This window comes from Zingiber officinale, chromosome 5A (genome assembly GCF_018446385.1).
Source record: "Zingiber officinale cultivar Zhangliang chromosome 5A, Zo_v1.1, whole genome shotgun sequence".
Taxonomy (NCBI): Eukaryota; Viridiplantae; Streptophyta; class Magnoliopsida; order Zingiberales; family Zingiberaceae; genus Zingiber; species Zingiber officinale.
In genome coordinates this window covers 135,452,068-135,524,156 of record NC_055994.1, presented here as the reverse complement: position 1 = coordinate 135,524,156, position 72,089 = coordinate 135,452,068, and the positions used below count along the sequence as shown (strand labels likewise).

The 72,089-nt window shown below is 37.5% G+C and overlaps 4 protein-coding genes and 1 long non-coding RNA gene across 10 annotated transcripts; 3 read left to right on the top strand and 2 right to left on the bottom strand.

Moving 5' to 3' along the window:
- Positions 1-27,200: 27,200 nt before the first annotated feature.
- Positions 27,201-29,488, top strand: LOC121981971 (zinc finger protein GAI-ASSOCIATED FACTOR 1-like). The gene is made up of 3 exons (XM_042534791.1): positions 27,201-27,699; positions 27,791-28,190; positions 28,537-29,488. The coding sequence occupies exons 1-3, from the start codon at positions 27,510-27,512 to the stop codon at positions 29,318-29,320; spliced, it is 1,374 nt and encodes a 457-aa protein (XP_042390725.1). The 5' UTR covers positions 27,201-27,509; the 3' UTR covers positions 29,321-29,488.
- A 359-nt stretch (positions 29,489-29,847) lies between these two features.
- Positions 29,848-54,641, top strand: LOC121981968 (sucrose nonfermenting 4-like protein). The gene is made up of 14 exons (XM_042534789.1): positions 29,848-30,036; positions 30,112-30,631; positions 31,140-31,227; positions 31,537-31,722; positions 35,095-35,202; positions 35,288-35,347; positions 35,980-36,069; positions 38,958-39,089; positions 42,517-42,661; positions 42,753-42,926; positions 49,636-49,699; positions 49,841-49,910; positions 54,013-54,130; positions 54,208-54,641. Exons 2-14 carry the CDS (start codon positions 30,507-30,509, stop codon positions 54,333-54,335), a joined length of 1,488 nt encoding a protein of 495 aa, XP_042390723.1. The 5' UTR covers positions 29,848-30,036; positions 30,112-30,506; the 3' UTR covers positions 54,336-54,641.
- Positions 54,642-55,429: 788 nt separating this feature from the next.
- LOC121981969 lies at positions 55,430-58,933 on the bottom strand. The gene is made up of 3 exons (XR_006111960.1): positions 58,705-58,933; positions 56,492-56,584; positions 55,430-56,109 (listed from the first exon to the last, which is right to left on the bottom strand). It is a non-coding gene; the product is annotated as an uncharacterized LOC121981969 (long non-coding RNA).
- Positions 58,934-60,157: 1,224 nt separating this feature from the next.
- Positions 60,158-66,002, bottom strand: LOC121981967 (putative serine/threonine-protein kinase). Of its 6 annotated transcripts, XM_042534784.1 has the most exons (9): positions 65,234-66,002; positions 64,527-64,676; positions 64,183-64,415; positions 61,501-61,627; positions 61,340-61,411; positions 61,034-61,211; positions 60,800-60,932; positions 60,655-60,721; positions 60,158-60,560 (listed from the first exon to the last, which is right to left on the bottom strand). In XM_042534784.1, exons 1-9 carry the CDS (start codon positions 65,985-65,987, stop codon positions 60,541-60,543), a joined length of 1,734 nt encoding a protein of 577 aa, XP_042390718.1. In that variant the 5' UTR covers positions 65,988-66,002; the 3' UTR covers positions 60,158-60,540. The 6 variants fall into 6 exon arrangements, with proteins under 6 accessions (XP_042390718.1, XP_042390717.1, XP_042390720.1 ...); XM_042534783.1 differs by having other exon boundaries at positions 60,158-60,721; XM_042534786.1 differs by having other exon boundaries at positions 60,158-60,721; positions 65,587-65,808.
- A 4,936-nt stretch (positions 66,003-70,938) lies between these two features.
- LOC121983282 (putative glutaredoxin-C14) lies at positions 70,939-71,551 on the top strand. Its single transcript, XM_042536224.1, has one exon. It carries the CDS (start codon positions 71,013-71,015, stop codon positions 71,322-71,324), a length of 312 nt encoding a protein of 103 aa, XP_042392158.1. The 5' UTR covers positions 70,939-71,012; the 3' UTR covers positions 71,325-71,551.
- The last annotated feature ends 538 nt before the right edge of the window (positions 71,552-72,089 follow it).

Genomic DNA, 72,089 nt, shown 5'->3' with positions numbered 1-72,089 from the left:
GGAGGATCATATCGATCCGGGTTTCCATCAATTTCTCCTCCAAGGATCTCTATCTCGTTCGGATAAGCCATCATCTTTAGGATATGATCCTTACAGGAGTACCCTCTTGCATGGTGGTGTCATTATCTTTCTCATGGCTTCTTGCCTAGAAGCCCTATCCCGATGACCAAAGAGTTCCTTGAGATTGTTCATAACATCATTGGTCGTTGGTAAATCTTGATGCGATGTTGCAATACATTTGACATTGAAGCCAAAATGTAACACCGCGCCATCTCATCCGCTTACCCATTTCCTATGATATTCAATCTCCTCTTGGTAGATTCACCAAGAGGGCATCAGCACTACTCAACAAGACAAATTTATAGCTTTCAGAAGAAGAACAATGTCCGTGTTTCTTTTCCAATCTATGTAGTTTGGTCCAAGAAGTCTATTCTGTTGAAGTATGATGGACGATGAAAGACATCCTAAGAATCACAAATAACTTTTGGTCAGAACTCTAAATTTAGAATAATATTGATTCCTTAAACAATACTATTTTAAATTAACCAACACCTCAAAACACCGTGAATTTTGTATGCCACGTTAGTGTGGACGTATACAAATTCAACATTTGTAAAAGGAGGGTTTTATCCCATTAATTTTATTATCTTGTCAACCTAACTTTTTGACAAATAAAATTAATAGTTGGTGTCTTTTGGTCACACAAATAATAGCAGTGATTCCGATGGGGAGGATACTATTAGATGTGTCTAAGTGTATACCATTACTTGACACTAAGTCCATTAATAAGATTATGCCCCTTCCGTTGGGGAAGATCACACGCTCTTAATTAACTTCCTATAGTCATCCAAAAATGGAAGTCTGTTCTAGTGATCCACAAACAAGCTTATGGAGGAAGGCACTCAGAGCCAACGCGTAAGCTTGTTTGCATCACTTACAAACCAGTAATGGAGACCATGGGATTTATTTAAAAATCCCTCTCCCACTTAGTTATTTATAAATGAGGAATTTTAACTATGCTAGCCTACTAAGCATGTAAACTAACACATACACACAGCACAATATAAAAGCAATAAATAGAAAATCTAATTTTCAACTATTATGGCTTTTATTACTAATTGTCCTCCGTGTGTTGTCATCCCAAGCTGCTGCCATATTTGGCCACCGCCACCGGATCTAGCTGTCGCATCCATCTTGCTCCTAGTTCCGCTGCGCCTCTGGTCCTTAGAAGGTTCCACGCTTTGCAAGATTCGATCCGCGACATAAATAGAATTTTACATTTTGATCCTATATTCCATAAAAGGAATGTACATGTATCTAGATCAAAAAATAAAATCCTAATAAAACTAAATACAGCTCCTGCTGTATTTTAATACAATCATGCACACACAGATAAATGCCCTTGACATGTCCAAGGGTCCAATCACACATAATAACTAAAAGTCATAATAGTTGGATCTTGATCCACAAAGTTAGCACATCCTACTATTAACCGCCTAAATTATGTATGACATGCATAATTAAACTAAATACCAAATACACAGAGGCAAAACCCTAGCTCGATACCAATTGTTGGTTGCTACTCTGAAAACCTATAGGTTCCACTGCATAAAAATTTTGTACAAAGGTCTGAACCTTTTTCTAACTACCATGTGTTCTTTTAAATTAAATTTTGGATCGCTCTTGGAACTTAACACGTTTGATCCAAAACTTAATCTATTTGTTCTTTTAGGTTTTGACTTGGATCTCCTGCGGAACTTTACACGTTCGACCCAAGTCTCCTTAAGTTATTAATTCCATTAAATATTAGTTTCCATAATTGGTTCCCAGTACTGACGTGGCGAGGCACATGGCCTTCTTGGATATGGGAGCAACCACCACCGACTAGACAAAACCTTTTATAGAAAGCTAATATTTAATTTCCTAAAATAACTTTAGGTTAACCAAAGAGAACAATCAAATCACAAGGAAAAAACAAAAAAAGAACACAACATCGAAAAATATATTCGAAATTCTAGAACGTAAGCCTCTTGTATTTGGTATTATTTCCATAAATAACTAGCATGATGCGGAAATAAAAATTACTAGTTATACCTTGTAGAAAATCTCTTGATCTTCTACCGTATTCCTCTTCTAACCTCGGACGTTGTGTGGGCAACGATCTACCGAGATGAGAAACCACCAACCACCTTCTTCTCCTCCAAGCAAGGTTCGGCCACAAAGGAAAACTTCACCAAGGAGAAAACCAAAATACTAACCAAGCTCCAAGAGATGCTAGCTTTCTCTCCTTCTTCTTCTTCTTCTCCAAGTAGTATCCGGCCACCACAATAGCTCCAAGGAAAGAGAGGGGTTCGGCTACCACAAGAGGAAGAGAGGGAAAGGATGGACGGCCACACCAAGGAACAAAAGAGGGAGAGAAATAATAGAGGTTGTGTCTCTTGAAGGCACCCTCACCCCTTCTTTTATATTCCTTGGCCTAGGCAAATTAGGAAATTTAATTACAATAAAATTTTCTCAATTTCCTTGACATGATTTAATTGAGAAAAATAAAATAAAATTTCCCCAATTGAAATCTTATGGCCGGCCACATCAATGAAAACAAATTGGACAAGTTTCAATCAACAATTAAAACTTCCTAATTTGTTTCCGGAAATTTTAAAAAATAAAATTTCTCTTCAAAATCTCTTCATGGTTGATAAAAGGAAATTTCTATAATTTTAATTTTACAACATGTGAATAATTTTTTTAAAAGAGAAAATAAAATACCTCACCAATCTACAAATAAGGAAAGAGATCTAATCTCTTTCTTTAATCTTTTGTAGATCTTTTACAAGAGAGATATTTTAATTTTAATTCTCTTTAATAAATTATATCTTCCACATAATAAAAATTAAAATTAAATTTCTTTTTTAATTTAATTTGGCCGGCCCTACTAGCTTGGGTTCAAGCTAGGGCCGGCCCCCTATTGGTGGGTATAGAAGGTGGGTATAGGTGGGTATAGAACTCTATAAATAAGAGGCTACGATAGGGACCGAGAGGAGGAATTGGTTTTGGTCTCCCGATAAAATTAAGCATCCCGTGTTCGCCCCGAACACACAACTTAATTTTATCAATAATAATTCATTCCACTAGAGAACTATTATTGAACTACCGCACCAATCCCAAATTACATTTTTGGGCTCCTTCTTATTATGAGTGTGTTAGTCTCCCTGTGTTTAAGATATCGAATGTCCACTAATTAAGTGAGTTACTGACAACTCATTTAATTAATATCTTAGTCCAAGAGTAGTACCACTCAACCTTATCGTCATGTCGGACTAAGTCCACCTGCAGGGTTTAACATGACAATCCTTATGAGCTCCTCTTGGAGACATTCTCAACCTAGTATCTTTAGAACACAGTTTCCTTCTATAATCAACAACACACACTATAAGTGATATCATTTCCCAACTTATCGGGCTTATTGATTCATCGAACTAAATCTCACCCATTGATAAACTAAAGAAATAAATATCAAATATATGTGCTTGTTATTATATTAGGATTAAGAGCACACACTTCCATAATAACCGAGGTCTTTGTTTCTTTATAAAATCAGTATAAAAGAAACGACCTCATATGGTCCTACTCAATACACTCTAAGTGTACTAGTGTAATTATACAGTCAAGATAAACTGATACCTAATTACACTACGACCTTCTAATGGTTTGTTCCTTTCCATTTTGGTCGTGAGCTACTGTTTATAATTTATAAGGTACTGATAACATTATCTTCTGCATATGACACCACATGCTATGTTATCTACAATATAAATTAATTGAACAACTACAAACAAATGTAGATAATTTGACCAAATGTGATTCTTTATTCAAGACAAATGTTTACAAAAGCTTAGGCTTTCAAGATACACTCCAACAATCTCCCACTTATACTAATGACTAATTGCCATATCTTCTACCATACATCCGATTCACATTCCTCCACATGCCGATCAAAAGCTTTTGGAAGGGCCTTAGTGAAAGGATCCGCCAGGTTATCCGATGCAATCTTGGCGATGACAACTTCTCCTCGCTTCACGATATCTCGTATCGGTGGCTTAGCCTATATGTTTACTTGCCTTATGAGCTCGTGGTTCCTTCGAGTTTGCAATTCGCATCGCTATTATCACAATAAATTGTGATAATTTTGGGCAAACCAGAATCACATCTAAGTCCATTAGAAAGTTCTCGAGCCATACTGCTTCTTCAGAGGCTGCTACATACTGAGCTTCCATGGTTGAGTCCGATACGCATTTCCGCTTAACACTCCTCCATGAAATGGCTCCACCTCCTAAAGTAAACACATAGCCTGATGTAGACTTACTATTGTCCCTATCTGATTGGAAATCTGAATCCGTGTAACCCACAGGGAGCAAATCGTCCTTGGTAAATTAGCATATAATCTCTAGTCCTTCTCGGTACTTTAATATATGCTTTACCGCAGTCCAATGTCCTTGTCCAGGTTACTCGATATCTTGACCATGCCCACCGCAAAACAAATATCGGTCTCGTACATAGCATTGCATACATAAGGCTTCCTCCAGCATAAGGAACTGCTTTCATGTCTTCTATCTCCTTTGATGTCTTCGGAGACATCTCTTTAGATAGAGCTATTCCATGCCTAAAAGGTAAGAAACCTTTCTTGGAATCCTGCATACTAAAACGAGCAAGGATTGTATCTATATATGAAGCTTGGGACTGACACAACATTCTTTTCTTGCGATCCCTTACCACTTTGATCCCAAGAATGTGTGCACACTCTCCTAAGTCCTTCATATCAAATTGTTTGGACAACCATACCCTTACGTATGATAATACCTTGACATTGTTGCCAATTAACAAAATATCATCTACGTATAGTACAAGAAATACCACCACGTTTCCGTTACACTTCTTGTATACACAAGACTCATCCGGACACTGAATAAATCCATACGACTGGATTACTTCATTAAACCGGATGTTCCAAGATCTTGAAGCTTGCTTCAGTCCATAAATGGACCGATTGAGCTTACACACTAGATGCTCTTTGCCCTTTTTAATGAACCCTTCTGGTTGCTTCATATGGATGTTCTCTTCAAGACTTCCATTAAGGAAAGCTGTCTTGACATCCATTTGCCAAATCTCATAATCCATATGAGCAGCAATGGATAAGAGTATCCGGATAGACTTAAGCATGGCTACCGGTGAAAAGGTTTCCTCATAATCGATTCCCTTTTTCAACAAGCCTAGCTTTGAAGGTCTCTACCTTCCCGTCTGTCCCTCTTTTCCTTTTGTAGATCCACCCAACGGCTTTTACACCATCAGGTGGTTCTACAAGTTCCCAGACCTTATTAGAGTACATAGACTCTATTTCAGAATTCATTGCCTTTTGCCAAGATGCTGCATCTATATCTTGGAGTTCTTCGTCGTATGTTCGTGGATCAGGTTCATGTTTACCCGGGATCAAGTCTGAAGACTCTCTCAAAAACATGAATCTTTCAGGATGCCTTACAACCCTCCCACTACGACGAGGCACTGTCTGTAGTTGTGTATCATGTGTGACACGTGTTGCAGTCTCTTGTGGTACTTCATCTTGTACTGTTGGTACTGAAGTAGACATGTCCTCTCTAAGTTTTTCTAAAACAACTTTGCTACTGGGCTTGTGATCCATTATATAGTCTTCTTCTAAAAACTGGGCATTGGTGCTAACAATGACCTTCTGGTCTTTAGGACTATAAAATAAACCACCTTTCGTTCCTTTGGGATATCCTACAAACACGCGAACTTCTGTACGGGATTCTAACTTATCAGCACATATGTTGGACTACCCCAAATCCAAATATGTCTTAGACTGGGCTTTCGCCCATTCCACAATTCTATGGGAGTAGAAGAAACTGATTTAGAAGGTACTAAGTTCAGAACGTATACTGCTGTTTCCAGAGCATATCCCCAAAATGAATTTGGTAATTCTGAATAACTCATCATTGATCTAACCATCTCCATAAGAGTCCTATTCCTTCGCTCTACCACACCATTCTGTTGGGGTGTTCCAGGTGCAGACAATTGGGATTGAATCCCGGCCTCTGATAAGTAATTCCTAAACTCTCCTAAGAGGTATTCGCCACCACGATCTGACCGTAGTGTCTTGATACTTTTACCTAGTCGTTTCTCCACATCAGCCTTGTATTCTTTGAACTTATCAAAACACTCGGACTTGCGGCGCATTAGGTAAATGTATCCATATCTTGAATAATCGTCTATGAAAGAGACAAAATATTCAAAACCTCCTCTTGCCTGGACAGACATAGGACCACACAAATCAGAGTGAACCAACTCTAACACTTCTTTGGCTCTATACCCCTTGGCCTTGAACGGCCTCTTGGTCATTTTACCTTCCAAGCAAGATTCAGAAGTTGGAAAATTTTCCAACTCAAATGAACTTAAAAGTCCATCGGCTATAAGCCTCTGAATCCTACTTAAGTTAATATGACCAAGCCTTAGATGCCAGAGATATGCTTGGTTCATTTCCAAAGGTTCTTTTCTCTTATTAGAGTTAGAAGATGAGTTATAAATTTCCATGTTTTGCTTTGTGGAAGAAATTGGATTTAAAGTATACAAATTGCCAACTAATGCACCAGATAATCACTTTATTTCTTTTAATAACTACATCGTTACTGAAAGAAACTGAATATCCATCTAAAAACAGTTTAGAAACTGAAATTAAATTCTTTCTAAAACTGGGTACATAAAGACAATTTCTTAAAATCAAATTTCTATTTCTACTAAAAGATAAGTAGACGTCTCCCACTGCAACAGCTGCCACCTTAGTAGCATTGCCCATGTAGACGGTAATTTCTCCTTCAGATAGTCGTCGGGTTTCCTGGAACCCCTGCAAGGAATTGCAGACGTGACCACGGCCACCCGGATCTACACACCAGGTGCTGGTAGATAACACCGCTAAACATGTTTCAACAACTAGAGTATGAGATATACCTTTGTTTTGGTTCCTACGAGGACAGTCCGCCTTCCAATGTCCTGCCTGCTTGCAGATGAAGCACTTGCCCTTCGACTTCTTCATTCCAGCTTTAAATCCGTACTCTGAGATTTATTCACTTTCTTTGCTGAACCGACTTGTTTCTTCTTCTTCTTTCCTTTCGGTTTAGAAGTAGAACCATTTTCAACATAGTGAATTTGAGCATTGTGACGAAATAATCCTTCTGCTGCTTGAAGTTCTGTCAGCAATGAATAAACCCTCTTATTCATATTATAGTTCAGGCGAAACTGCTCAAAACTTCTAGGTAGCGTTTGGAGGATCATATCGATCCGGGTTTCCCCATCAATTTCTCCTCCAAGGATCTGTATCTCGTTCGGATAAGCCATCATCTTTAGGATATGATCCCTTACGGGAGTACCCTCTTGCATGGTGGTGTCATTATCTTTCTCATGGCTTCTTGCCTAGAAGTCCTATCTGATGACCAAAGAGTTCCTTGAGATTGTTCATAACATCGTTGGTAAATCTTGATGCTGATGTTGCAATACATTTGACATTGAAGCCAAAATGTAACACCGCGCCATCTCATCTGCTTTTACCCATTTCCTATGATATTCAATCTCCTCTTGGGTAGATTCACCAGTAGGTGCATCAGGGCACTACTCAGTCAGTACAAATTTATAGCTTTCAGCAGTAAGAACAATGTCCAGGTTTCTTTTCCAATCTATGTAGTTTGGTCCAGTAAGTCTATTCTGTTGAAGTATGATGGACAGTGGGTTGAAAGACATCCTAAGAATCACAAATAACTTTTGGTCAGAACTCTAAATTTAGAATAATATTGATTCCTTAAACAATACTATTTTAAATTAACCAACACCTCAAAACACCGTGAATTTTGTATGCCACGTTAGTGTGGACGTATACAAATTCAACATTTGTAAAAGGAGGGTTTTATCCCATTAATTTTATTATCTTGTCAACCTAACTTTTTGACAAATAAAATTAATAGTTGGTGTCTTTTGGTCACACAAATAATAGCAGTGACTCCGATGGGGAGGATACTATTAGATGTGTCTAAGTGTATACCATTACTTGACACTAAGTTCATTAATAAGATTATGCCCCTTCCGTTGGGGAAGATCACACGCTCTTAATTAACTTCCTATAGTCATCCAAAAATGGAAGTCTGTTCTAGTGATCCACAAACAAGCTTATGGAGGAAGGCACTCAGAGCCAACGCGTAAGCTTGTTTGCATCACTTACAAACCAGTAATGGAGACCATGGGATTTATTTAAAAATCCCTCTCCCACTTAGTTATTTATAAATGAGGAATTTTAACTATGCTAGCCTACTAAGCATGTAAACTAACACATACACACAGCACAATATAAAAGCAATAAATAGAAAATCTAATTTTCAACTATTATGGCTTTTATTACTAATTGTCCTCCGTGTGTTGTCATCCCAAGCTGCTGCCATATTTGGCCACCGCCACCGGATCTAGCTGTCGCATCCATCTTGCTCCTAGTTCCGCTGCGCCTCTGGTCCTTAGAAGGTTCCACGCTTTGCAAGATTCGATCCGCGACATAAATAGAATTTTACATTTTGATCCTATATTCCATAAAAGGAATGTACATGTATCTAGATCAAAAAATAAAATCCTAATAAAACTAAATACAGCTCCTGCTGTATTTTAATACAATCATGCACACACAGATAAATGCCCTTGACATGTCCAAGGGTCCAATCACACACATAATAACTAAAAGTCATAATAGTTGGATCTTGCATCCACAAAGTTAGCACATCCTACTATTAACCTGCCTAAATTATGTATGACATGTGCATAATTAAACTAAATACCAAATACACAGAGGCAAAACCCTAGCTCTGATACCAATTGTTGGTTGCTACTCGGAAAACCTATAGGTTCCACTGTACAAAAATTTTGTACAAAGGTCTGAACCTTTTCCTAACTACCATGTGTTCTTTTAAATTAAATTTTGGATCGCCTGCGGAACTTAACACGTTTGATCCAAAACTTAATCTATTTGTTCTTTTAGGTTTTGACTTGGATCTCCTGCGGAACTTTACACGTTCGACCCAAGTCTCCTTAAGTTATTAATTCCATTAAATATTAGTTTCCATAATTGGTTCCCAGTACTGACGTGGCGAGGCACATGGCCTTCTTGGATATGGGAGCAACCACCACCGACTAGACAAAACCTTTTATAGAAAGCTAATATTTAATTTCCTAAAATAACTTTAGGTTAACCAAAGAGAACAATCAAATCACAAGGAAAAAAAAACAAAAGAACACAGCATCGAAAAAATATATTCGAAATTCTAGAACGTAAGCCTCTTGTATTTGGTATTATTTCCATAAATAACTAGCATGATGCGGAAATAAAAATTACTAGTTATACCTTGTAGAAAAATCTCTTGATCTTCTATCGTATTCCTCTTCTAACCTCGGACGTTGTGTGGGCAACGATCTACCGAGATGAGAAACCACCAACCACCTTCTTCTCCTCCAAGCAAGGTTCGGCCACAAAGGAAAACTTCACCAAGGAGAAAAACCAAAATACTAACCAAGCTCCAAGAGATGCTAGCTTTCTCTCCTTCTTCTTCTTCTTCTCCAAGTAGTATCCGGCCACCACAAGAGCTCCAAGGGAGAGAGAGAGGCTCGGCCACCACAAGAGGAAGAGAGGGAGAGGATGGCTGGCCACACCAAGGAACAAAAGAGGGAGAGAAATAATAGATGTTGTGTCTCTTGAAGGCGCCCTCACCCCTTCTTTTATATTCCTTGGCCTAGGCAAATTAGGAAATTTAATTACAATAAAATTTTCTTAATTTCCTTGACATGATTTAATTGAGAAAAATAAAATAAAATTTCCCCAATTAAAATCAAGTGGCCGGCCACATCAATGAAAACAAAATTGGACAAGTTTTAATCAACAATTAAAACTTCCTAATTTGTTTCCGGAAATTTTAAAAAATAAAATTTCTCTTCAAATCTCTTCATGGTTGATAAAAAGGAAATTTCTATAATTTTAATTTTACAACATGTGAATAATTTTTAAAGAGAAAATAAAATATCTCACCAATCTACAAATAAGGAAAGAGATCTAATCTCTTTCTTTAATCTATTGTAGATCTTTTACAAGAGAGATATTTTAATTTTAATTCTCTTTAATAAATTATATCTTCTACATAATAAAAATTAAAATTAAATTTCCTTTTTAATTTAATTTGGCCGGCCCTACTAGCTTGGGTTCAAGCTAGGGCCGGCCACCCAATCTTATACCTAGGCCGGCCCTAGCTTGGTTCCCAAGCTAGCTTGGTCGGCCCCCTATTGGTGGGTATAGAAGGTGGGTATAGGTGGGTATAGTATTCTATAAATAAGAGGCTACGATAGGGACCGAGAGGAGGAATTGGTTTTGGTCTCCCGATAAAATTAAGCATCCCGTGTTCGCCCCGAACACACAACTTAATTTTATCAATAATAATTCATTCCACTAGAGAACTATTATTGAACTACCGCACCAATCCCAAATTATATTTTTGGGCTCCTTCTTATTATGAGTGTGTTAGTCTCCCTGTGTTTAAGATATCGAATGTCCACTAATTAAGTGAGTTACTGACAACTCATTTAATTAATATCTTAGTCCAAGAGTAGTACCACTCAACCTTATCGTCATGTCGGACTAAGTCCACCTGCAGGGTTTAACATGACAATCCTTATGAGCTCCTCTTGGAGACATTCTCAACCTAGTATCTTTAGAACACAGTTTCCTTCTATAATCAACAACACACACTATAAGTGATATCATTTCCCAACTTATCGGGCTTATTGATTCATCGAACTAAATCTCACCCATTGATAAACTAAAGAAATAAATATCAAATATATGTGCTTGTTATTATATTAGGATTAAGAGCACACACTTCCATAATAACCGAGGTCTTTGTTTCTTTATAAAATCAGTATAAAAGAAACGACCTCAAATGGTCCTACTCAATACACTCTAAGTGTACTAGTGTAATTATACAGTCAAGATAAACTGATACCTAATTACACTACGACCTTCTAATGGTTTGTTCCTTTCCATTTTGGTCGTGAGCTACTGTTTATAATTTATAAGGTACTGATAACATTATCTTCTGCATATGACACCACATGCTATGTTATCTACAATATAAATTAATTGAACAACTACAAACAAATGTAGATAATTTGACCAAATGTGATTCTTTATTCAAGACAAATGTTTACAAAAGTTTAGGCTTTCAGTATACACTCCAACAATTTTGGGACGACCGGCGCTCCGCGAATTCCGAGCGGTCGTCTCAACCTTCCATCAGAAGATCAAGTTCCCAGTGGAGGACAAAGTGGGAGAAGTACGGGGAGATCAGCTAGCAGCTCGGCGATAATACATCGAGATGGTCCGAGCAGAAGCCAATTCCGCTCGGAAGGCGCCTCGGATTGAGGTAAACGCCATCACCGAAAAGCCACCCTCTTTAATTTATGAAGAAAAAGAGGAAGTGCAGATTCACCCGACCCGATCGGGTGCCACGACTTTTATTGCGTCCGATCTGGAGGAGAAACAGAAAGATGAGCTGATCCAATGCCTCCGAAGAAATCATGATGTCTTCATCTGGTCGGCACATGAGCTGCCCGGAATTTCGCCGAGCATAGCGCAGCACGAGTTGCATGTCCGACCGGACGCTCGGCCAGTGAAGCAAAGAAAAAGGGACTTCAGCGCCGAGCAGAATGCCATCATCCGGGCAGAGGTGGAAAAGCTTTTGAAAGCCGGCCATATACGCGAGGTGCAGTTCCCGAGCTGGCTGGCTAACGTAGTATTAGTCTCCAAGCCAGGCAACAAGTGGAGAGTGTGCATTGATTTTCGGGATCTCAACAAAGCTTGCCCGAAAGATTTTTATCCTCTGCCCCGGATAGATCAGCTGGTGGACTCTACGGCCGGCTGCGAATTAATCTGTATGCTCGACGCCTACCAAGGCTATCACCAAGTGCCGCTCGCCCGTGAAGATCAAGAAAAGGTTAGCTTCGTGACGGCACTTATTGCTATAATGTAATGCCGTTCGAATTGAAGAATGCGGGGGCCACATATCAGCGTTTGATGAATAAAGTATTCAGAGAGCAGATCGGGCGGAATCTAGAAGTTTATGTGGACGATATTCTCATTAAGTCCCGCCGAGCGGACGATCTCTTCAAAGACATGGAGGAAACCTTCCGAACGCTGCGCAAATATGGAGTCAAGCTAAATCCCCAGAAGTGCCTGTTCGGAGCAAAAGGAGGGCACTTTCTGGGGTACATAGTGACCGAGCGGGGAATCGAAGCAAATCCCAGCAAGGTGAAAGCTCTACAAGATATGCCGCCTCCAAGAAATATAAGGGAAGTGCAGCGTTTGACCGGTCGGATCACCGCTCTATCCAGGTTCATCTCCAAAACCGCCGACCGGAGCCTTCCTTTTTTCAAGATCTTACGCAAAGCTACAAAATTTTACTGGGACGAAGAATGCGACCGGGCGTTCGAAGATTTGAAAGCATTTCTGAACTCTCTCCCGATATTAGCCAAGCCGACTGCGGGTGAGCCACTTCATATGTACTTGTCTTCAACCGAGTACGCAATCGGCCCAGCTTTAGTGAGGTCGAGCGGAGAAGAGTCTGTATATTTCCTTAGTCATATTTTAAAAGATGCTGAATCTCGCTATACTGGGCTCGAGAAGCTGGCTTTCGCTCTGGTCCTGGCCGCTCGGCGCCTTCGTCTATACTTCCTGGCGCATACGATCATTATTAAAACCAATAGCCCGCTCAGACGTGTCCTACTAAATCCAGAAGCATCCGGACGGCTCATCAAATGGACGACGAAATTAAGTGAGTTCGATATCCAATACCAGCCCCGCTCGGCGATCAAAGCACAATCCTTGGCCGATTTTGTGACTGAGGTGCAAAGGCCGGAGCCCGAAGCTATGTGGAGAATATATGTGGATGGGTCGTCCACTCGGCTCGGGAGCGGGATTGGGATATTGTTACTCTCCCCTCAAGAAGAGAAGATGCACTTATCCGTCCAGCTGGATTATAAAGCTACCAACAATGAAGCAGAGTATGAGGCCCTCATAGCCGGCTTGCAGGCAGCTCGGCATGTGGGAGCCGGTCGGGTAACGCTTCACTCGGATTCGCAGTTGGCCGCTCAGCAGCTCTCTGGTACCTTCGAAATCAATAGTGCTCGGCTCAAGCTCTACGCTGAAGCCTTCGAGAATCTTAAAGCTGACTTTAAAGAAGTTATTGTCCAGAAGATACCCAGAGCAGAAAATCAAGTAGCCGATGAGTTAGCCAAGCTCGCGAGCTCAATAACGCCGGTCGCCATTCAGCAATCAATTGAAAAAGTACTGTTGGTGGCGCACGTCGACCGGATGGAAGGCCTCACATTTCCAAGCGATTGGCGGACACCCATCATAGAGTTCCTCCGCTCGAGAGCCACGGCGTCCGACCAAAACGAAACCTAGCTGTTAAGAAGGAGGGTCGGTCGGTTCACACTCATCGGCGATCAGCTTTACAAAAAGGCTTTCTCACGCCCGCTGTTGAAATGCGTGAGCTCGGAAGACTCGGCTTACGTCCTCCAAGAGGTACATCAAGGATCGTGCGGAGGACATCCGGGCGGACGATCGTTGGCCAAGAAGATCCTCTTGGCCGGGTACTTTTGGCCAAGTTTACAAGCAGACGCCGCTCGGACAGTGTCTGCGTGCCTTTCGTGCCAGAAGTATCACAACTTCTCCCTCCGGTCGGCAGAGGAAATGAAGGCATCAACCGTTTCATGTCCGTTCGATCAATGGGGAATGGATATTGTCGGTCCATTTCCGATGGCGACCGGGCAACGGAAATTTCTGCTAGTGGCGGTGGATTATTTTTCCAAGTGGGTGGAGGCCGAGCCGCTAGCCAAGATCACCGAACAGATGGTCAAAAAATTTATCTGGCAACACATCATCTGTCGGTTCGGCATCCCTCGCCGATTGGTTTCCGATAATGGGCGGCAATTCACAGGGAAGATGCTAGAGGATTGGTGCAAAAGTTACGGCATCGAGCAACACTTCACGTCCGTGGCTTATCCCCAGAGCAACGGTCAAGCCGAAGTAACCAATCGGGAAATTCTTCGCATTCTGCACGCCCGGCTCGACCATTTGGGAGGAAGTTGGCCGGATGAAGTGCCGGGTGTCTTATGGGCCATCCGGACGACTCCGAAGGAAGGGACGGGCGTCACACCATTCCATTTGGTGTATGGGGGCGAGGCAGTTATTCCGGTTGAAGTCGGCGTCGAGTCCGTCCGGATTCAGAGTTATGATGATGACAACGCCGAACGGAGGAACATGGAGCTAGATTTGGTCGACGAGGAGCGAGCCAAGGCGTCCGTTCGGCTGATGGCGTACCGGCAACGGATGAAGCAAAATTACAACCGCCGTGTAATCCCCAGATCATTCCAGGTCGGCGATCTTGTCTGGAAGAAAGTCAAGCCGGTCGGCGACGTCGGCAAACTGGAGGCACCGTGGGCGGGCCCCTTCAAGGTTATTGAAAAGCTCCGCTCGGACGCATATTATTTGGAGGATGAAGACGGGCGGCAGCTAGATCGACCGTGGAGTGCAAATCATCTCCAGCCTTATCGAGCTGGATGAAAGGTGCACGAATGTAAATCATTTTTGTATATGTTGGTCGCCCATGTCCTTGTAATACAGGAAGCAAAATTAATGCAAAGGATGGCCAAGGGTTCCGCCGATCGGTAGTGTCGAAGTTAGCCGTAAAGGCCGTCGAGCTCCGACATTAAATATCGAGAGACGAGCCGACGTCTATAAACGTCCGAGCGGAAGATCGTCGAGCTCCGACGTTAAATATCGAGAGACGAGCCGGCGTCTATAAACGTCCGAGCGGATCGAGCTTTGACGTTAAATATCGAGACACGAGCCGGTGTCTATAAACGTCCGAGCGGAAGACCGTCGAGCTCCGACGTTAAATATCGAGAGACGAGCCGGCGTCTATAAACGTCCGAGCGGAAGACCGTCGAGCTCCGACGTTAAATATCGAGAGACGAGCCGGCATCTATAAACGTCCGAGCGGAAGATCGTCGAGCTCCGACGTTAAATATCGAGAGACGAGCCGGCGTCTATAAACGTCCGAGCGGAAGACCGTCGAGCTCCGACGTTAAATATCGAGAGACGAGCCGGCGTCTATAAACTTCCAAGCGGATAGCCAGTCACGTGATACAATCAACGATAGCCTGGTTATACGGCTGAGCGGCTCGCTCATCAAAAATGTACGGAAAATCCCTTTGGGGGTAAGGCACAAAGAAAAAGTTGGTCAGTGAAAGTTAGGGATATTAGCATGTAAATGCCGAGCGGTTACGTTCGAAAGCTTAGCGGCTGCGCGGTCGCATGATAGATGTAATTAAGACGATCGAATTGAGCCGAGCGGAAAGGATATAAAGAACACTTGCGTCATTACAAAGATAAGTTGGGCCGAACGGCTGGAATAAAAAAAAGTTTATACACAGAAAACGCTTATCACGCGTCAAAGTCAAAAAGAGTGTCGGGGATGGCGCCCATCACGGTCGCGAGGTCCTCGGGGGGGATGGCCAGCTCGGCGGGCAGGTGGCCCTTGGTCTTCAGGTAATCCACCGCCGCTTTGATCGCTTCTTCGAAAGTGAGGGATATCTTGTCGGTAAACTTCTCTCCGAAATCATCCGAGTGGAGATACGCCTTCCTCACTTCGTCAGAGCGGGCCGACTCCCCTTCTTGATATTCTTTAAGCGCGGCGTGGGCATCGTCGCTGGCGGCTTGGAGATCCTTCAAGTCTCCATCAAATCTTTGGAGATCGGCCGAGCGGCTCTCCTTCTCGGCAGCCAGCAGAGCATCCAGATCCTTGATGCGTTGCTCCAGCCCTCGGATCTCCACCTTCATCCGGTCCATATCCTCGATGGCCTGGAGCTTCCTGGTGGTTGCCGTCTTGATCTCCTTATCTCGTTGCTTGATCATCGCCTCAAGCCGGACGACCTTGCTCGCCAGATCGGAAGCCCTTTTCCGTTCGGCTTCCAGTGATTTCTTGGCCTTCTCCAGAGCGGCCGTCGATTGTTGGTTGTCCCCGGCGGCTTTAAGTTTTCTCAGTTCGTCCTCCAGCTCGGCCAACCGATTGCTAATAGCAATCTGCTCCACCCAGTTCTACGATCAAAGGTGAATAGGTTAAAAACTTAATTCAACTACACGAATAAAGAAGAAGGGCATACCCCGGTGGCCTGTTGGAGGTTGCTGTCGCCGAGCTGCCCAGGAGTCATCTCTTTTATGCGACGCCGAGCGTCCTCCAAAGTTTTTGCAAGGTGGCCCGTCAAGGTGATCTGCTGCTCGGGGACCACGGGCCGATCAGCAGCAGCCATGTATCTCTCTGAGGGGAGGCGCAGAACGGTCTTAATTAAATTCGAGCCGCTCGGCTCGCTCTGAGAGGCATCGGCCTTACCGGTGGACGAGGAGGGGAGGTCGCCCAAACGCCTGATACGGCGCAGAGTTCTGGAAGGGTTGGATGGCGACACCTCAGAGCTGGCCCTTGGAGAACCACGAGGGGTCGGAGTACTCTCGAGGGAAACCGTCCTGGACAGCACCGGTGCATCCGCGCCCCGTTCGGGCTGTGACTCATCAAGTGTAGTTGAAACAGATGCGGATTCCGGTCGTCGGCGCTTCCGAGTGCGTAGTGGCACGTCATCGGCCGAACGACCCTCCACCTCGGCTTCGGTAGGAGGTTCTATGTCGCCCGCGGCCTCATCGTGAGAGGCAGGGGTGTCTGAGGCTTCGGGGACAGTTGGTGTCCCCTCACCTTCTTCACCGGCCGGATCAGCTGGAGAAAGGCCCCGTTCGGCGACCTCTTTGTTTGTCACCGCCTCAATCTGAGCGGCCTTCAATTTGAGCTTCTCAGTCACCTTGGCGCGCCACATGACTTCAGCTGCAGAAGCAAAAAATAAATCAGTTAGAACAAAACAAACGGGAAGATAAGGGAACTTACTCATACTGCAGGGCAGATCGGCTGTAGTAGAGGACAAGCCAAATATGTGCATTACTCCCGGAAGGAGCAGCTTGTCAATATGATAATGCTGACCAACCAGTCGTTCGGCTGCATGAAGGTAGGCCGCGTCGCCTCTAAATTTGCCAAGCTCCAGCTGCGCTGGCATCGCCGTCTGCCACTTGGTACGAAAAGTTGGCCGCTCGGGAAAACGTATATAGAAAAAGTGTGTTGGTGCAACATCCCTCAGGTCAAGGTTGACCTGGGTGACCAAGCTGAGTCTTGGTTTGAGTTTAGATGTTTGACAATAAGAAATTGATTGAAGAAGAGTCAAATAGGTCAAGGTTGACCGGATACTTGACAGGGAAGTCCTGGTGAGTGAAGCCAGGCAGAAGGAAAACCCTAGTGAGTGAAGCTAGGTGAAAGTCCTGGTGAGTGAAACCAGGTGAAAACCCTAGTGAGTGAAGCTAGGTGAAAGTCCTGGTGAGTGAAGCCAGGCAGAAGGAAAACCCTAGTGAGTGAAGCTAGGTGAAAGTCCTGGTGAGTGAAGCCAGGTGAAAGCCCTAGTGAGTGAAGCTAGGCAGATAGAAAACCCTAGTGAGTGAAGCAAGGTGAAAGTCCTGGTGAGTGAAGCCAGGCAAGGGAAAATCCAGATGGATCAAGGATGATCGGACATCTGGTGTTGGGAAGTCCAAGTAGGTCAAAGAATTGACTGGATACTTGGCACGAGGAAATACAGATAGGTCAAAGGAATTGACCAGACATCTGATGGAAGTCCAAGTAGGGCAAAGGAGTGACCAGATACTTGGCATGAATAGAAAAGTCTAAGTGGGTCAAAGGGATTGATCAGACACTTGGTGGGAAGTCCTAGCAGGTCAAAGGAGTGACCAGATGCTAGGCATGATGTACCAACAGGTCAAGGTTGACCGGATGTTGGTTTGAGAGGCTTGGAACTTGGTTTTGGGCAAAAACCAAGTGTTGGATCGATCAGTGGATCGATCCAGGCTTCTCCTAAGCGAACAGAGAGCCTCTGCATCGATCTGTGGATCGATCCAGATGTTCCAATCGATCAGTGGATCGATTGGGACGCCGCTGCTTTGCGCGATAAGCGCTGGATCGATCCGTGGATCGATCCAGGCGTTTTTCCAGAGCACAGAGGCGCTCTGGATCGATCCGTGGATCGATCCAAAGCCTCCCCGATCGATTGGGAATATTCGAATCGATCGGGATCCGACCGTTGCGTCGTATTTGAGCTGCAGGCGTTCATTTCCTGTCTCTTCTCCGATTTCTCGCCAGCTCCTCCACAGCACTCACAAAGCTCAGATCGCCAGTTCTTGAAGGATCTTGGAAGTTTTCCAAGTCAAGAGGCGGATCAAAGCCAAGAAGAGAAGCTAGGGTTAGGGTTTATACTCATTGTAAGCTTGTATTTCTTGTATCCTTTCCCTCTCTTCTTGTATTGAGTCTTGTAGGGATTCTCCGCCCTTGGTAGTTACCATAAAGGAGAGTTTTATTTAGTGGAGGGTGTGTGTGTTGGTGTGGATCCTTGGATTAGTCACCTCTTGTGAGGTGGATACCAAGTAAACCAACCGTGTTAGCGTTGTGTGATTGTTTCTTTGTATTTCCGCTGCACATCTTTGAAGGAACAAGCAACGCCGAGCAACGAGCGAACGCGACGAGCTATTCCCCCCCCCCCCCCCCCTCTAGCTACTTTTGGTCCTAACAAAGTGCTCCTTCCAATGTTTGTTGGAGCTCGGCATGCCATCGAAGAGGACGAAACCTATCCTAGATTGAAAAACAAAAGTTCCCCACTCAGCCTGCTTGGGATAGTAAAAGTAGTGGAAGATTTTTGGGTCTAAGGGGATGCCGTTCAGTTTGAACAAAACTATTACTCCGCTCAGCAGCCTAATAGAGTTGGGAACTACCTGGCCGAGCGGAATGCGGAAGTAATTGCAGACTTGCAGGAAAAATTCATGGGGTGGGAAGCGTAGTCCGGCCAGAAATTGGTCTCGGAAGAAAAGAACTGTGCCGATCGGCGGTTCATGAGGTCGATCGGTTGGCGTGGCTCATACTATTTGGTGGTCAGAAGGAATGTCATAAGTCCGAGCGAGACGCAACGCGTCCTCCTCGTCAAAACGGCTTTCCATGGTCGAGTACCATAGACCCGGAACACCGCCGGTTGATTGCGAAGTACTAGTCATGATCGAAAGACAGGAATACGGGACAAAAGGGGAAGGTTCAAGCAAGAAATGGAGGAAAACCGACTAAAGGAAACGATTAACAGCAAGAAGAAAACGTTGGGAACGAGAAAGAGGGTCTTACGAGCAAGAAAGATGATCGACGGGGGCCTAGGGTTGCCGAAGAGTTGAGGCGCGAGGTCGCCGGAGAAAAAAACGAGCAGAGGAGCGTCGGAGGAGGAGGAACCAACAATGCGGCGGAAACGGAGTCGTGGGCTTTATATCGCCGCCCGGGAGCAACCTCCACCGTCCGATCTAGGTCGTTGTTAACGAGGTCATCATCCAGTCGTTCATTTCAAACGGCGGCTGTCCCATCGGAAGTGACGCCACCGCCATACGCTGACAAACGCACGATCGCCACGTGTCAGCAGGATAATGGCCGCATTTAATGAGCTCCCCTTACCGTGCTCAGCGCACGTGATGGGTAATAGGGGAGAGCATCGGACATGGATGCCAAGAAAACACAAGGCATGGACAAGATACCGTCGGACAGATGAGCATCCTTACGCCTGGCCGATCGACCCAATGCAGCCATCATTGCTCAGTCAGATCGGCAGTCCAGTCAGTCGGACTTCGCCTCCTTCGACTAGACTCGAGGGGGAGGCAAGTGATCCTGTGGTAAGAGCCCGGGACCCCCTAACGAGGGGTCAATGTCACGTGGAGGTCAAAGGGCCAGGTGGTCCGTCGAAGAAGGGTGAGCCGACCGGACGCATGGAAAAAGGGCAGGCCGATCGGCCTGCCCGTAAACGTTTGATAGGGAAAGACGCCCTGACAGGAGTCGGGGATCCGACGCTCAATGAAACAGTAAATAATGACCGAGCGGAAGGCCTAGGAGAAGGCAGGGCATAATGGGCGCGCCGGCCGGCTGGCGCGGGGAATTAGGGCCATCCGGACGACGCTCTTCGCGCCAGTCGGCCGGACGGACGTCCTGGCCGGGCGGTGAGTGAAGGATAGGAACATCTTCTGACAGCCGTCAAGTCCTATGGCCAGGCCATACTCTAAGTCTTACAACAAGGTATTCTGTTGTCCCATCGAAGACATGATTGAACTATAGCAGTATGGTGTCAGGTAAGCTCTCTGACAGGTACATACCGAGGTATGGGCTGCGGACACGTATGCGCCCCGGGGGACGTGCATTAGTTCTTTCATCGCTCTATATAAAGAGCCTCTTCCTTTGCCGGAGGTACACGCGTTCTTGGATTTTTGGAGCCACCTTTTGTTGTCCGCTTACCTGACTTGAGCGTCGGAGGGTCGCCGCCGGGAACCCCTTCCCGGCCCGACTTCTGTGCAGGTTCGCCGGAGATTCGTGCGACCCGACGGAGGCCTACACCATCGACTAGGAGTGCGCCACGTGCCCAGCGTCCTTTGGTTCGGCGATTCGGACAGGATCAACATCTATCCCTATTTTTAATGATGTCTTGAAAGGAAGTGCACCATAGGTTAATTTTATTGTGAACGGTGCACAATATACAAAAGTGTACTATCTAACATATGGTATATATTCGAAATGGGTCACTTTCGTCAAGAGTTTTTCCTGCCCTCGAGATCTTAAAAGAATGAAATTTATGGAAAGGCGAGAGGTTGTAAGAAAAGATGTTGAACGTGCAATTGGGGTGCTCCAAGCTCGTTGGGCAATTATAAGAGGTCCAGGGCGACATTGGTTTATGGATAAATGCAAAAAAATCATGTATACGTGCATTATTTTACACAATATTATTGTGAAGGACGTGGGTCATGCAATATTGATTTGGGATTGTGAAGAACATGATACTATCACAATGAAACATGGCTCAACCATCGAATTTACTTAATACATTCAAATTCCGAATTACGTGATATTCAAGTGCATCATCAACTTCGTCACGATTTGGTTGAATACATCTGGGAAACATGTCGTCATAATAAATGAATGATTAATTTATCCATGAAATATTTAGTTATTTCAATTTTGAATTGAAATATTTATATTCATATGTTATATTATTTTTTAAAAACTTTGTACTCCTATATTGTAATGTTTCTGTTTAAATAAAAATTAATATTAAAATAATTATTAAAATATATAGATAAATATTAAATACAAAATATTTATGTATAAATGGTAGATGAAATATAAAAGTAGATGTAAATTAATAAAACGATAGTGGAACCATAAATATTTAATTGGTGACATATTTAATTGTGGAATTTGAGATATTTGGTAGGTGGAACTATAAATATTTGGTTGAGAGGATATTTGATTGTGAGATTTAGGACGTATTTGGTTAAGTTATCATGTATAATATTAGTTATGTGATTACTAAGTAATCATATAACTAAGGTTATGAGGAATAAAACATAACCAAATGTTATTTGGTTCAACCTAAGTAATGCAATAAAAATTTATTTGTTTGAATATTTTTTAATAAATAACTTAATTTAATATTTTACTATATTACCCTCAGTTACAAAATCAATCATATATTATTATTATTATTATTATTATTATTATTATTTACACACTACATTTTTTTTATTTTTTTCACATTTTTATTTATATATATATATATTTCATTTTTTTGATGTTTTTTTATTTTTTAAAGTTCTTTTTTTATTTGTTTAGGTTTTTTTAATGTTTTTTACGTTTTTTGTTTTTGATGTTTGTTATATTTTTATGTTTTTTTAATATTTTTTCCCCAATTTTTTATTATTTTTTACGTTTTTTCTATTTTTATTTTTTATGGTTTTTTACAATTTTTTATTATTTTATTAATTTTTTAGATTTTTTCTATTTTTATTTTTTTTTTACGTTTTTTAAGTTTTTTTATTTTTTATTTTAAAATTTCCCTTTATCGTTTTCTTTTTTACCACATTTTTTAAATATTTGAGGGTATTTGGATAAAAAAAATTTCGGAATTAAGAAAAATCTCAGCGTTTGGTTTGCATTTTCCATGTTGTTATCTATTTTCATTTTTTTTGAGAAAATGAAAAATGCGTTATATTTATATTTTCCACATTTATTTTCAAGAAAGAGATAGAGCATTTTCTAATAAAACGAAAAACACACAAAAAATCATTTTATGAAAAATGAAAAAATGGGATTTTCTAGAAAATGAAATGAAAAATGTAAACAAACCAAACACACCCTCAGTTTTTCGATTTTGGGTTGCATGCTCCTTTGCCTAACGTGCAGGCATGAAACATTACTCTGAAATTATCGATTACTTAAATCAAACATGATTTTCGTTGATAACCTTGAATGGATAACCAAGATTATCAAAGATAATCCTCAACCAAACGCACCCTTAAGATATTTGAAAAGTATGATATTTAATTGATGTTGTGAAAGTGAGACTATAAATATCTAGAAGAAATATTTATAGTGTTATGGTGGATGCTGTCAGAAATAGGGTTGTAATCGAGTTGAGCCGAGCTCGAACTCATGCCAGCTCAAGCTCGAGAAAAATGCATAGGCTCGAGCTCGGCTCAAGCTTGATCGAGCTTGTGAGTTTAAGCTCGAGCTTGAGTCAAGCTCGAGTCGAGCTCGAGCTTGACTTGGAAAAATAAACTTAAATATACCAAATGATATGTTCTAACCACAAACACCTCCTTAACTTATTCTTTATTTTAAAAAATAATAATAATTTTAATTATTAAAATATTAAATTAACCTATCTTGATAAGGCTCGACGAGCCTTCGAGCCAGTGTTAAATGAACTCGAGCTCGGCTCAAATGTTAAACGAGCCGGATCGAGCTCGGCTCGAGCTCAATCAAATTCGAGCTCGAGTCAAGTTTTGATCAAGTAGCTCACGAACAACTCGATTCATTTACATCCCTAGTCAGAAATAAGCGCTCCTAATCCTGACTTGCAGAGTTGACTTGAATAATATCGCAGAAATGGACAAGAAATCAACAGATCTCGTGAAACTAGGGGCAAAAAATAGCAACCTGGGACGAGATCTGCACGACTCAATCGATAATAAAGGGAGCCCAAAGGAAGAGCGATTTACCTTCGATTCTTCCTAAATTGCATGCGGCAGATTTCCTCCTCGTCCACATAATCCACTCTTTGAAATTCGCACTTAGTTAGTAGAATGAGCTCAATGGCGGCCTCAATTCTTCAATATCATCCACCATCGTGATCCTTCGTTTACTTAAGAACGATCTGCGAGTTTCCATCGTTCTCGAGAAAAATCAAATATCACTTTTTTATCAAAGAAATGCGAAAAACCATATCGAAATTCCTAGAGATAATCTTAAACTGGGTTTTGAGGCACATGGGCCTCAACTGGACCTGCTCAAAAGGCCTGCACAAACTTATTATTATTATTATTATTATTATTATTATTATTATTTATCCAACATTAATCCGATAACACCAAATTTGAAATGAACTATTCGAGTTCCATGAAATTTTTTTTATCAATTATCAAAATAAATCTGGAATCACTCATGATGAGTGGTCTAGAACTCCAGTATTTTGTAGTTACGTAATTAATTTGGAGAAAAAAAATTCTATAAATATGTTTAAGTTGGGTATCGAATATATGAAGATTTTCATTTTGTATTGTACACATTTACCCAAGACATTAGTTTTCACTCCATATGAATGATTTGCCATTTATAATTAATTATTCAGCAAATAACATCGTTTGTATCGTTTTCATATTTAGAGAATTCACATCACTTTCAAGCGTGACTAAGTCTCTTAGTAATAAAACTATGTGTAAAAAGAAACATCTCTTTTTGTATTTTACTTGTTTGTTTCCATCAACTGATCGAGTGCGACATGCTATTTTGATGTCAATTGCAATTTTAAAAAATAAAAAATGATCGCGATTGACCTCTTTTGATGTGTATTTTTCTTTGTTCTTTTGCAAATCTCATAGTTAGATAACTCACTTGTAATAAGTTATATGTCTTCTTACTTAATCCCACATAGAGAAGAATTATTCTAATTGCTTCTTAGATCTCATCGAGGCTTTGTAGACGCGAACAAAGAATTCGAACAAACGAGTCGCCTTATGCTTTGTCCAATGGGGTGTTTTCTTGTGCCTTTTGGAAATACATTGTTCCCTTCCATGCAACACTGAAGGAAATTTAGCCAGTTATCCATCAATAATTTTTTTATAATAAGGTAGACGATCTTCCACTGATTCGTCCATTGTCTTAGTAATTTGGAGTATTTAGGATTTACGGTATACATGATTTACGTGGCTGTGATTTAGGATTTAGGATTTGAGTTAAAATCAAATTTTAAACTAAGTGTGCACCTACTGTGTGAGATCTTGATGAATAGCCTTTTGTGTGCAATTATAATTATTAATTAATCCCCTTCAACTAACATTTCTATGGGCAATATTAATATAGAGTCTTCGATGAAAGTATTATTAGCCAGTTGACATTATTGTCTAGGTTTGGTGTACTCCACTGAATTTAACATCAATTAATATAATTTATTGTTTTAAATTATAGATGGAATTGTAGAATTTTCGCGGTGCAATTTAGAAGTCTTCTTTAATTTTTTAAAATATAGAAAAATTGTTTGTTTTAAAATTTTTTAGAGTTCTTGGAAGAATATTAATTTGGGGAAAAAATGAAAAGGACATTCCTTTTTATTAAAATGGTCAAAGAGGTATTATTTTATTCATCGACACAATTTGTGTAGCAACGACAATTCATAATCACTATAACATTTACATTTTAATTTTGATTGATATTAATAAATTGTTGCAGCACTTCAATTAACAAAGATAATACTATGTCATAGCAACTTAGCAAGTATAACTCTTATAATATGAATGTTTGGTAATACCAATCAAAATTTATAGCAACTAAGAATCATAGTTGCTACGGTTTATTTCTATTCAATGTTAATTTATACTATATCATAGCACCTAAGATTAAATACGAAATCATAACTATTATAATTATATAATGATCATGTCAAAAATAATGAACATAGTTGGCTGAAATGTAATCTTAATGCTAATCAAATGCAGACTCCTCACTATTTTACATATCAAAATAAGCGTTAGTGACTAGGTTATGGAAGGGGTCTTAGCGTTGATCCTTCAACATTTAAATCAGTGATCGATTTAAGGACGGTGGACAATAAATAGTAGTGAATGAGCATGTAAAATTATATAGCATTACATACCTCCACTTATAGATGGAGACCCCTTTTCATATTATCCTGTGGTGTTTGTGCATGATTCTCAAAGCATCTCCCATAAAATGTTAGATCATAAAGAGACTCTTACACCTTTTTCAAAATGGACCTGTAATCTCTACGATTGATAGGATGGAAGCTTTAAATGTATAAATTACATGTAAAATATTCTTTATCATTCGTGGTACAAAATGTCAAAAAGGCATACAAGGTCAATGGGCTACGTGGCACAATAGACTATTTTTGCCAACCAATAAAGTCACTGGTATAGTCCGACCGACCATCCCCTCATGAGAAGGGTACCCAATCGACTTTTATGAATGCGGTCGGCGACTCACCCTTCACTCGGCTTCTTTAGTTGGATCAAGCATCCAATGTGTTCGATTAAACCATAAGTTTAATTGGCTAGAGTACTTGATCAAACTAGTCAATACTTGGCTTCAAGCTTTGTCCATGCGTAAGGAGATTGGGACTCCAAGCTCGACCGACATAAGGGTCTGGTCGGGTGAGCTCTCGACTATTTTGGATTTTGACCGATAACTTAATCAACTTCCTGGATTTTGAATAAACTTTAGAGGGTCATCTGAACTACCGTATCACATAACATGTATAATGTGGTAATTGCCCTCTCGAGGTGTTGGTTGATGCATAAGGTGTTGCCACATGAAGTATTGAGGTTGAAACTCAATGTGTTTGAGCATGTCCTTTCTCATGCCTTAGCCGCTTGCATTAATGACTTGTAGTCACCGGTATTTTACTTCTTCCGTGTTGGCCTAGAGACAGTTTGACATGACTAGTAGTCATCCATGATTTACCTCCTCTATGTTGGCTTAGAGACGGATTGATAAGGGTACTCGGATGAACGAATCGCTTTTTGCAGTGTATGTATGACGTAGTAACTGTTATAATAATATATAAAAAATTATTTAAAAGTAAAAAAATGTATCTTAGACGATTACAAAAAAATACAAAGATATATAAAGCTCTATATAATAATAAAAAAACATCTCTAAACCCTCTTTAAACTGCTCTCGATAAATAAAAATTCGTAACTTTAAACTTCAAAATAAAACAAAGAAAAAAAAAGATTAAAACAGTATATTCTCTGCCCTTCAAAATTTTCAATCTCATTTTCCACGCGAAGTGTTCATGCTGACCTTCTGCCCTTAATGAAGGAGACATCTGAAGAACTGCAGCTCACTAATTCATGCTTTTCCACTTTAGTTTCTATTTGATTAGTCGGATAGATTATAAGATTATACATCAAGGGCTGGAAATGAGTAATGAAAGAGAGCAGCTTTTGACTTTTTGGGAACTCATAGCCTTTTAGCTCCGTAGCTAAGGATTATAGAAACTATAATGATGTAGATTACTATAGAATCTATGAGGATGAGTGTTGACTATGACTCCACACCCACTTTTCCCTCGATATCATTCCATTTAATCATTCACACCAACAGTTTGTAGACATGTGAGAAAATAGAAGATGATCTAGAAATGAAAACGATATGATGCAGTCAACATTCAAAGTATACTGTAAAGAGATGGATGATTGGACAAAAAATTCAGATTTCATTTTCATGATAATGTTCTTGATACAAAAGTCATATTCTGAATATTTATAGTCTAGATTTATCAAGGATTTTTTTGTTCCATATAAATATCTCACACATATTTGATAATTGCATTCGATTAAATTGAGTTCGACTTAAATTCAATACAAACTAAGCTTTACATCCCTAAGGTGACAGCAACTCCAAGAGAAATTCCAAACGGAAGAAGGCAACACCTCAGTTATAGAGTATGTCTTTGCTTTGATCCCTAAACTAAGTAATTAAATAAATAAATATGATTAGGCAATTAAACAAATGACTAATCAATAAACAGAACAGCTAGTAAATGTCATCCACGCCCTTCTTCCCTCGCCTTAAAAGAAATCCCTTCCCACGCCTCCCCTTTCTCCTTACTCGAGACCTTCGCCTGCAACAAACAAAAGCAGAGGAGAATTTTTGAGTGAAGTGTTGTTGATCGATATAGAGAAGCGTGTATCAGCTATGTCAAATATCACAGGAGACGGTGGAAGCTTCTGTTCCGGGAACAAGTCAGCCGGAGAAGATGACGCCCACAAACAAAGCTACATGCTGTATAACCCGGCGGCGGCGGTCGCCGATGCAAGCGCTGATGTCTCCGCGACGCTGCTGCCGCAGACAATGAAGAAGAAGAGGAATCTTCCTGGAACTCCAGGTGAATTGAATTGAAAGTTAAATTGTTATATTCTTGGTCACGGTTGTTGAATTCCATTAATGATCGAGGACGGCGAGGTTTGTTTATGCAGACCCGAACGCCGAGGTGGTCGCGTTGTCGCCGAAGACGCTGATGGCGACGAACCGGTTCGTGTGCGAGATCTGCCACAAGGGGTTTCAGCGGGACCAGAACCTGCAGCTGCACCGGCGGGGGCACAACCTGCCGTGGAAGCTCCGGCAGCGGAGCAGCAGCGAGGTGGTGAGGAAGAGGGTGTACGTGTGCCCGGAGCCGGCGTGCGTGCACCACGACCCCGGCCGGGCCCTCGGCGACCTCACCGGAATCAAGAAGCACTTCTGCCGGAAGCACGGCGAGAAGAAGTGGAAGTGCGACAAGTGCGCCAAGAAGTACGCGGTGCAGTCGGACTGGAAGGCGCACGCCAAGATCTGCGGCACCAGGGAGTACAAGTGCGATTGCGGCACCATCTTCGCCAGGTGATTAACGAATCCATTTCCTTCATCCGATCGAACGAAATTCCTTCTTTTCTCCATCGATCGTTTGTTATGAATTTCTTTTCTGCTTTTCTTCTTTTTTTTTTTTTCTGAACACTACGGATGCAGATCGAATTGACAAGCCGTAGAATTCTGACTCCAAATCTTTCAACTATGAACTTTGATTCGTAGTCTTTGTGTGGAGAAGCGTGCAAGGGAGAGTTGACCGCCGCCAATTTGTCTCCCTTGTGCAGCAGCTGCTTGATGCCATCTCCCAATCCATGCATACGCTTGCTGTACTTATTGCTTCATCTTCATCTAATTATTTCCTCATTTTCGCAATTTCCAGGAGGGACAGCTTCATCACCCACCGGGCCTTCTGCGACGCGTTGGCCCAGGAGAATGCCAACAAGCTGAACCAGCCACTCATGGCCACCATGGCGTCCAACCTTCAAGCCCAGGCCTCCACCCGCATGACCCTTAAGCCTCCCCACCTCTCCGCCGACCTTCCCGCCTACTTCCCCCGCGACTCCAAGGGCAACTCGCCGGAGCTCGGGTCGCTCGCCGACCAATTCATTCCCCCACCCGCCGACATGGCCGCCGGCATGATCTCCAGCTTCCTGCCCAACCTCCCCGGCGCTCCCTCCTCCCGCCTCCAGCCCGGGCCGGTGAGCTTCTGCGGGCTGGACGCGACCGCGTTCCCGAAGCCTCCGTCGGAGTCCTTCGCCCACATGTCGGCCACGGCGCTGCTGCAGAAGGCTGCCCAGATGGGCGCCACGGTGGCCGGCGGGGGCAACAGGGGCGCCCTGGCGTCGATGATGGCGGGGCCGGACCGGAGGGCGTACGGCGGCCCTTTTAAGGCCCACGGGCCGTTCCAGCTCGGCCGCCAGCTCTTCGATCCCTCGGTGAGTGAAGTGGTTGGATTGGTCGCCGGCGACGGGTCGGCTCTGAAGCACATGGCCCGCTGCGGGAGTGGAGATGTGACGACGGTCGACTTCCTGGGACTCGAGGGAGAGAGACGATTACACATGCAGCAGCAGCAGCAGCAGCAGCTTAGGAGGATGGAGACTCTGCACGGGCTGCAGCAGCAGCAGCATCATACTGAAATGGAGAACGCTCTCTGGGAACTTTAATCGATCACAAACAACCAAAATGCAGTGAATTTGAAACACACTGTTGTTGTTGCTTGCTCAACAAAAAAAAGGGGCAGATGGATCTGTAAGTCTTGCCCAAAGGTCATAAGAATGTCCATTAGTTGCAACCGAACACAAAAACCAAAAAGCTTTCACTCGATTAGTTCAGCGCTTTAGTCATTCTGATTGACTTTTTAACACCGATCTAAAAAGAAAACTATCTCCTTTACAAATCTCTCTGCTGCTTCCTTAACCACGTCCACGTTGCAGTTCCCGAGTGGTTGCCACGGCCTCCTGTTCGCTTAACCTAGCCGGCTGACCACTCGGATTCTGCCACGTAAGAGACGGGTTTAATAGAAGGGAAAACTGCGGCGGACATGATTGGAGATGCAATATCCGCCGTATGTTCTGATCATTGCGGTCCAGATCACTCCGACGTGCTCGCTACTCCTCCGCTTTACCATTCTACTTAACTTTTTTAAAATCCGGATAAAGATAAATAAATAACAAATTCCAGAAGTGGAATATAATCTTCGTCATTATTCTCTTTCCTACGTCTTTTTTTTTTCCTTCCTCCGCTGCTCCGAGCGATTGATGAAAGCGTTCGTCTCAGCCGCCCCTGCTTGCTCCCGTGGGAAGCCTTGATTTGGTTGTTGTTGTTGTTGATCTGTTTTGGTGGTTAAGTTTTTATTCTGACGGGAAATTAGGGTTTCTAGGTTAGTTCCGACAAAAACTGTGGTTGAATTCGTTGAGGGATTCTGGATTTTTGTTCACTTGTTAGAAAATTGCAGGTCTGGCGTCGGGTTTACTCCCAACCTGTATATATTTATATATATATCTATATTTTTCTCGAGGTGTCGTTCAAATTGAGGGATTTTGTCATTTCTGGTTCCCTGGATTTAAAGCGAACAAAACTGCGCATTTATTGTCGTTCTTTGGCAAATCGGTGGGCGAAAGCTAACTCCGTGACTTACTGGCCATGTGATATTGGAGGCACCTGTCACAGAAGAAATAAATTCGAGGTTTTGATTTCGATGGAGTATATATTTGCTTCTTGCTGTATACATGCTGTTTCTTGTAGAAGAGAAGCAATGGAGGTTGAGGCGGGTTTACTTGGGTGATAACTTTACTTGAGATTATTCGAGGCATCTTTAACTAGACAGTGTTTTCTGAAAGTCTTGGACGGATGTTTCCTGCTGGAACCGACTGTACACAAGATGCAGGTGGGATTTCTGGTAGCGTGCGAATTCCATGGAGCTTTGTTTGGCGTTACGGTGGGAATAGGGTTTCTGTGATTGGCTCGTTTACAAGGTGAGCTCTTTCCTCTTGAACACTACTTTTTTTTTTCTTCTAATATTTTCTTCTGATTATTTGTGTTGTGAAAATCGTAGAAAATAAGAAATCAGAAGTTATTCCATTGATCAGTTTTTTAAATTTTGCTAAAAAGATTCTGAACAATGTGCTTGATCATGTAGGGATCTACATCTCTATCTTAAGCAGTAAACAAATTCTTTCTTTGAACATACTAATCTTGATTTCTATGAACCATTTACTTTCTGTTAAAATACCCCCTTTGTTTATTCTATGAATTCTCAAGAGTGTGGATTGTGAAGTGATATTGCCACTAATCATAATGAACTAGAATTATATGACCAGGACCGCTAAACTGATGCATTTATTGATGCACATCTGCATGCATATATAGTTTTCAATTTTTTGTTGCAAAATTTTGTAATACAAAATGATAAGTATAGAACTTTATCATATATAAAAATTTAGGCATTACTTTCTATATTATCATTTTTAATTTTCATCACAGGTGGACTGAACAGGTAGAAATGGCCCCTGTGGAGGGAGATTCTACTGTATTTCAGGTCATGTGCAGCTTATCACCTGGCATTCATCAGGTCAGTATGAGTTTATTCTTCTTATGACTCAGTGATTTGTAATGTATTTCTTCTTTTGAAGAGTAAATGTTTCTTTTCTGGTCTCAGGTATGTATGATTTGCATGCGCCTTGATAAGAAAAACAAATAGTTTACCATGTGTAACTGATTCTTTGATGTTGATTAGTTTAAATGTGTCGCACAACATAAATTTTATGCTGCTTTGGTTATCGGTGCATGATTTAGTCTATGTAAATGCCAATCTTTAGGTGTATGAGATTCTCTTTCAATTTGTGCATTTAACTCACATCTTTATTACCTTTATGGGCAGTATATGTTCTTTGTTGATGGTGTATGGCGGCATGATGAACAACAGCCTCATGTGATGAGTGCTTATGGAATAGTTAACACTCTTATTCTTAATCAAGAAGCTAATCCTGTACGTTCTCTTTTGCATCCAGAGGTTTCTGGTAATAGAATGAACATGGATGTGGACCATGAGAACTCCCCAATTGTGGTAAGTCGACTATCACATGATTAGTACTCTGACTATTACATCAAGAATCAATTTATGCATCCTGAGGTCTCTGTATTCCAGTAGATTTTAGAGAATAAGCATATTTAGCTTGGCATCACAAAAGCCATGAGAAAATTTTATGGAAGTACTGATGCCTCAAGCAAGTTCTACAAATCTTGAGGTGATCTATAAGCCCCTCAAGAGAATGTGAGAGTAGAAAAAAGATGATAATTACTGGGCTTTCTATTATTCATATTAAATTCTGTTATTTTTATCATGCCCTATACAGCTATACCATCTATATCAGTGTCTTTATTGCCTGCAGTGACCTTTGTATGATTGGTATCGAACTTCCACCTATTCCTATCAGACAACAAGTGCAACACTTGACAATTTGCACTATCCAACTACATACCAGTCTTGATGTTTTCTAGGACCTAACTCGCTCCTGTCAAACGATATAAATAGACAACTTTAACAGTCCTCACGCAAGTTATAATGTATGAGTTAGTGGAGCTAACTACCTTCTGTCTCCTATCCTATGACTATCATGCGTTTCCTAGTCAAATTTTGAATAGGTACTGAATCAATAATAAAAGTAACAATAGTGGAGTTATATTATAACATAATCGTTGATACAAGATCAGAGGATAGTATCTAACATGTAAAATAGATGAAAGGGGATAATGCAGATGATAGAGTTGCAATTCTTTTGTCATCTCCGTTTAAGAGTGATATATTGCTTTACAAGATTTTAACTGCATAGTCGAACCTTTTACGTCTGATATATTACTTAGGCAATACAAGTTGCTACTAAGTGATAGACGGAAGTTTCTTAAATGAATAACAATTTACCATTATTTTAAAAAGTGTTTTATGTAGTTGCACAAGTCCTCGTATACATATGCAATGACTCACATACATCAAGCTATATATATCTAAAAGAAATTTATTGAAATTTAATATCTTCAGGAATAAAGTTGACAAGAAGATGGTTGTTCTAGTTTAGGTTTAGTTTAATCCAAGTATAAAATGTCATGGTTGTCAAAATATTTTGTTGTCAAAATATTTTGTGTTCTCAGATATAGCCCTAAGTTGGTTATTGGTGAAGATCTATTCAATTTTTCCTGAATTATCGAGCATCTTATAATGATTAACATAGATGGCAAAGATCTATTCAATTTTTTTCTGATATATCAGGCTTCTTATAATGATTAACATTGTATAGAAGTACTAGAGTTATAAAGAAATCAGCTAGAAATGATTTAGATTTCACTAAAAAAGAGTTGGAACCATTAAGTTTGGTCAAATCAAGAGTGAAAAATGGACAATATTAGTTGAAACTTGTCAAATTAGGATGATTTTGAAAATCTATACAGCTCTGAATTTGACAAATTTTCATGAGCAGGAGAGGTCTTCCTCACTCGTATTTCTTAGCCTTGGCATATCTGTATATTGACAATTAGTTCAAAGTTCACTTGTTCATTCTTGCTGGCCACTACTTGTATTTCACTACGTGACATTTTGCCCATCTCTTTGTTACCGCTGATCACGAGCAAAATCGCTAAAAAATTTCTATGTGAATAAAACCTGATTCAAATGTAATAAGGATCCAACTAAATCCTATAACATGGAACATTAAAGAATATTAGATTTTCATTGAAAAATATAGATATTATTAGTGAAAATTTCATTTTGCCCACTTTCTAGTTTACTTATTTATTTTTTTCATTTTGTTCCCTATATTTTAGAATATTAAATTTTACTTCTGTAGTCTGCAAAATATAAATAAAATATTCCTCTTCCATCAATACTAATGAAAAGGACCTATTTATTTATGTGCAACACATGCGACAAGGCTAGGTGAGAGTTCGAAAAGGCAAAATTGTGATTTCAGTTTATATTTCCTTGTTTAATTTTTGTGTGTATTTCTTAAACCTTTCCAAGTTTCAACTTTCTTCTTCTCAACCTGCTTTAGTACTCATCATAATCTTTTCTCAAATGAGCTAGAATCTAAAAACAACTCGGTTCCTCACACGCAGTATGTGTGAAAGGGATGCCCTATTTTCTTGCTTCTTTTTTTCCTATTGCCATATCAATTGGTTGCATGGCATTTTTTTATTGCATGGTCCATTAACGATCTCCAATAGAAGAACACCATAGTTGTAAACAACTCATTTCCTTGCTATAGGTGATAAGTAACATTTCAAATAAAAGGAACACATTTCTATAGAGCAAAATCCTAATCTCATTCTATTCGATTAATTAATCCATTTAAACTTCAATTTGTTTAGTTTGTTTTCAAGCTCATGGGCTCAGGAAATCATTGTTTCCACGGGAGAAGTAAATTGTTAAGGCAAGGGATTTCCTTTCTATTTTTAAACTATGGGGACATATTGATGCAAAATGAAAAAGCAGGCAAACAATAAAATGAATTTATCTCATATTAATAATATGGATTTATTTAGTTATTCTTTATAATAAAGGTTAATTACTCATTATTCGTATTGTGATAGATAGAACAAGTTATTAAATGATTCTGTCAAATAATAATAAAATTTTATCAGTGATTTCAAATACTTGATATTATGCTGATATATTTATTCTATTAATCAAATTTAATTAATTATATTATTTATTAGTTTATATTTTTATTTTTTCCATTAGAAATTATAGTAATTTCGCATTTAGTGATACAAAAAAAAAAGCCTAATTCTTAAGATTTTTTAATATCATTCGTAATCTCATTTATGGAATAATTTTATCCTTTTCTGTATTGTTACTTGCCTACCAATTCTGGTTTCCAATTCTACCTATCTGATACAATGCTACAAAGATTTTTTTGACCATTCTATCTTGATACCTATTTATGACCATGGTAAAAAACAATAGAATGAGAAAGAGCTTCTTTGACTAAAAAGAAAGGATGTAATAACTAATTAATACAAAGGAATGATTATTTGTGAAAGTTTTTTTTCTTGGGCATGTAGACAACAGAAACTTGTATGCTATTTGAGTAATCTCTTAATTATTATTTAAATTATATTTTGAAAGTGCAATGCTGGTTATATTTTCTCCTAAGATGCATATGCACCACTTGGTAACTTGATTGCAAACCACTTGCTTCTCTTTTTTAAAACCTTGTATTTTATAGTAGAAAGAAGAGATACATGTAGAATACAGGTGCATGCTAGGAAAAAAATTCAAAATATGCTTAAACAGGTATAATTACATTAATCAGGAAGAATAAATATCCTTAGTAGATATGAGTCTAGTGAAAGAGGTACCTAACTCTATGCAAATCTATTTTTTTTTTATGATCAAATCCCATTCCTTAGACCAACCATTTCATGCATAGATACTTCCTTGCAGGTGTCAAATTTGAGGATTTCAGAGGCTGATATTGGAATATCTTGTGATCGCATATCTGAATTCTTGTCCACTTGTGCTGCTTATGAGTTGCTTCCTGATTCAGGGAAGGTATACTATTATACTATTCCCTTCTATGGTGAACAAAATTAGTACACTATCCACTCCTTGATTCAGTAACCATAATATTCTGCAGGTTATAGCTCTTGAAGTTAGTTTGCCAGTAAAGCAAGCATTCCATATCCTTTATGAGCAGGTAGTATCCTCTGTAGATGTGGAAACACTTTCAAGCTAGAGTTTTATTCATGACTATATTTTTCTTTTTCATTTGATTATATTCATATAATAGAGAAATCAGTTAGTTGCTTGTGACCAAAAAGGTCACGGGTTCAAATCCTGGAAACAGTCTCTTGCAAAAAAGCAGGGTAAGGCTGCGTACAATGGATCCTTTCCCGGGATCCCGTATAGCGGGAGCTTCGTGCACCGGACTGCCCTTTTTTTTTTTAATAGAGAAATCAGTTAATTAATGAGGAAACATTATCTCCAGTAAGTCAATGGTTTATTGTTACCTGAATCCATCACAAAGGTTTGAGAGAAATTTAATTTAGAAATATAATTCATCGGAGTGTGTATATTCCACCTCACTGAGAAGATAAGTAAACTGGATTCATGTATATAACTAATCAGTTTAACAGAAAAACAGGGACAACCATTTGGTTTCACGCTTTGGAGTTCAAATTACTAGAATTTGCTTTTATATCATGGACACAATGTGTATAGAGCTTCTTTTGTGGAACTATGAACATTTTTTCTGTGATAGATTTGCTTATTACTCATTGGATGTTCAATTACTGATGCATTTTTTCCTTCAAACTGTATGTTTGTCAGGGTATTCCTGTTGCTCCCTTAGTGGATAATTGCAGTAGAGAATTTGTGGGAGTACTCAGTCCGTTGGATTTTATATTAATTCTAAAAGAGGTAGGTAGAGTTGAATATTGACAAATCAGGATTTTAATTTTTTCTCTTATCTAAGTGGAGCTGCTTCTTGTTGAAATTAAGTACAAGGTTTGTAGGATTTTTTTTCTTCGCTGCATCTTTTTTCACTTGTTTAGGGTTCATAAATGACATCAGTTCATTTTGGAATATTGATTAAATCTCTCTGGTTGAATTGGTCTATCTGATTATCTATTTTTGTGTAGATTAGTATTGGCTGTTAGATTGACTAATGGAACATTTGTCTATTGCTGTGGCAAAATGTAGATTCTAGTTTGTAATCTGTTGTTGGCTCCTTGAGAACCGAGTTCCTCAGGTTCAAATATCTTATAATTGATTTGTTTTATATATATATATATATATATATATTGGAATGATAAGATCATCTGTCACCTTTTTCTTTCAAATGCTCTTTCTATGTAGTTTTTCTTCTGTTCTGACACTATTACTTCCTCATGCACTGATTTTTGATACACCATAAAGATGTGATTCAACTTTGTATCAGTGCGTAATTAGTCAGTACATTTTTCTACCAATACACACTTCTCTGAATCAATAATGAAAATAGTAGAAGGAAAAAGGTCAGGCATTTTAATAAATATAAAGATGTGGCATCTAAATAGTCTTCTCCAAAAGAAGGAAAAAAAGGGGAACAATGTTTTCTGTATATCTTTCATTTGTGATTTTTCTATTTGTTTTAACAACAATTAAAAAGTTGTAGTCGTTACCAGAAGTCCTGAATGATACTCCTGTTATCCAATGCTGAAGAACTCTTGCCCAGGATTATGATGAATTAAGGACACACATTTTTCTATACAAGCTATCAGTATGCTGATGAAACAGTGTGTGAATAAAAGATGAAGAGGAGCTAAGGGCCTGCAGTGGGATAGGATCTATATTTTAATCTTAGATTCCACTGGGAGATTTTTTTCGATTCTCTATTAGATGTGTAGAAGTAACATCTTTTTGGGATGGATGGATTCATAGACTTAGCATTCCATAGGGTATCTTCTTTTAAAATATTTTATCCGTCATTTCGTCTTTAAGACATTGTTTTACTTTTTGAGTCTTTTTCACCTCAAAGACTCGAACACATTTAGTAGTCATTACTTTTTATTTTGCATTGACCAAAATTTATGGAGTGGGTTGAACTTATATTGGTAATTTCTTGTGTTGCTAGTTTCTCAATTTATATATTTTCCAGCTCATTGATAAATATTTTTTTTTATATTAATATGTTAGACGCAAAAAAAAAAAAAAAAAAAGGGAAGGAAAGACAAGTATTGGAGAACTTTGACATGACAATTCTAAATCCATCCAATGCATGCATTTTTTATCAAAGAAATGAATTTGTTTTATATATTTATTTATTTGGGATATAATAACCGTGTGCACCAGTTGAGCTGCTAGGATATGGGATGCTCGTATTGCCATGGAGCACCATAGAGTTGTGCTATAGTAATTTTGTTAACGGTAGATAGACAATCATGAATGGCTCTAAAAGTAGGATCTTGCCATTTAAAGGAATTTTGAACATGGTCGTATAATGAGGATATTTAGTTGGAAACAGGAAACTAGATCTGTGATAAGTAAGAAAAATATTTCCAAATATAAAATTGAAAAAGTAGAGGGTGGAGATGCAGAATACACAATCTTGCAAAGGTGGATGGATTCATAGTTGGAAACAACAACAGCAGTTGCAGCAGCAGCGGAGGCTGTGAGGATGAGGATGAGAATGAGAGAGGAGAGGAAGAGAGAGGGATGTTGCCCGTGGTGCATAGAGGAGGGGAGCAGTGGCTGGTCAGGTTGCTGGTGCTGGAAGAAGAGGGAAAGAGGAGGAAGGAGGGTTAGGTGTCAAGGAGAAAGGCCAGCGTGTTGCGTGTGGAGGAGGAAGAAGATGTGTGGGAGAGAAATCACCATATAGAAAGAGAGGAGAGGCAAAATTATCTCCAACTCCTCAAAAAAATTTACTAATTGTTCTAAGCCTCCACTTAAAAATTTTTGGTTCAGCCAAAAATTGGCCAAAACAAGTCCAAATCAACCCCTACTTCAAATCCATGTAACCCTAATTTCCATGCCTACCTAACGGGTCAATCCAAACCAAGGTTCAAAATCTTGAGCCTTGTCGAAGTTTCAATCTGTGGTTGGAACGATACTGTTTCGGTATCGTGCCAATGTTTTGATGCATGTCGGCAGTAATGAATTGAAGTTGAAGAAGGAGATGAAACATAGGAAGCAATCTGTGTACTATATTGCGAAACAGTTGAAACATATCATTATGGTAAATTACCGAAACTCGACACTACTCAACACAGATAATGTATCCTTCCTTTGTTTCATCTCCTTCAACTTCCAATCTGTCATCGACACCATGCATTAAAGCGTCGTGATACTAGAACAATATCTTTCCTATCAAAGACCAAAATTACTGTACGGCTTGAATTTTAAACCTTGGTGCCGAATGATATCGAGTTTTGATGATTTACCAGAACGATACGTTTCGATAATTTCGCTCAGCATGGAACAAGATTTCAAACCACAATCCAAACCCAATTTGACTTCAACTCAATGCCCAAATCTTATTTTGACAATTTGGTTTGATTTATTTTGTTTATTTAAAAGTTTTATTAAAAAATAAATTTAGTATTTTATTGATTCGATTTATTATTTATTATTATTATTGTCGCAGATTTTTTTTGATAAAAATTTAATATTTAAACAGGATTCTGCATCATGCAACCAATGTACATATCCCACGTGGCATTCTCACAAATTTAATCCTCACAGACAATAGCTTCAGAATTTTAAAGTGTACCAATTAACATTTGCATTTTGATGTTTCTTTACTTCATTTTTTTTAAAATTTTTCGCAGTTAAGTAGTCATGCTTCAAATTTGACAGAGGAAGAGCTCGAGACACATACTATTTCTGCCTGGAAAGAGGCAAAGCAACAGCTATCGAGTCAAATGGTTTTGCATGGACCTACTCAGAGACAGCTAATCCATGTAACTTTTCTGGCTGCTGTTTTTCTATTATTTGTTCTTTCTGACTTGGTGTGATAGTTGTTTTTTTAGTTCTAAAATGTAGCTTCTCCTGATTGCAACAGGTGTTCTTAAACTAACCTGAAATAGTTAGTTCATTACTGAGAGACATTTTATTTTCAATTTTTAAATGAAGTTTCTGACTGTTCTACAGGCACAGTGAGATTATTTTGTTCCTATTCATAAGTATCTTCTTTTCATGAACTTATGTGGAGAAAAAGATGAAAGTACTTTTAGTTTCTAACTTAATTTTTATATCTGAAGGCTGAAAACCTAACATCTTTACAATTTCTTAAAAGTTCCATTAGATCACATTTTATATAATCATAATCATTATATGGCTAGTGCTTAGGCCTTAGCACATGGGAGCTTTCATGAACATAAATATAACACTGATCTATACAGTTTGAGATTGCAACAGAAATAGGAGAGATTGTGGTCGCTGAATGCTTTGAGAAATTTGATTATTTTTATCATTCTCTTTTTATTTCATTTGTTACCGTTCTTCCCTATCTAAAATCTCACTATGTTGCTTCTATTTATCTGTTTTTTTTTGGCACAACTCTATTATTTCTTTGGTGCCCACCTGAAGGCAGTTGTGGGTGGCCGTGAGCAGCAAACAGCTACAGGTGGGATGCCTATATGTAGGAACGGGAGAAAAAAATACAGCTAATTTAATAATTAAAGAATTCCTAGCCTCATAAAAATATGACTAGCCTAATTAAATATGATGGAATCAGATTATCCTATATATAAACTTGGTTTATTTTTTGAATAAACCAAAATAAATCTTCCTGTTTAATAAGTTCTGTTTAACCTTAAATCAAGTTACACTCTAATACAGATTTCAAAATATTAATTTCATTTAGCTTAATTAGTTATCTAAAAGATTTTAAAGATAATTTAAAATATAAAAATCTAAATAAGATAATAATTGGTATTTAACATGGGTGAAGAATTTTTCATGTACTAACTTTTGTAAAGTGGAAAAGACTAAACAAGCAAAAAAAAAAACAATAGTTTCAAATAAATAAAAATTTATTTAAATAAATAATATATATATATATATTTCATTTTTTAAAATATGTTTTATTGGAATATTACATTATGATTGCAGTAGACCTGCATGTTATTTTTTGAAAAAAAAACTCTATTTTCAAATTAAAATGTGATTTTATCAAAAAAAATTAAATCTGAAAATTTTAAATTTAATTCAGAAATTAAGTTTTATATATTGTTTTTTTTTTTAAAAAATCATTATGATAAAATTTATTAAATTTAATTACAAAATTAAAATTTTTGTTTAAATTTGACGTAATATGTTAGGTCTTGAAATTTGAAAAACTTTGAATAATGTTATTTTTTGTTCACTCTAATAATTGTAACTATGTTCAACAATCACCAAGTTTATCCAACTAGATGCGGTTGGCTACATGGATTCTCCTATTTCATTGGGCTCTATTCTCTGCTATATCATCATTTATATTTAAATAAATTTTATTTAATTTATAGTTGTTAATCAAGTCTTTTTTGGTCTTCCTCGTTTTATGTTCATATTTGTTATAGTTTCATATCGCTTAACTAAAGCAATCATAATAACTATGTACAACAAACAAAATCAAATTAAAATTAAATGATAGGATTTAAAATCATTTCACCACAACCAATAGTTTTTTATTTAGGGTTTCATTATACCAAATATAAAATAATTTGATATTTAATACTCAAAAGTTTTTATCAGATGCTCATAAATAATTTCACATAATTTTATTCATTTCTAACAAAATTACATCAATAATGAAGATTGACGGACCAATCTAAAATTGCTTCAATGTTACAAAATTTGAAAGTAAACCATGTTAAATTTACAAGTGTTGCTCATTTCTGTGTTTTGGTAAAAAGTTGAATAGATTATAAGTATAAATTAATAGAAGTATGCATTTGAGTAATTATAGATAAAAATTAAAACTAAATGGTTACAAACATTTTTAATTTAAAAACTAAGGTAACCAAATTAATCAACAAAAATAAACATATAGCAATCTAATTAATTATTAACTAAATAATTAATTGCAATAAAAATTAATTTAAAATTAATTATGTTATTAATAATTTAATTAACTAAGTATCAAAACCGTGTCGGCATGACATGATACGTTACCGAAATCTGGAACGGTTGAAGATAGATGGTTTAATATTTTAAACCTTGTTTAAGATATTTAAAACTTTTATTTATTTTAAATTTCATGTGCATCCATCTTGGCTAATTGTATGCACAACTGAAATAGGTTCCTTGAATTTGTTTTTTCTGATTATTTAATCAGATATATACGATAGTGTACTTTTGTTGAAGGATTGTGTAATTCTCTGCTATAATCTAGTGTCAAATTCTCATTGTTATTCTTTCTGGCTTTCTGTTTTTCAGTTTCTTGCCTCATTGTGTTAAGTGAAAAACTATATCAGTATTTATTCTATAGGAATCTGATGTTTGTAAAAGATGTTCCATCAAGTTAGCCTACCTGAATATGCTTTGATTTTTTTCATTCAAAACCTAACACACTAACATCATCCATATGCAAACAAGATATATTGCCCATCAGTAGTTTTTTCTTCGTTTTTAGGAAACTTATGACAATCATGTTTATGGCATAATTTTTTTTAGACTTTATTTTCTGTCACTCATTGATATGGTGCAAAAATGTTCTGATACTAATTTGATGTCACACCAAATCAAATCCTCAAATGACAGAGAATTGGGATGAAATTTATGAAGAATGGGATAACTATCTCACACAAAGAAAAAATCTCAAATACCAAGTTGAAGAGGAAATCATATTCATAAAAAAATTAAAAAATACATATAGACATAATAGTTTTTTATACACTCGATATCAATTACATAAGGAAAGAGACACCACTAATTGAGAAGTATAATGGTTCCAATAAATTCTTATCAAGTAAAAAAAAACTCCTACTGAGCTAAGAATGCACATTAAACTAGTACCAACTTAAAAATACTCCAGCCAAACTTAGACAAACCAAACTATATGTTATCTAAAATAAAACAATTGTCAACCAAATCAAAATTCAAACCAATGCTTCTTTTCCTTGTTTGCATCACCCTTCCTTTCATGATTATGCCTGATCTTTGTTTGGCCAATCTATTTAGATGTCTTGGTTGCTTGTCAGAGTTGTTCATTTTATCATTTCACATTTGACTTTTTTCTACTCTGAATTTTAGTCCTCCAAGTTGTTCTTTGTGTCTTGCTTGTTTCAATCCATATATAAATGTATTTATCATTAATTTAGATATGTTATCAATGTAAGTACAACTGGTTTTCACCATTCAAATTTTGAGATCACCATCAGTGAATGTCTTCTCTGGTATTAGGCTGGGCCTTATGATTCACTGAAAGAAGTAGCACTGAAAATATTGCAAAATCGCATCGCTACAATTCCAATAGTTCATTCATTGTTGCAAGAGGATTCCTTCCCACATTTGCTTCATCTTGCATCCCTTTCAGGAATATTAAGATGTAAGTTTTAAAATTTATTAACTACCAGGATAGTTTACCTTAATGACAAGTAACTGATGCTTTCTCATCAAAATTTGTCTTAAAATTTCAGGTATCTGCAGGCATTTTAGGCAATTTTCTAATTCAGTGCCCATTTTGCAACAAGCAATATGTACTATTCCTTTGGGCACATGGGTTTCGAGAGTTGGTGAATCAAATGGGAATCAGCTGGCAAAGTTGAAACCGAATGAATCACTAAGTCGTGCTTTAACATTGTTGGTGCAAGGTAAACTCAATTCTTCGATTAAGTTTGTTAGTGGTGCAAGGTAAATTTTTTAGTGTTGGATTAAGTTAGGTCAAGTTGATAGCCAAAGAACTATCTCAACTTTTATATACTACACAAGTACCATTTTATCCTCCCTCTCAAGTTGAAGAATATATATCATATATTCCCAGTTTGTTATTCCTCTTAGTCTTTAATAAGTAATTATAGTAATTGATCATGAGGACCAACAAAGTCTTAATCTCCTTTCTCACCGCCTCCACACATACAAAATGATGTTCTATTTCAATATGTTTTTTTTTTCCTTTTAGATGCCCAAAATCACATTGATGTTGTAAATGCTAATGTTTTTCTTTTGAGATATTTTTGAGGATCTAAATGTTTTCACTGGACAAATAAGGGTACCATTAGATTTGTGAGAGTGAGTTATATTTAAATTTTTTTATGAGTTGTTTCAAATCATCAACCTGATTTGGCTAATCACCTTTATTGCCTTCTCATGCACAAAATACAAAAACCTGAGCATGGGTGTGATTCTAGGATGATGTTGATTTCAAATATAGTTTTATTTCTACATTTTGACATGGTTAGGTTCATTAAGGTGATTTGACTAAATTATTTGACATTCTTTCTTTGCATTAAATACAAAAGTAAAATGAAAGCATATTTTAGGCAATATTTATTCTAGATATGATGTTAGTTGCATTTTGACATCTTTAGGGCCATCAAGGTGATTTGACCATATCACCTTGATGACTCTTATGAATGAGCGGATAATTGGTTTAAGAAGGGTATTATGGGTATCTAAAAGAAAAAAAAAATGCAAGAGAAAGGTGTGGTCTGTCGGAATTTCTGAAATTAGGTGCACTTGTTGAAATTTTCTAATTTTAGGTGCTTCCTTTAGAAAATTATCAATAATTTGTTTGATCATTTCAATGCTTGTATATTATGGTACCGTATTAGTGTAGGAGAACTCCAAATTGGCCTAAGTGAAATTATAAATGTTATCGTATTAATCAGCAAAACTATGTTAATCCATTCAGAATAATTCCTATCTATAGTCATAAAAGGTTTTAATGGTCTTAATTGTACTGATTGATGGCAAAAAGTCATATGCTAACCTCAGGCTTCCCACACGACTAGGGTGACAATCATTTGTAGAAAGTTAAATCACGAGTGATTTTTTTTATCTATTTAAATAGTGACCATTGCATGGGAGAGGGCAGGAACCTGACAAACATTTCGCTACCAAGAATTGACCTCTGTCTTAATTGTATTAATTGATACTATGTAGGGTTGACTACATTAGCCTATAGTATCCACTGGAAGTTTTAGTGGTCATTTGTGGAAGGGTAAACCCATGACAAACGTCGGTCCTAAGCCCAGATAAAGGAGGGTTGCGTTAAGTTGTCAATCGGCATTAAACTATACAAGTGTTTAATAAATGGATCCATTAAACTATTATGTTAATGATAGGTTGTTCCCCCGGAAGGAACATGTTGCAGGATCCGACTATAACGTCTCGGCAAGGACTGGTACATCTCCAGAACTCGGATGTAGTGCTAAATATGCAAGAGTTTGTGTTGTAAGGTCCAACTATAACGTATCGACAAGGACCGTTACATTTCTATAAGAACTCGAGTCTAGTGTTAGATAGGCAAGAGTTCTCATATCAAAGGTTGGATAAGAACAAATATAATAGGAAAACTAATCGTCTAAGATTTGGAACATGGAATATAGAAATTCTTACTGGTAAATCAAGTGAGGTAGTAGATGCGATGATCAGGAGAAGAGTTAGTATTTTGTGTGTACAAAAGACAAAATGGGTAGGCAAGAAGGCAAATATGATAGAGAACTTGAATTTTAAGTTATGGTACATAGAAAAGAGTAAAATAAGAAATTGAGTGAGTATTGTTGTAAATGGTTCATTAAAAGATTAAGTTGTAGGAGTAGTTAGAAAAGAAGATAGAATTATAGTCCTTAAGATAATAGTGGTCAAAGAAACTATGAATGTAATTAGTATATATGCATGCAAGTAGAATTAAATGAAACTACCAAATAAAGGTTTTGGGACGACCTAGATGAAATATTATAAAACATTCCGTCAAATAAAATGATTTTAATAGGTGGTGATCTAAATGAACTTGCCGGAGTAAAAAATAAGGAATATGAGAGGGTACATCGAGGTTATGGGTTTAGAACGAGAAATGAAGAAGGGAAAATTATATTGGATTTTGCGACAATATATAACTTTATATTAGTTAATACACTTTTTTTTTAAAAAAAAAGAGAACACTTGGTCATGTTCAAAAGTGGGAATAATAAATCGCAAATTGACTTTTTTATGGTTAGGAAGAGGGATAGAAAAATTTGTAGAGATTATAAGAGAAATCTTAATTACCCAACATAGGTTAGTAGTATTGGATATACGCCTCAGGCATAGTATCAATAGAAAGAAAATATATACGACTCGTAAAATTAAGTGGTGGAAATTAAAGGATGGGAAGCAAAATATATTTAAGGAGAAAGTATGAGTAGAAGTATTAGCTGAATTATAGTGACTCTAATATGACATGGGATAAGATGATATCAAAGTTGAAAATAGTAGTTAAGAGTTTACTCGGTGAGTCAAAGGGACATGCACCACTACGTAAGAAATTTTGGTGGTGGAATGAGAAAATATAAAAGAAAATGAATGGAAAACAAACAACTTATAAAGAAATATATATTTGTAAGAATGAGAAAAATTTAAGAAAATATACAATGGCGAAGCAAGAGACTAAGAAAGTAGTGAATGAAGAAAAGAATTAAACTTTTGAACGATTATATCAAAAATTGGATAAAAAAGGGGGAAAGAGACATTTATAGAATAACTAAAGTGAGAAAGGAAGACAAGAGATCTTATCCAAATAAGATGTATTAAAGATGAATGCATTAGAATAATACTAAACGATAGAGAAATAAAAAAGCGATGGAAGTGGTATTTTTATCAACTTTTAATGAAGGTTTACGTGATCAATTTAACTTAGGTAATTAAAGTATATCAAATGAGTATAAAAATTAAAATTTTTATCGTAGAATTCAAACTTCAGAAGGAGAACAAACTTTAAATGGGATGCATATTGGAAAAGTCATTGGGTCGATGATATTCCGATAGAGGTATGAAAGTGCATAGGGAAACAAGGTATTGAATGATTTACGAAATTATTTGACATGATATTGAAAACTAAAAAAATGTCTGATCAATGGAGGGTAAATACTCTAGTTCTCTTATATAAGAACAAGGGAGATATATAAAATTGTGCAAATTATAGGGATATTAAACTAATGAGTCATACCTTGAAATTTTGTAAAAGTCTAATAAAAAAATTAAGGAGACCACGGTCACCGAAAATCAATTTGGGTTTATGCTTGGAAGGTCGACAATATAGGATCGATGCATGTCGTTAAAGGCAGTGAATATCAACCGTCTTTCTTTTCGGTTTCTTCGTTCGTTCGTCTTTCTATCAGAGTTAGTATGCAGTGGAATAATAATAAACAAAACAGAAAAAAAGACTCGCGAATTTACTTAGTTCCTAATCCCCCACGGTCAGTACGTCCAAGGCCTAATCACGAGAGACACTCGTCCACTAGTGGTCTCCTTTTCAGAAGTTTCCGGAGGCAGAGAAACTTGTCTTATACTTTAAGCACAAGCACAAGAGATATAAAACAAAGTACAACTTATAATGAAAAATATAAATAGTGTCGTTGATCCGTCCGGAATTCTTGAGTGTCCCGCACTCTTCCTAGCGCTTCCTCGGTCGCATGAGCATAGCCTTGTCGTCTTTTGAGTGCAAAGTCGAATACCGTAGAGTAGAGAATTGATGTTCATGAATGTAGAGCCTTCGTCTTCTTTTATAGAGTTGGAGCAAGTCCTTATCTGGATGAAGTCATATTTGGATCAAGTCTTATCTTTATCCACATCATCTGACTTATCCTTATCCTCATCCAAATCATTAAGTTGAACCTAATCTTTTTCCACATCAACTTCTATGTCAACATTTAAAATAACTCAACAATCTAGAACCGAACCCAATCGATCTACCGAACCCTATTTCGGTCTACTGGACCTCAGTCCAGTTCAACCTGAGTCAAGTCCAATTCATCCATTTGCATTTGTCCTTTCTCTATTTTGCTTCGAGCTCCAAGTTTCTACAAAACAACCTTACAAAACACAAACAACAACCTAGTGTATATATGTAAGTCTACCGACATATTAGGCTTACCTTTTGCTTAGAGGTCCCTCCTCTAAGTCTACCACCTAAGGGTCGATCCATTAGGATCAAGTTGTACTCCCGAAAGTCTACCTGATCTACTAGGCTTACCTTTTGTTCGAAGGTCCCTTCAAGTCTACCACCTAAGGGTTAATCCATTAGGATCAAGCCGCACTCCTGTAAGTCTACCCAACCTACTAGGCTTCATGCTTGGACTACATCCAAGGCTTTATCACCTAAAGCTTACTCCTTAGGATCTCACCACCCAGAGTTCACTCCCCAGGATTTTCCTTTGCCAAGCATCCGGTCACCTTTGACCTGCTTGGACTTATGCTTGCCAAATATCCGGTTCTACAAACTTGCCTAGACTTTGCCTCGTCTAACCTCTGGTTAAGACTTATCCTTGCTAGACATCTGGTCCTATAAACCTGTCTGAACTTTGCCTTGCCTAACCTCCTGTTAAGATTTGCCCTTACAAACATCTGGTCCTACAAACCTGCTTAGACTTTGCCTTGCCTAACCTCCAATTAGGAGATTCCCTTACTAGTCATCCTGACTAGAGTTATCTCTTCTAAATATCAAGTGATCAACCCTTAGTCAAACTGACCAGACTTAGGTACATTGTCAAACATTAAAATCCAGATTGCACCAACAGACAAGTTATACATCTTTTTGAACAACTAATTGGAAAATATTGGCAATAAAAATAAGATCTTCATATGGTATTACTAAGAAAAAGCTTATGATAGAGTCCTAGAAGAAATTATATGGAGAATTCTAGAAAAGAAAGGTGTTAGTGTAATATATATTGAACTAATTAAAAATATGTATTAGGATATAACGACCAGACTAAAAATAAATTTTTTTAATTATTTCCAATAAAATTAAAGTTACATTAAGGATACACTTTAAGTTCCTATTTTTTACACTAATTATGGATGAACTCATTGTACACATTCAAAACACGGTATCATGGTGTATGTTGTTTGTAGATAATATTGTTTTGGTAGATGAAACAAGGGAAGGAGTAAATGCTAAATTAGAATCTGGGTGGAAAACACTATAAGAGAAAAGTTTTAGGATTAGTAGAATAAAAACAAAATATATGAAATTTAAGTTTAATAATATTAGATGTAATTAGACAATTGTTAAGATAGGAGATGACGAGTTACTTAAAACTAAGAGTTTTAAATATTTAGGATCATTTTTGCAAAACGATTAAGAGATTAAGAGAAATGCCTTATATAAAATACAAGCAGAATGGTTGAAATGAAGAAGAGTGTTGGGTATTTTATATGATCGTAAAGTACATCTAAAACTTAAAGGAAAGTTTTATAAAACTGTAGTTAGACCTGCTATGTTATATGGAGCTGAATATTGAGCTATGACTCGAGCATATGAGCAGAAGATGAGAGTTGCAGAGATGAGAATGTTAAACTGGATGTGTGGACATACGAGGATAGACAGAATAAAAAATGAGAGCATTAGAGATAAAGTCGGAGTTGCATCTATTGAGGGAAAACTCTGAGAGAGACGTTTAAGATGGTACGAGTATTGTACTTAGAGGACCAATAAATGCTTCAGGCGATGTGAAACTATGATAAACACACATCTAACAAGGAAAAGGAAGATCACAAAAGACTTGGTTAGTAACAATAAAACAAGATAAAATTTATTTAAGTATACATGATGATATAGTAGGAGATAGAGTCCAATGTCGTAAAAAGATCTATATAGTCGACTCCACTTAGTGAGATAAGACTTGGTTGTTATTGTTGTATATTCTTTATGCTATTGCGTTGAAACTCCAGCTTTGTCATGTTCCTAATTTGGTCTAACATCATATAATTTGTCAAAAGGATTGACTAGGATGTACGCTGAAGTTCTTCAATCAAATTGAAAAAATAAAATAATATATTTCAAATTCTGTTCTTTTTCTTGTTCCTCTTTTTATTCCTGCCATGTTTGTAAAGTCTAAATTCTTGACTCTTTTGAATTAATTCACATATCCTCTCATCACCATGCAGGGACGGTAGCTAAGATGGTGTCAGTTGACCTTGCTGAAATTTCCTAACAACTATATATTAAAGAATTAAAACTATGCATCAACTTCATTTAAGTTTGCCTTTTAATTTTTATGGTCCGATTCTTTCAATTGGTTTGTTATTTTTAGTTTATTTTTTAAAATCTTACTTGATTGTTTTGCCAATGTTAAATAATTGGCACATATTTATGAATATCATAAAAAAAAATCATAAGTAGGCTTTGTTATAAGCCTTCATTCACAAATAAATCTCATTCATCTTCTTTTTCATATTTAATCTATTTATTTCAGGAAATTTATGTATTTATTTATCCACAAATTCTTCTCTTTTACTTTATTTATCTCACTTGAATAGTTCGCTCTCAACTTCATTATCACCAAGTTAGCTTATATTACATCACCAATCAATATGCAGCTCAAGTTAGTTCAATTCCAATAGTTGATGACAATGACTGCTTGTTGGACACATACTCTAGAAGGTATTCTATTCAAACTCAATACGGCTGTACTCTTTCAATTTATTCCAAAATTTATACTTAACATACAAGTTTATTACATCTCATACACCTTCAATCTTCCAATTTCTTTATTAAAAGTTTTGTCCTATATTGCAACTTCAGCGACATCATGTCTTTGGCTAAAGACAAGGTTTATGCACGAATTCGCCTGGATGAAACAAGTATTTACCAGGTAAAGTGGAAACTTTCTTATATTAATTCCTTCTATCCTTGGAATGCCTGAATTATTATATTAATCTGAGATGAATTCAGACTTCTCTTGCAATGTGAATTTTCACTCCTTGCTTTGGAACTTGGCAAATCATTACTTGGGTTTGTAGTCAGATCTCTTTTTTGTTCATAATCTTCTTATTGTATTTGCCCACATGAACAGTGAACGTCTTATCTCATTTTTGGAACAGATGTGGTTATGTTGTGATAATATAATTCTAATCCTTATGGTTTAAGGTTCCATTGATCACAGTTCTAAACAGCCTGCTGCTGGATAGTTTGTATGAAGCTTGCCATCTGTTCACCTATTATTATTTTGAATTATGAACACTTACTCAACTTTTCTCATATTGTTAGGTGCATTGTTTAAATTCTGATCAGACTAGTTTATACTCGTGACTACAGTCATGAGTTCTAACTATTTAGGTTGGCTAAAATTGATCCTATTCTACCATTGTACTCTGTGTTGATTATTTTGTCCAATGGCATCATGCAGTTGAATTTGTATATGATTTTGTAACTCACCACCTTACTGCCCTATAGGTTGCTAATGTCATCCTCATCAAGCTAGGTCAGTCCCAACTATTTAGGGTTGGCTATTTGAAATTTTCTCCATGGAGATGTTTTTTTTCCCATCGAGAACCGAAAATTATACAGGATAACTCAAATAAGTAAACAAGTCAAATAACTTGACCTAATTATTAAGTGAATTAATTTGGAAAATATGCACTGCTTTTGATGCCCCATAACTTGTTAGTAAATTAACATGATATATATATATATATAGGTTTATTATACATGAATGATATGATTAACATGATATGACACAAATTGCTAGTTATAAATATTAATATGTTGCTATTTTATCTTTTGTTGAAGTTCTTGTCTTTGCGACATTCAATTTGTGTACATATTGTTATTAACTATCTTATTCGACAATGGGATGCTGATGAAGATACCATTGTTCGCTAATAGGGTAAAGAATGAGTGATTAAATGGTTATAAGATTGTAGTATGACCCACTATAGTATTCGCTATTAGGAAGCAACATGTATAAAAAAGTTATTATAGTTAGGGATGTAAACAAGTCGAAATGAGCCGAACAGTATTAGGCTCGAGCTCGGCTCATTTAAGTTATATTCGGGCTCGAGCTCGGCTCGAGTTCGAATCGAGCTTTTATCACAAGGCTCGAGCTCGGCTCGTTTTAGAATTATCAAGCTCGCGAACAGTTCGAGCTCGGCTCGTTATTAGCTCGATTATCAAAGTTAACGAGCCTAACTCGTTAAGCGAGCTCGGGCTCGTTTTCGGGCTCGTTTTTGGCTCATTTTAGAGCTCGTTTTTTTTTTGCTCATTTTAAAGCTCATTTTAAGGCTCGTCTTAGAGCTCGTTTTTTTTGGCTCGTTTTAGAGCTCATTTTTTTCTCGGTTTAAGGCTCGTTTTTTTGGTTTGTTTTAGCGCTCGTTTTTTGGCTTGGTTTAAGGCTCGTTTTTTTGGCTCGCGAGCCTATAAACGAACATGTTCGCGAGCTCACGAGCCGAATATCTTTAAGCTCAAGCTCGGCTCGATAAGATAAATGAATGAACTTGAACGAGCTTTTTACCGAATCGAGCTCCGAATAGCTCGCGAACCGTTTGGTTCATTTACATCCCTAATTGTAGTAGAGGAGAATGCTAAAATGTGTAAAGTTGCTAGATAGGTAAAACAAAAAAACATAGAGATATCAGAATATAATAGAGTGGAAGATTAGAAGGTGCATGGAACATTAGTCATTGTTATTAAAAAAATTGATCATTACTAATATAGGATTGCATGGAGCTCAACGTTGGAATGCAATTTCTATATTAGATCCCAAATAATTAATACATTTACGGTTTTGATGATGATTGTTTCTAATTACCTAACATTTTTTATTAACAAAGTTTGATTGGTTGCATCATAATCTTAAACTTTTTCAGTTAACGTAAGAAGCATATGACACTGGACCTGTAGTTTGATACTGGGATCATCAAGTTACTATATGAATCAATGGTATCAAAATTGCATATGTGATACGGGTATCAAGCGTTGCATTTAGCTGTATTTATAGCATTATTTTAAATTACAATATCCTTTTATGGGATTTGACACTCATTATTGGCAATACAATACTTATTCACCTTTGACCATGGGAAGCCATATCATCATTTGGATTGCCATTGATGGATTTCCCGCCCAATGGAATTTATAACTTGTGGTCATATAGTAGTATTTGACTTCTTTTTTCAAATATAATCATCTAGGGTCCTCAACATTATAAAACTAGATTTGTATGCTGTGTATAATACTTCTTTGTTAAACCTCGGGTGAATTTGTGAACCAATGATGATAATATTATCCACATGGAGAAATCTGTAGCACATTGCTGGTACTTTATATGATACAACCAACTTAAGAGTGCTATGCCGAGAGCAATCCTTGATACCAGGGATCTTGTATTCAAGTCAAGATTGTTGTTGGTTATACACATACTGGCTTATCTTTTCAAATCAGGAGGCATGTCTGTTGAGGTATTGTGTTTGCACTTAGAAATATTCCTTTTTAGATTCTCATTATCTACAACACTTTATTCATCATTATCATCCACTTACAAATGCATGATATTTATATTCTCCAAATTCTCTATGACAATAAAACACATTGTATTATTTTGCATCTGATCACTTGCTCTCCCGTTTCGCTATTATAACTTGTGATTTTGGTGAAACATAATACCCACTTCTATAAATCTCTCACATAAATAATCTCACTTGAAAGGATCAGTACTCTATTTGTGATAGACAACAAAAATAGTCAAAAGATTCACATAACGCATGGGTTTAAAGCCCTTGCACTCAGCTGTGTCAGGATATTTGCTCCAATATGCCCATATTGCACTAATGTACCATAATCCCTTGGGAGCATGGGGTCCAAGCCAGATTTCACGCCTTATCACTTTCTTTATTTTGCTTTCTCTATTTTGCTACAAGTAATTACACATTATTTTATTCTAGGTGTTTCTTAGACTGATTTATATTCTCGAGGGACTACCGTAAGTTTTTATCTCTTTTAAAAGTTTCAATTGTTGGTTAGTTTGTCATGGAATAGTTATCTAAGGCATAATTTTGAAGAGACAATTGAATGAGAATATCACATAGAACAAGTAAATTAAAAATAGTTATCACTAAACAAGAGTTATGGAGAAAACAACTCCCTCTGTCTGTGTTTCACCTACATGTATAAATCTCCCAGAGCATGATAAGTTTAAGATTATAAAGGGGTGCACAAAACTCCTGCTAATGTGGGGTCTTGAAGAAGGGTTGAGCCACATTGGATCTACAAGTTTAAGATTATATATAACAAAAATAGGAAATCAACTGTATTCCCGTCTATAGCCTCAAATAGCATTATTTGTATCCCCAAACTCATCATTTGAGGACATTTAAGTTTCCCCTTTTGAAAACTTACACAATGTATCTCAAAAGTCATTTCACAAGCTCAATTTAAATCATAAACAAGGTAAATGACATAGAGAAACATGTAAGAATACTTGCCTCAATTGAAGAACTCTACCTTAACACTTGTTTGACCCCATGTAAGAATACTTGCCTCAATTGAAGAACTCTACCTTAACACTTGTTTGACCCCAAGATGCACCCTTAAGCATATTATAATTCAATCTATCGCTCAAGTCTATTCATGGTCGCCATTACTGGTCCACTTTGAACTAGTATCATTGGAACAATATCCTCAAGTTACCCCGTTTATTCTTCTGTTTCTGCATTATCTACTTGGCTCTTCTGTGAATATCAAATTATATTGTTCTTGATAGTCTAAGTTTGCCTCTTGGTACAAAAGGTGGTGAATATATAAATCTTAATAGTCACATGGCACAGCCAGTGTGGACTAGGTTGTTGAACAAGTGTAAAGTTACATCATTGTCTAGCTCTCAACTGAACAAGTGTAAAGTTACATCATTGTCTAGCTCTCAACTGTCACTAAGCTCACTTAGACAAATAAATTTTACAATCATTTTTCACAAATTTCAGGCATTGCAGCTCAAAAACAATGCAAGTTCATCTCATGGATCTTTAACTGGGCAGCATTTCCATACGTGTCTCCGCTCAGACTCCCTGCAGAAAGTAATGGAGCAATTGGCAAATCCTGGTATTTAATCACTAAAATCTGAATTCTTCATTCTAACCTATGAACTGTGCTTGAAATATTCCTGTCAATTGATCTAGGGGTGCGGCGTGTGATTATTGTAGAAGATGCAACTAACCATGTGGAAGGCATAATTTCGCTGAGTGATGTATTCAGGTTCTTGTTCAGAATGCCACAAGCGAACGAAGCCATCCATCGGATCATTTAACTCTGCCAAAAGTTGTTTAGCCCACAGCATTTAGAAAAGACTAATGAAATTATTTACATGCAGATGTTTATCTTTTCCTCTTGATTTGTTTCTTGATTCAATAGGCCTCATTGTTTAGTCTGGCCCCTATTCATTGGCCGCACCGAGATCTGTAGATGAGAGGAACTAGTTTTGATCTCGCTCTTGAAAATTATTTTCCATTCCAATTGTGCAATGCTAATGGTCACCGTACATATATATCTTGAGCACATGAATGAGACAATGGAAAACCATTAATGTTATTGCCAAACAGCATTATATTCATTATCTTATTCCCCTTTTTTTTAATCTGTGCTCTATACTTTTTTTTAATCTGTTTAAGCTCTATAAGTGAAGGGGAGTCTTGGTGTAATATTAAAGTTGTTACCGTGTGATTTTTAAGTCGCAGAAATAATCTCTTGTAATACGGGATAAAATTATATACAATAGATATAATGTAATTCGATCCTTCTCTGAATTTCCGTATTGACAGAAGCTTAGAGAATTTCCGTATTGACAGAAGTTTTGAGGCTGATGGCTGTCCTTTAACTCTAGGTTGATTATTATTGATACTTCCAAATTCCAAAAGCTAGAGCTCATTGAAGTTTTATACAGCGTCTCAGTTCATCCCATACCAGATCCACTCTTCTTCCTATACATTAGTATTTAAGCTGCCACCCATCGCCTTGTAGTGGCTACCGCCGCCGCCCCCTCCACCATTTGGGTTCGGCCTCCGGCTCTACAGCGGCGTACGACCAGCTGAGGGCAGCTGTGGAGCGGATTTTCTGCATGGGGATCTTGGAGGATGATTGGTGGACCATGATCGGGGCGATGCAGCTCACCATGCGACTTGGCAAATCAACAACTCAGCTACATGGAAGTCAAGTAGTCAAGCTTAGCACAAGGATTAAAACCAAGGGAAATCTTTGAAATGCCATTCAATGTGCGCACCTTCAACTTTTATTATTGTCAAAATCTTGCCATTTCCTTTTAAAATATCCTTACGTTGGTTTTTTTTAATCATAAAGTTGATTAAAAAATCAAACAGGTACAGAAAATTTATTATAAATGAATAATAATAATAATAATAATGTTTTATTATTCTATTCAAATTCAAAATTAACAAAAATGTATTACAACTAAAGAGGGATACCAGAGACATCAGGCACTCAAATTCCTGATCAAAAATATACAGAGGGTCATTAGGGAAGTGACAAGATCATGTCAGTCCAAATTTCTTCTCAGCAACTATGAAATATATTGTGCTAATTTGGTTTTAGGCCACTCATGAAAGGAACATATTAGGCTACTGTTTAGTAGAAATAGTCATGACAATTCCGATTCAGATGAAGAAAAATTCTATCAAGTCCTTATTAGCTTCAATTTCTCGCTTTCTTAGAAGATTTACATGGTTCCATAAGACGATGAAAGGAAACTAGAGAGAGTGATCGGAGCATGCTGATGATGCCAAGAGAATAGTGAATCGCATCTAATTGTGATCCCAGAACTTGATGTTGTTGAATTCTTGCAACCATAGGAGCAAGAGATTTATCCGCTGTGTGATGGTGTACCTTCTGAGCTATGCTGAGTAGAAGCAACTTTTACGAGGGACGAATTCCTTTGCCAGTTCTCAATTGCTCTTCTAACAGTGGCCTTCGCTTCTTGCACCTCTGCCACCGAGAACTTGTGCTCAAGGATCCCTAAAGGTCCTGGCTGCAGTACGTTGAGGACAGTCTCCACATCTTGCTCCAATAGCCTGTAATATAATGTATCCTTTGGATTAAACTTTGAACCGAGAAAAGAGAATTGGCATAACTCATAAATTAGGTCCAGCCCATAGGGCCATCGGAGTTATAAAACGAGAATAAACACAGGAATTGAGTTGTGAAAAGTTGAATTCGCAATAACAAGCAATATTTGGTATATGAATGCAGTTTTAAATGCAAAATTCAGCAAGGGTATATGCTTTCACAACTCAATTGAAATAGTCCAAGTCTTCCATGTATAGCATACATAATAATTCTAATTTAACAATAAATAAATGAATACATAGATCCAGTACAGTCAAGAACCAGAGCTAGTCAAAGCTTTTAAACTGATTGCATCAATAGTGTATATGCTTTAGCTATCAACTATACCTGAGAACTTGCGGTAACTGTACGCCCGGAAAGGACCTGAGAAAAGACATAGTCATGTACTTCTTCCTGGTAATCTTCACTCGAGAAGGAAACCTGGAAGAAAATGCAAATTTCTATCAAATGCCAAAACATAGACGTAACCTGACAAGAGGAAGAAGGAATACTAGACCAATATATTAGGATACATTAGATGTTCTAGAAGGATATAGCAGGCCCCAATTTTACAGAAGAATTCAATCTAAGTTTTAGATAAACAAAAAAAGCAGGGAGAAAATTAGATGGCATAGCTCCTGTTTTAAGGGTACAATGAAATCGACATTAGAGCATTCCCTGTATCCTGAAGGACTACTAAATATCAGAGATTTCATGCCCACTACAAATAGTTGAAAGCAAAATCATCTCATTTTTCATCAAATTCTTATTCATCTGCATGATGATGACAATCCATGATTTAGATTTAAAAAATAACTTTTGCAATCTTGTATGATGCTTCAGCAACTTTACATTAGTGTAGCAACTCACAAGTGATCAACCAAAGCAGAAAGAGAGGAAAAACAGATATGCTGGATCTCGTCTTTACTGTGCATATATCTTAATAAAGGCATATACTTGAACTAAAAAATTCAAACAATGACTGTGTAGACTGTACCAATCATAGTAGAAATAGGATCAATGAAGAATCAGTTCAAAACAACTCAAGCACACTAGCAACAAGATACCAGAAACCAATGTGGGTCCAGTTGCAATATCAGAACAGCAGATTGAATGACAGGTAAGAACTTGGATAGTTTCACATCAAAGGGATATGAAGGGTTGATATATCCCTCATCTGGGGCAATAATAGCCAGAGTACAAACTCATTGGAGCAATATTGAGATTGTTCTATGCCTCTTTCAAACAGAAATTATATGACAGCATAGAATGGTTTGTGACACAATTTTTGTGTTGCCACAAGAAATGGTGGCACGAGAATAGCTTTCACAATGGTGGAAAGCCTAGAGAAAGAATAGTTAGACATCTACTTCAGTTGTTCAATAGTTATTGAATGTAGAACGCCTCAAGGAATGATGGTATTTTTGTTCAGATGGTTTCCATCCCATCAAGGTCACATTCAAACATTATGTAATATACATGTACAATTGCACCAACTGAAATGAGTACTTTTTTGGTCTGACAAAGTTCTTGTCCAAATAGATTAAATGACATATTGAATAATATCATGCCCAATAATATGGTTTATAGTGCTTCCCTAAGACACTAGGAAGTTATACTAATGTGCGTAATTTTGTTTGTAGGTAAACATTTTTTAAATGAATAAAGTAACCAATTCCAAGGAATCAGGTAACCACACCAAAACCTAGAGGCCACAAAATGGGAGCAAACGTCATGCAATTCCTCCATGATCAAGACACAATCAAATGATTTCTTAAAATCACAGATGGAGCTCATGGTCCTAGCAAGAACTCTGTTGCCTTGTTTTATTGATATTCTTTTTCTGGTTGTGTATGGATTCTAGGAGGGAAAAATCCTCATTAGAACCAAATATGAGATAGACAAACATAAGAGAGATGGAGACGGGCTATGATCTAAATGGGGGGAAAAAAAGGAGCCTGAAGGTTACAAATGAGAGGAATATAGAATGACACACATACTAGTGAGATTGACAGCCAATGGCTCGACCAAGATTCTCTGAAGGGAGGACAGCAAACTAATTCAACAAAACAGAGTCATATTATTTCAAACCTCTATTGCTCGGGTTTGATAATAATTTAGCATACATGTTTACAATGTTTAATTGTGGATCTATATAAGTTGATCGACAGAATAAACATCAATTAATATTGTACAGTTAAATCAATTAAATGCTCTCATTGATTTACAAATATCCACTGTCATTAATGATCTGCAGAAATAAACATCACAGCGACAAAGAAAGCATGAGTAATCTCTTTTCATCAATTGTCTAAAACAAAAGAAGCTACACAAGGTGCATTTTCAAGGAAAGACCAGAAATAATCAATTTTTAAGAGTCTTCTCATAACAGAAGGGATGAACACTACTGTAAATTGGTCCGAAATCAAAATCCATTCTCAAAAACAGTTAACTCCAGAATTACCACACATGTGCCTCTCTTCTACATTAAAACTATGATTTCAACCCAACAAAAGATATGAATACCCCTTCGATCCAAGGTCAGCGTGAATAGGAGAAACCTCAATGAACTTGGAGCCGGAACTACGAGGAGACGATCGTAGATAGGCCGAAGGTGTAGAAGGTCATGACCTTGCGACGGAACGGAGACTACGAAGTTGCTGGAGGAGGAGGGAGAGGCGCGATCGATGGCTGTAACCGATCGAGAAGGGGCTGCGGGCGTAATCGAAGATGCGAATGCTAGGGATCGGAGCAGAGGTTCGACCGCGCGTCAGATTGGACTTATTTGCTCCTGTCAAAATGTAAATTTTATTTAACTTCGATTTTCTATGATTTTATAATTATCACTTATCTATCACATTTTTTTATAAATATTAGTGATTGTGCACACGCGTGTTGCGTGTAAACACTAAAAAACTCTAAGACTAAAAAAAAAAAAATCCAATGTTCATTCTGTATCTAATGTACTGAAGGAAAACATAATACTAACTTTTCTATCTTCTTGTTATCAGAATTTTGGTAGTTTTGTAGTTTGTTCAGAAACTCTTCTCGAAAATGCAACATACACATACATTGAATTCACATTGACTCTTTATAATGAAATTATATTAATTAAAGTATTGTAGTATTAAAATACTAAAGTAGAGTCATTAGGGTAAAGTAACTGCCTTTTGAAAATCTAAATTATTTAGGGTGACGGAATCCCAAGAACAAACTACTGTAACGGACTTCCCTATGCAAAAAAAATAATTTAATTTAATATTATACTTATCTTAGTAAAAAAACTAAAAAATATATATTTTTTAGCATCGTTAGGCTAAAATATTTATAGAAACTTCTTTGATTTTAGTGTTGTCAATTCTAAGATGTTGGGACTAAAAAGAACTATATTTTTTTATATAAAACAATCAGAGAAAATTAATGATGAGAAAATTTCATAATAATATGCTGAGTCTCGAACTCTAGATTAATGATTGTTTCGCTTGTGAAATTACTAATAAACCTTAGAATTATTTTTAAAGTGAATAGAAAAAAGGACAATAACGTAATTCATTTTAGACTTCATCAAAATTAGTTAGTAAAGGGGGAGATTTTAATAAAATAGTAAGGTTATCAAAATATTCCTTTTATTTTATTTTATTATCATTTTAACATGTACTTTTAGATATTATCATTTTATTTATTTATTTTTATAATCTAAATATTCATTTTTTATTATCGGACTAATTTTGAAGGCAAACTTAGTTCCAACCAAATTTGTTATTAACCGACAATCTCACAAGTAATTAGTAATTTGAACTCCTCAATTGTAATGTATGTCACATAGTTTCCCATCACCTCATAATCTCGGGAGCTTAGATATTATCATTTTAGAATAATAATCTAGTAAAAATTAATAATAATAATAATAATATTATTATTATTATTATGGTATGAAGCTCCTGCCAATATAAAATCAAATCATAGATTCTGATATTACATTTTACAAGAGATGGTTTTTAAACGATAAATAAATAATAATAATAAACTAACAAAAAAATTGCATAAGGAAGTCAAAATTCTACAATAGCAGGCACGTTAAGAGGCTGAATTATTTTACAGATGAATGAATCATAATATTTTTGAACAATAAATAAATCCATACAAGAATGGTGAATTTTTTAGTTTTGAGACAGATCAATGTTGCCATGGCTGTCAGAGAGACAAACACAGTTCGGATACACAGACAGCAAGAACTACTGCTTGGGACAGAGATCTTTTGTGCATTGCATTTCGCTGAAGAGATTGATTCTCGGCAGCTTGATCAAATAACTGATTGTTTGTTCTTCAAGCTCAAGTAAATAACTGGCTACCGAGGGTAACAATGGCAGTGCCATCGCCCATGATTGTTGTCAGTGTCATCTCAGTCTCGAGAATCCTATCGAGCACGGTGACAATTGAGCTCATCCACGGGCGGTTTTGACCGGATGGATTCAAACACTGAAGAGTTAGTGCAATTAGCTCTTTCATACCTTGGGAGGTAAAACCATTACCGAGCCGACGATCGATGAGATCATTTGAACTAACATGAGCTTCCACCTAATGCAGTGAACTTGTAAGTGTCTAGCTGAACTAAAGATCATCAGTTAAAGGATATACTTGAACACGATGAATTACCCAATGAGCTAAAATATTGTATGAATCTGGAGAGATGCAGTGTTCGATGTCAATTCCGCTTATGAGCTCTAGAAGGAATACTCCAAAGCTATAAACATCACTGGCTTCAGAAAATCTTCCCAACTCTCTAGCACTGGAAAACACATTACCTTAATACAATACCCAAATAAGTCAATTATGATATCCAATAACAGGTACAACACAAGTAACACAAATTGTGAAATTTTCACATACACAGGATCTTGGAAGGCATTTTTACTTCCCTGATGTTGAACTTCCTCACTTCCTTGTAGTAATTTGAGAATGCCTGCATCAGCTACCTTTGCAATGAAATTCTCGTCGACCAAGATGTTGCTTGTTTTGAAGTTTTTATGTACCAAAGGAGGTGCAAGACTGTGCAGATGGGTTAATCCTGTGATCCAAAGTTATGAAACAGATCTAATTTTCAGATTGTGGAGAGGATAATTTCTGCTCAAACTGTATGATGTATCACTCATTAACTTATTTCCTCATTCAGTTGATATAAAGGATTGAGCTTACCTTTGGCAGCTCCAATAGCCACTGTGAGCCTTTGTTTAAATTCAAGATTTGTTAGTGAATGGTGTTCATTATCTGCCAAAAAAAGTATACTATGTTTAAGTAGGCAAAACAGAAAAATAATATCAGAGCCATGAGTCAGTGTTAAGATCAGGTAACCCTACAATATAAGTGCTGAGAGATGCTTCCATTTGGCAAATACTCATAAACTAACATTTGCAAACCACCTTCCTGGCAATAACCGATAAGAGTAACTAGATTGCGGTGTCTGATTTTTGATAATTTTTTAACCTGTTTAAAAATAAGAAACAGTTTAGTATGCCTTGCCACCACACGAGCATAACAAAATCATGGAAAATCAAGTGGTGTTCACGACCAAAATTCCTTGAAGGAAAACAATTGTGAGCATAATTCATATAAATGAAAATAGCACATCCTCAAGAAGCATCTATGCATCTGTATCTGAGCTAATTAAATGATATATATTCTGAAATAACACCTTGAAATAATGCTATCAACCAACTAATATGAGCTTATCCATGCCAAACACAAAAATGGATGTGAATATCTAAATAATGGTTGCACTTATTCAAACAACGATTTGATAATGTCTGTGTTTAGGCCAAAAAATGATTGTGCATCTCTAGCTAAGGATGTTGCATACATATGTGTTGAACTTGTGGCATAAGGGCCACAGCACAATAATCTCATCCTCGAACTCATGGTATCTGTTCCACTTCCATGGCCTAATCCAGCCACCTGCATGTAAGATTTGATCAGATGACCTGAATAGACACAACCAATAGAGTCTTGGTCTTTAGCCCTTTTATCACTACAAATATCATATATCTCTCCGTTGATAAAGATTGAATTGAATCATGTACCTTCTTTATCCATTGATGAAGATCAAATTGCACAATATGCCTTCTTTAATATTTATACATGTTAGATCAGATTGGACGAACCAAGTTGACACAACCATCAGATTCTTGGTCTTTAGCCCTTATACCACTATAAATATCATCTTCTTCTCCTTCGTTGAAGATCAAATAGCGCCATGTGCCTTCTTACTGTCTACACAACACATCTTGAACGTACAACACACATCAAAATCTCCAAAACAAATACATTAGATGGAGATCTCATAGCTATCATCAATATTTTTTCTTCTTTTCAAATCTCAAAACCTCTTCTATAAGAATAACATAAGTATCCTTGACATCAAGTGTGACTAAAAATACCAAGGATGCCCTCAATCCAGAACATGTTGGGTCCCAACAGAAGTTAGCATGATTTCCCATTTAGTTTCCACCCCAACTACATGATATGTCCCGTCTTCTCCAAGCTACACAAGTTTTCTACTTAGTTTATAGATCATGAAGTCACTACTCAAAGAAGTCACATGATGTGAGAATCACTAGTCCATGATCAATTGAGAAAAATCTATCAAAGATTATTTTTTCTTGTCATCAACATTAAAGACACTTTCTACCACAGTGGTTTTGCAATGTTTTATAAGTCTCTTCAGACATTTTGATCTCACATTTTGATTTGCTTTCTAGTTCCAACACATGATAACTTCTACTCCAGTTGTGACCAAGAGTGTCCCTTGGTGTCTTTGAACCATAAGACTCATCACCAATGCCCTTTTGTTTACCAAGTAGCTTGTCTGATTTTGGAGTGGAACATCACTTCATCATAGTAGAAGATCTCATCTTTGTCAAAGATCTATGTGCTTTCTAGTTCCAACACATGATATCTTCTACTCCAGTTGTGACCAAGAGTGTCCCTTGGTGTCTTTGAACCAAGAGACTCCATCACCAATGCCCTTTTGTTTACCAAGTAACTTGTCTGATTTTGGAGTGGAACATCACTTCATCATAGTAGAAGATCTCATCTTTGTCAAAGATCTATGACTACCAAAGACAGAAGCATGCTACAAGATGATAGAAGCAAGTATAGCTTAACCATAGCCTTCTTCTTCATAATAGCATGATATTGTCCACTTTGGGCCTAAGCCCTCATGACTTTATTTTTGGGCTCTATCCAAAAGACTTTATGTCAATGGAGATATCTTACATCCTTTTAAACCCATGATCTTTTCCATATCTTTTCAATGTGGGACTTTGATTGTATCGATCCCTAACAAAGTGCAAATCTTTTATTGCAGTTGAATTTTCAATAACATAGACTTCAAGATTGTTGCCAAATCAATTGCCCATTCATGTCAAACCTTGTGGTATCCCTTAATATTTTAATATTTTCTATTTTTAAAAAATTAATTAAAAATCATTTTTTATTTTAAAAAAAATGTTGAGCCAACCGGACGGAGCCCAAACTTGTGTTGGGTGACTGTCGGTGACATCACAGGTCATGCCCAACATAGCCCATGGCAGTCGAGCCCAACGCAAGAACTCAACGAGCCTATTGGGCCTATAGCTTAATTGACCCATTTTAGCACCTCTAAACCCAATCTATCTACCAATATCTTATAAGGAATAATCAAAAACCAAAACAAGAATCTTGCAAAATGCCAATTGAAACCACCTTCAAATAATGTCATCCACCAACCTTAATCTTTAAGCATTTAACAAGCACAAAAAATGGTGTTTATTTAGAACAAGGATTGCACAATCTTAGTGTTTTAGATAAACATAAATATGGTTTTTGATTAACTATCCAATGATGATGCATGCACTCATATTGAACATCCTAGAGGCCATCACACATTCACATAGATAGTAAGCAAGTCTTTTTTGCATTTATGTTAGCAAATATGGAGGACTAATGAGAATTGCATTAGAAAAAACTTCTTATACTTTGTTAGTCCAGGGAAACCAATTTACCTCTTCAACAAATGCCAGCCTTGGAACATGTGCATGCCTCTTAATTGCTACAATTGTACCATCAAGAAGCAGACCCTTGTATACTAAACCGAAGCTACCAGTGCCAACAAGATTGCTTTGACTAAAGTTCTTAGTAGCTTCTTCCAACTCTTCTAGTGTGAATCGCCTAGCAACATGATGCTCATTTGCAAGACTGTAATCGACGAATGATCTCCTATCTCTCCTACATTCCACTGCACAAACACAAATACCAAAACCAAATATATATAAAGATTAAAATAAGGAAAGCAGGCAAAATAGTGAAGACAAAAGCCCTTTCAATCATATAGAGTAACCTTAGTTACCAAGATTAGATGGGTCTGAAGAACCAGTCTCAGAACTTCTATTCGCCTCGGTCCTCCCCCAGTAAAATATGTAGAAGAACAAAAGCCCAACAACAATAACCAACAATGCAAAGCCACCTGCAGCAGCTCCAACTATTTCTGCAACTGAACCTGGCATCTGATAGAGACTTCACTCCAATTATCCCAAACATCGATTCTTAGAAGACGAACAGCGACACGACAGAGGAAACAACAAATTAACAGCAATGCATGACCCAATGAAACCCAAAAGGAAAGAAATTCAATAGCCATGCTGCTTTAGCTCTGTCCAACCAGGGTTACAATTTGCTTGACAGCAATCAACCGAATGTCGCTGAGTCATGCTTCCAAATTGGCTCGATTGATCGATAGCAGCAATTTACTACCGATGAACCCTAACTGGAAGGCATTCAAAATCCACACAGGTAGCTGACAAAAATTGAATTAGAATACAGGCTACAAAAGCCAAACAACCAATTTCAACCGTCTCACAGCACACCAGCAGTGTGGCCATTAGATTCACCCTACCATTTGCAGCAACATACTACAACCTTTTTCCTAAAAGCAACATCACGTACAAGCTAAATGAAACCTCAAACTACAAAAACTCAAGACGACATAAACCACACTTTGTCGAGATGCCATGGGACTCCTATTGAACTGATTTGGCACGGCTAAATTAGACTCACCTGACGTGCAGTATCCACAAGAGAGCGAAAAGAAGAAAGGATGAATACGACCAAAGGATTGGCGAACAAGAGGCAGGAGGAGGGAGGCTAATAAACCACATGACGAATGGGTGAATGGGGTCTTAATCAAAGATAGTTGGGTGAGCAGCACAGATCTGTTCGCCATGTGTTTGTAGTATTGTTTAAAGCAGTACTTCAGAATCCATCTCAATCCGAGAGGAGCAAGTACATATTGTATTTGTCTACGAGGAGGAAGGAGGGAAATGCATGGCCAGGGGAGGTGATTTGAGGCAGGTATGAGCGTTACAAAAAATGTACGAGATCTCCAGGCGGGTTTTACCAGCAGGCGGTACCTGCGATTATCAGACACGAGGGGATGGAGAGGGGTACAAGGTCTTCCGACATCAGGATTTCTTTTCGCCACCGCCAAGATTCCACCCTGCCATGGCCCATGGTGGCTTGTTGGAGGACGAGGCCCTCGAGGTTCCAAATGGAGCAGCCGCTCGTGATTGACACTCATACGGTGCGAGGCCCCGCCCTGCTCCCGGAGAAACCTGGTCGTGGGCAAAACTCGGACTCCTTGTTCAAATGACTGGACGTGAAGGTCTGCCGGTGGCCATGACACGACAACCCTCTGCGGGGCCTGTGTGCGTGGCATGCGTCTCGCTCGCCTGGCTCTATGTGGCCTACCCAGCTCATAGCTGAGACGGGAATGGAGAGCGGTGGGGCATGACAACGCCTTCCAGCTAGCCATCTACCATACCGCATGGTCTGCAGCACAGCCTGGAAAGCCTAGTAAAACCTGGTGGGATTTGTCATGGCATGAATTGGAACACTCGAGGAATCCTTCCTCACTACAACCTCGATGTAGGAGTAGATTCGCTACCTACATTATAAAATAAATAAATTTACTATCTTAGCAGCCGCTTAATACTGATACATAAGCCATAGATATATTTCTGAGAATCAATTGACCATTACCTCAGAACTACACAACTTAAATTATGTAGCCAACTGAGATAAAGACACCGAATAAAGAAAGAGAAGGGACGCAACTACTTTAGGAGCAAAACACACTCTTTCTTCCTTCATTTCAGCTAGCAAGGTACGTCTGATTTAAGTATCCGAGGACCATACCAAAGTACGTCTTGACCTGACCTTTTATTCGTCTTTTTAACCGGGAAAGAGAAGCTGCTCTATCATGATTTTGTTTGCTCGACGCCAATCCGCTAAGAGCCGAACTGATGCAGTCGAAGTCAACAAAGGACGATCCCGTAGAAGTTGACTAATTTCCCGATTTCAGGATTAACCAAGAAGCCGACCTCTAAACTCAAGCTTATAAAAAATAAAACTTAAATAACCATTTTAACAATTTAATTCCTTCTAGATTGAGCTCCAACTAGAATTTTGATTAACAAAAGGGGGAGCAGTGGCTTGGGCCATGGCGCAATAACTTCATCGAAACGGAACTGGACCGGACAGTAAACAAACAAGTCAAGATGGCTGGCACCCGGCCCCCTCTTTTTGTTTCCATTTGCTGCTGCTCTGGAATTCCCTAAGCAATGTTTTCAGAGAAAATTTGGTTGGGCCCTAAAAGTCCATGAGGATTTTTGTTCCGCCTCTGACATCCTTTGGAATTGCAGGATCGAGTAGCGATGCCTAATCACTGACGCACTGATTTGGCCTTCCAGTGTATTTTAAATTCTACGCACAAACATCATATGCGGACAGCCTGATTGAAAAGGGTAGCTAATTTGCCAAACTTTTTTTTTCATTCAATTTCTTATCATTATCGCCATAATTCATATATATCTTATACATACACGGAGTGACATGGATTTCTCTCTCTTTCTGGTTTACCATTTGAGGAAAAGAGATTCTTTAGTGTCATACGAGTTAACGAATTCATTCTAGCTCGGTTATACTTATTCTGTCCCAAAGGCCGATTGAGCAGAGATGCCTGCGGGGCTTGCTAGGCGTTCTTGTCGGGCATTTTCTAGAAGGGGGCGCACTTAATTCTTTGGATTTCTTTTTTTAATACAATGGTATCATATTTTTTAATATATTTTCCATTTATTTCAATTTTAAATTAAAATTAAAATAGTAATTTTTCTTATTTAAATCTAACCAAACATGAATTCGAATCAAATAAAAAATTATTTTAGTAAAGAGTTTCATACAAAAGTTATTAATGATACTAAAAAGTATTTTTTTTAAAAAAAACACGTCATTCAATTCATAATAATCTCTTAAATATATCCATATTTGAACCTCCCTCTATATTCATGGAGCCGACACTAGGGGGCCGCTAAGGTAACGGATCTACCTTTAAATATATCCATATTTTTTATTTTTTATTTTTAAGTTTTAATACATTTAAAAAATAATGATATTTTTTATGATTTATTATTATTATTTAATATCTAATTAAAAAATAAGTAAAACTGAAATAAAATTAGAAGATGATTATGAGTTTATTAATTATTATTATTATTACTTTTAATTTATTAAAATTTTCAAATAAAAATAAATTTAAATGGTCAAGTTTAATGTTATAAATTTTTTAATGTCATTAACGATTTCTATATGAAACTTCTTAACAAAATTATTAAATTATTATTTTTTTATCTAATTCGGTCCGATTGCATTTGATTTGATTCAAATAAAAAAATTAACTTTTTATTTTAATTTAAGATTGAAATAAATGAAAAAGATATTCTAAGAATTAGATGCACCCTTTCATAAAATCTAAAATATAATGTGTCCTTTAAAAAAAAATGACCCTTTCTTTTTGGAGACTTCTTATAATCTCCACGCGCTGTTGTTGTTTGCCCACGGGTTTAGGGAGTAGTTTAGTTAATCGGCTCATGGTTTTGGGTTTTATTAATTGCCAAATTAAGTTTAGTTTATTAGCATTGCAAATTTTTAATGCAATTTGATTATTAAAAATAACCAATATATATATATATATATATATATATATATATATATATATATACACGCGAAATGAAATATCAACAGAGATGATCTAGAATTCTTTCTTCATGCCCAAAGGGAATAAATTGAAATGTCCATCAATCATCGTATACATCAATTCTTTCGATTAAAGGTGCATCTTTTCTTTAATTTCATTTCATTTTTATTTTAGTCAGAAGAGAACATTGAATCTAGCACAAACATCCATGTAAGTGGTCAGGGTCAATCGGACGTCAACTCATCAGAAGTCAACTAATAGAAAATTATTTAAAATATTTTTAAAATTTTTAAATATTTATTGAAACTTAAAATAAAAGACACAGCCAGGAATTTCAATTAGGAAGTGTTCATGTCATTACCTTTCCATCATCTCTCTTTCACTTCTATTATTATATCTCATGCACTTTTTATATTTCAAGGACTAATTACTATTCTAGAGTTAATAATTATTTATGATTTACCTCTTCTATTATTCTGAGATGGATTAGCCGAAATTACGGAGATGAGCATAGTCATTTTATACCGACCCATGCACCTTGATATTAAAAATTTAAGGAGGTTCAACCCCAATTATATATCTAGTATCATTAATTCTATGGCAAAATACAAAGATATTTTACCTAGCAAATCCAGGAGATTAGACATCCCCAATTATATTAATCAATTAATCATAAACTAAAACACCGTGGAGCGCAAAATAATTAATTAAGCGTGCATGCGTTCAGAATATCTAGTGTTCATTCACTATCATTATCGTGCGCGATTTGTTCTCCCACTGGAAGTCACTTAAAGAAGATTTTGCTGAAGGCATCAAGCAACATTATTATATGTATATATATATATATATATATATATATATATATAGGGGCAGCAGTAGGTGAGTGACGTCAATAAAATTTATTTTTAGAATTTAAAAATTAAATTATAATATTAACTTTAATTTTAAATTGAAAAAAAAAATTAGATGCTCATAAAATGTGTAGGGTAAGAAATGCAAGTTGCACACTGAGTACCTTAAAAATTGTATACATTTTGATTTTTTTATCTACTTAATACTATAATTCAATCTCTAAATTCTATAAACAAAATTAATTGATTTAATCGAAAGTTAAAAAAATAAAAATAAATTAAAATTTTTGATGATACGCTGGGCACGCACGGTACTGACGCCCCATGTATCAATGCATAGTGTGTGTGTATATATATCGTTGCCATCAGCCACTCAGCAAAAGCTTGATTCAAAACTTATCACGGACAGAAAGCATCAGCTTAATCCAGCTGCCATCAGAATCTTTGCATATATATAAAGGTGGATTGGGGCGACACCCCCAATGTAAACTCTCATTATCCACATTTTGATGGATGTTTTTGTAAATCATGAATTATAACCTTATGGACTCAATAAACCGGAAACATTACGGAAAGCAAATGGCATATATTAAAGTTAATGAATCTACCTGCAGGCTACAGCGGAATTGTCATCGGTTTTTTAGTCCGGTGGGCCCTTGATCTTTCGTAGGGATTTAGACACCATATTCTCTCGATCTCTTCACTAACAGAAAGCATTTTGAATTACTTAATCCTACGATAACCATGACCTATATATGACAATGAACGAAAAGAGTTAATTATCGAGTTTTTTACATGTAAAATTCACATCTAATAATTAATACAATCTCGTAATTACAATTAATTAGATCAGAGTTTGTTACTTAACCAAATGAATCCACGTGTTATAAAATACGCATTAGCCCACCAATTACCTAAAGAATATCCAACACATTTGCCTTTGATATGGCGAATAAGATAGGGTCTCCGAGTCGGATCAAAGTCAAAGAGATTGGTTGACATGACAATCAAAGTTAAGGAGGAATCAATACTCGACCGGACCATCATAAAAGATTGTCCCGATTGAGAGGTCATTCAACCGGACCATAGGGCCGATCGAACCCGAGCCCCTCTGGCACTGATGAAACTCTAAGTTGGGTCGGTACCATCTAGAATAGAGTCAATTCTTCTTCATCACTCGGGATTAGTACGGTTAAACTATTTCGGTTGAATAAACTAGCCGATAGGACCCGCGGTCCGATCGGGTAAACTAGGCACTTGGTTCGACCGAACTCAAAAGCCAAACGGAGAGGTTGAGAAATAAACAAATCCCCGACAACATCTCTCAAATCCGACTTGACCGCTTTTCCAAGCAACAATCCGATCGTACTATAAAGGGGACTCGGTCCAACTAAGCATCAACTTAACGAATTCACATTTCTTTTTGACATTTTATGTCATGTAACGAGAAAATTTCATTAATTCAGTTAATATCAGAGTTACTTTTCCAATGAGCAACCTTCTCATTGTAGGACAGGATCAGTCTTAAAAGTGAATTTACACATAATTTAATTATATAAAGCATTCTAATTCAATAATTTAAAATCCTATGTAATTGACTTTCTATTTCTAGTTTTTTTTAACTCTCAAGCGAATTTTCATGCATATAGCAAAACAAACTGTTCTACGTACGGTCTATTTCATAGCAATAATGAGGGGAACAAAGCATTTTGGTCATTCGACAAAAAAAAAATACATTAAACAAAAACAAAAAAAAATATCATGAACATTCCTTTCCTGATCTTATCATCATCCATATTCCATAGCAATTGCATTAATCCGCCAGTACTGTCTCTTCCCAGCAGCTATATAAGCACCTCACTTTTGCAGAGCTCAAACCACCAGCAAACACTCGAGTCGAAACTAATAATTAATTACCATTTTCGATCGATCTTCTTCGATCGTCGGCTTGGCGATGGACAGAGTGCTGCGACTGTCATCGCAGAAGGCGGTGGTGATCTTCAGCGTCAGCTCCTGCTGCATGTGCCACACGGTGAAGCGGCTGTTCATGGAGCTGGGGGTGGACGCGGCGGTCCACGAGCTGGACCAGGACCCCAAGGGCAGGGACATGGAGCGCGCGCTCGCCAAGATGCTCGGCCGCACCCCGCCGGTGCCGGCCGTCTTCATCGGCGGCAACCTCGTCGGGCCCACGGACAAGGTCATGTCCCTCCACCTCGGAGGCAAACTCGTGCCGCTACTGCGCGACGCCGGCGCGCTCTGGCTCTGACGGCGCCCGGCGAACGACCAAAACGAAAATAATTAAGGCCCGAGTTTTGAATTTTGACGCTGCCGATAGATTACAGTATTAATACGCTAGTTAACATGGCGATAAGGATCTCTCAGTTCTTGTTTTTGGCCTTTAAGACACCGCTCGAAGTGTACATTATCGATCGATGTACCGCTCAATTACTGCATTTGCAACGAAATACTACTCAAACGAATAATGCTCTACCATCTTGCTCTGTGTGTCTTCACTTCTAGTTAGTCGTAGATTTGTACATTAGTGTCGTTCATGGCATTGGTTCTCTAATCTCTTTCCCACATCTGAACATATTGATTAATTGATTTATACGAAGTTAAAAAAATTAATTTTCTGAGCTGTGTATTTTGAAGATATTAAACGAAGCAAGAATATTCACTACAGCTGTGAAAGGAAAATAAAAAACAATATTCTGGAATGGCTTATTACGGATTTAAAACTATTTAATTTGCCCACATTATTCCCTGACTAAACCGTAAGCTTGAAGAGGGAAACACAAGGAATTCCGCTTTTCCTTTTTCTTTTTCTGTAAGTTGTGTATATATTCCACCACATCCAAATCTTGGTTGGCCGGTGAATCTCTAGTTTTTATTTAGTAAATCATCTGCCTGCAAAATGAGAATTTTAAGACTTTTGGTAATTGTTTTTTTTAATTTAAATGTATTAAACAAAAGAGATAAATGTATATATTTATTTGATTTTTTTTTATTTTAAAAATATATATTTTTAAAA

What these genes read in the sequence shown, in the direction of transcription:
- LOC121981971 (XM_042534791.1), top strand. Translation starts at nt 27,510, where the DNA reads ATGTCAAATATCACAGGAGACGGTGGAAGCTTCTGTTCCGGGAACAAG. An exon ending in GAATCTTCCTGGAACTCCAG is followed by an intron (nt 27,700 to 27,790) that starts GTGAATTGAATT and finishes TTGTTTATGCAG; the next exon opens with ACCCGAACGCCGAGGTGGTC. An exon ending in TGCGGCACCATCTTCGCCAG is followed by an intron (nt 28,191 to 28,536) that starts GTGATTAACGAA and finishes CGCAATTTCCAG; the next exon opens with GAGGGACAGCTTCATCACCC.
- LOC121981968 (XM_042534789.1), top strand. Translation starts at nt 30,507, where the DNA reads ATGTTTCCTGCTGGAACCGACTGTACACAAGATGCAGGTGGGATTTCT. An exon ending in CTCAGAGACAGCTAATCCAT is followed by an intron (nt 39,090 to 42,516) that starts GTAACTTTTCTG and finishes CTCTGGTATTAG; the next exon opens with GCTGGGCCTTATGATTCACT. An exon ending in TTGGACACATACTCTAGAAG is followed by an intron (nt 49,700 to 49,840) that starts GTATTCTATTCA and finishes TTGCAACTTCAG; the next exon opens with CGACATCATGTCTTTGGCTA.
- LOC121981967 (XM_042534783.1), bottom strand. Translation starts at nt 65,987, where the DNA reads ATGGCTAGCTGGAAGGCGTTGTCATGCCCCACCGCTCTCCATTCCCGT. An exon ending in GGCTGGCATTTGTTGAAGAG is followed by an intron (nt 61,628 to 64,182) that starts GTAAATTGGTTT and finishes ATTTTTAAACAG; the next exon opens with GTTAAAAAATTATCAAAAAT. An exon ending in CATCTCTCAGCACTTATATT is followed by an intron (nt 61,412 to 61,500) that starts GTAGGGTTACCT and finishes TTTTTTTGGCAG; the next exon opens with ATAATGAACACCATTCACTA.
- LOC121983282 (XM_042536224.1), top strand. Translation starts at nt 71,013, where the DNA reads ATGGACAGAGTGCTGCGACTGTCATCGCAGAAGGCGGTGGTGATCTTC.